This window comes from Zeus faber (assembly GCF_960531495.2).
Source record: "Zeus faber genome assembly, chromosome: 4".
In the NCBI taxonomy this organism is placed as follows: Eukaryota; Metazoa; Chordata; class Actinopteri; order Zeiformes; family Zeidae; genus Zeus; species Zeus faber.
Window position 1 is genome coordinate 37,180,477 of NC_137191.1, and position 67,500 is coordinate 37,247,976.

Sequence of the window (67,500 nt, forward strand, 5' to 3'; positions counted from 1 at the left end):
AGATATGTCGATATTTGGATATATAGATGTATGGATATATAGATATATGGATAATAGATATATAGCTCTATGGATATGGATATATAGATATATGGATATATAGATGTATAGATATATGGATATGGATATATAGATATATGGATATATAGATGTATAGATATATGGATAGGGATTTATAGATATATGGATATGGATATATAGATATATGGATATGGATATATAGATATATGGATAGGGATTTATAGATATATGGATATGGATATATAGATATATGGATATGGATATATAGATATATGGATATGGATATATAGATATATCGATATATCTATATTCATATCCACATCCATATATCTATATCTATCTCTATATCTATATCTATATCCACATATACATATCTATATATCTATATTCATATCCATATCCATATATATATTCATATCCATATTCATATCTATATATCTATATTCATATCCATATCCATATATATATTCATATCCATATTCATATCTATATATCTATATTCATATCCATATCCATATATATATTCATATCCATATTCATATCTATATATCTATATTCATATCCATATCCATATATATATTCATATCCATATTCATATCCATATCCATATCCATATATCTATATCCATATCCATATATCTATATTCATATCCATATATCTATATCCATATCCATATATCTATATTCATATCCATATATCTATATCCATATCCATATATCTATATTCATATCCATATATCTATATCCATATCCATATATCCATATCCATATCCATATATCTATATCCATATGTATATGTATATTGGAGGAGGTGCTGGTTGGTGATTTCCTGATCAGGGCCTTTCTGTTTGCATCTCCTCCACTTCCTGTCCGGTCCCTGACCACAACATGGATCCATCATCTGGAATTGGTCCCCAAGCACCACTGCTCCTGGCGGGGCCTGGAGGAGGCGGGGCCCTGCAGGAGGCGGGGCCCCGTGCAGAGATGATGATGATGATGATGATGATGATGATGATGATGTTGTGATGTGTTCATTCTTCTACTTCACTGCTTCCTGTTGACTTGTGGTACTTCCTGTTGACCTGGTGCTCAACGTGTTGTTCATATCATCATTATCATCTGTTATTTCTAATTATTCCATCTGTCTTCTCTGTGTTGATCCCAAAGCAGAAGATGGGTGTGGAGGAGGTGGAGGAGGTGGAGGAGGTGGAGGAGGTGATGAGGAGGACGCAGTGTCTGGAAGGGATTTGACCTCCCCTGGGTCCAGGCCTGGAACCCGCATCACTTCCTGCTGGACCGTTAACTGACTTCCTGCTATGAGTCACTGCTGAGGGATGGTGCTGCTTCTGGTAAACAGAGAAATATCCGTCTGTCTGTCTGTCTGTCTGTCTGTATCTATCTATCTATCTATCTATCTATCTATCTATCTATCTATCTATCTATCTATCTATCTATCTATCTATCTATCTATCTATCTATCTGTCTATCTATCTATCTATCTATCTATCTGTCTGTCTATCTATCTATCTGTCTGTCTATCTATCCATCTATCTATCTATCTGTCTGTCTGTCTGTTTGTCTGTCTATTTAGCTACCCTATCTATCTATCTATTCATCTATTGATCTATCTATCTATATATCTATGGGTCTGTCTATCTATCTGTCTGTCTGTCTGTCTACCCATCTATCTACCCATCTAGCCATCTATCCGTCTGTCTGTCTGTCTGTCTGTCTATCTATCTATCCATCCATCCATATATCTGTCCATCCATCCGTCTACCTAAATAGATGGATGGATACCATAGTATCTATAGTTACTATAGCTACTACTGTTACTGTAAACACACGGTAGTTACTGTTAACATAGTTACTGTTGTCACTGCTACCTTAGTTACTGTTACCATAGCAACTGTTACCGTAGTTACTGTTACCGTAGTTACTGTTACCGCTATAACTGTTGCTACTGTAGTTGCTGTTTCCATAGTTACCGTAGTTACTGTAGTTACTATTACCGTAGTTACTGTTTCCATAGTTAATGTCACCATGGTTACTGTAGTTACTGTTTCCATTGTTAATGGTACCATAGTTACTGTTACCGTAGTTAGTGTTTCCATAGTTAATGTTACCATGGTTACTGTAGCTACGGCTGCCGTAGTTACTGTTTCCATAGTTAATGTTGCCATAGTAACTGTAGTTACTGTTACCGTAGGTCCTGCTTCCATAGTTAATGTAACCATAGTTACTGTAGTTACTGCTACCGTAGTTCCTGTTTCCATAGTTAATGTTACCATAGTTACTGTAGTTGCTGGGACTGAAGTTACTGTTTCCATAGTTAATGTTACCAAAGTTACTGTAACCATAGGTACTGTTACTATAGTTATTGCTGTTACTGTTATTGCTACTATAGTTACTGTTACCGTAGTTACTGTTACCATAGTTATTGAAATTAATGTTAGGCAGTTACTGTAGTTACTGTTCCGTAGTTACTGTTACCGTTGTTACTGTTACCATAGTTAATGTTACCAAAGTTAATTTCACCATAGTTACTGTTACCATAGTTACTGTAACTATAGTTACTGTTACTGTAATTATTGTTACCGTAGTTACTTTTACCATAGGTACTGTTACCATAGGTACTGTTACTATAGTTGCTGTTACCGTAATTACTGTTACCGTACTTACTGTTACCATAGTTGCCATAGTTAATTTTACTGTAATTACTGTTACCGTAGTTACCGTTACGATAGTTACTGTTCTGATAGGCCTCTGATCGCGCGGGATCTGGTGATGACGAGGGAAGTGAAGCGGTGGACGGACCAATCGGAGGCTGCGCTTCAGGACGCTCTGACTGACGTAGACTGGGACATGTTCCAAGCGAGTTCAAGTGACGTCAGCGAGTTTACGGAGGTTGTAGTGAGTTTTGTGGCTACGCTCGCGGATTAAATCGTTCCCACGGTGAAAGTTCGGATATTTCCAAACCAGAAACCATGGGTTGATAAATCCATCCGCTGCGCTCTGAATGCGCGCACGGCCGCTTACAACGACGGACTTGTATCTGGCAACATGGCCAACTACAAAGCGGCGTCGTACAATCTGCGGAGGGCGGTGAGGGACGCCAAACAGACGTACAGAGACACCGTGGAGCTGCAGATGGAGCGGGGGGACACAAGACGCTTGTGGGAGGGGCTGCGAACAATAACAAACTACAAGAGCAGCTCCTCCCCAGCCACGAGTGTGGACGCCTCCCTGGCCAACCAACTGAACTCCTTTTATGCGCGGTTCGAGTCTGGCAGCAGCACCGCTAGCTCGCCGGCTAATTGGAGTTACACCGCTGGGGACGAGCGCGCACTCTCAGTGTCCGTGCAAGAGGTCAGGAGGGCTCTGATGCGGGTGAACACCAGGAAAGCTGCGGGCCCAGACGGCATATCTGGACGAGTACTGAAGACCTGTGCTAACCAGCTAGCTCCGGTGTTCACCACAATATTCAACATCTCCCTGGCTGAATCAGTGGTCCCATCCTGTTTCAAGAGGTCCACCGTCGTTCCTGTCCCGAAGATGGCCTCTCCAACCTGCCTGAATGACTACCGTCCGGTGGCCCTCACCTCGGTGGTCATGAAGTGTTTCGAGAGGCTGATTAAGGATTACATCTGCGCCTCCCTCCCCCGCACCTTGGACCCGTTGCAGTTCGCGTACCGGCAGAACAGATCCAGGGATGACGCGGTCTCCCAGGTACTGCACACCACGCTCACGCACCTGGATGACCAGAAGGGGGCCTATGTGAGAATGCTGTTCATTGATTATAGTTCAGCTTTCAACACCATAGTCCCCACCAGACTGGCTGTCAAGTTGTTGGAGCTAGGATTGAATGCTCCGCTGTGCACCTGGATCCTGGACTTCCTCACAGGCCGCCCCCAGGTGGTCAAGGTGGGGAAGTACATGTCAAGCTCCCTCACCCTGAACACAGGATCCCCCCCAGGGCTGCGTCCTCAGCCCCCTACTGTACTCCCTGTACACACATGACTGTGTGGCCAGGTCCAGCTCCAACACCATCATCAAGTTTGCTGACGACACCGTGGTCGTGGGCCTGATCACCGACTGCGATGAGAAGGCCTACCGCGAGGAGGTGGCTGACCTGTCACTCTGGTGCCAGGACAACAGCCTACACCTGAACGTCAGCAAAACCAAGGAGCTGATTGTGGACTTTAGGCGTGGATCACAATCGAGGACGCACGCGCCCTTGTGGATTAATGGGACTTCTGTCGATAGGGTGAGCAGCTTCAGATATCTGGGAGTCCACATCACAGAGGACTTAACATGGACTGTTCACACAGACACTCTGGTGAGAAAGGCGAGGCAGCGTCTCTACCACCTCAGGCAGCTGAGGAAATTCCGGGTCTCGGTGAGGATCCTCAAGTCCTTCTACTCTGGAGCAGTGGAGAGCATCCTGACAGGCAACATCACTGCCTGGTTTGGGAACTGTACTGCCCAGGACAGGCGGGCCCTGCAGAGGGTGGTGCGTTCAGCTGAACGTACCACTGGAACTACCCTCCCCCCCTTGCAGGAGTTATACACCAGGAGGTGTAGTAGCAGAGCTGCAGGATCATGAAGGATCCTCATCACCCCAACAACGGACTGTTTCAGCTGCTGCGGTCAGGCAAGCGCCTCCACAGTCACACAGCGAGAACAGAGAGACTGAGATGGAGTTTCTTCCCTCAAGCCATCAGAACTGTCAACGCTGACCTCACCAGGGGTCCTAACTGAGCCATGCACTAGGCTCCACTACCTACTGTACTGTATGTAGCATACTGTACCGCATACTGTATCACTGTTCAGGGTTGTTCGTGATGCCGTATTGCTGCGCCGTACTGTTGTATACTGTGCTGTATTATCCCAAACACTACCTCACACTATTCACATTCACATGCCACTTTAATTCACATGCCACTTTAAATGCACATATCTGTATATACATAGGCATATTCCTTCAACCTATTCCATTTTATTTCAATTTATTTTTTATTGTATTTTATTCTATATATTTTTTATCTTATTCTATAAGTATTCCACTTACTGTATTACGTTTTAGGAGTCAGTTAGTCGGTCTATTAGAAGGGAATTTTCTACTTTTTATTTTATTTTATTTTAGTACTTTTTCCTAGGACTTATTGTGTGCTATCACCGGGTGCGTTGCATTACATTTCACTGCATATATGTATGGAAGTATGTATATGTATGTGACAAATAAAAAATCTTGAATCTTGAATCTTGTTCCGTAGCTATTGTTACCATAGTTATTGTAATTACTGTTACGTAGTTACTGTTACCATAGTTACTGTAGTATCTGTTATCATAGTAACTAACTATGGTAACAGTTAAAACAGTAACTATCGCAACAATAACTATGTCAACAGTAACTACTGGTTGGTAACGGTAACAGTACTGCTCCCATTTACCGTTACAGTAGTTACTGTTACCATAGTTCCTTTTACGGTTGTTAATTTACCATAGTTACTGTTGTTACAGTTACCGTTGTTACTGTTGCCATAGTTACTGTTACCGTATTTACTGTTGCCATAGTAACCGTAGCTACTGTTACTATAGCTGCCGGTACCATAGTTACTATTTGTTACTCTTACTATAGTTAAAGTTACCTAGGTGACTGTTCAGATTGAACCCGCTCTGCAGGTCTCAGATTAAATCTTTTTCTCGCGGTTTCTTCTCATTTTCCGCCTCCGGAGACGATGAAGTGATTGGATGTGGATGCGGAGCAGTGACTCACCGAGGCAGAGAGTTCAACTACTGCAATAGTACTACTGCAATAGTACTTCTGCATTACAACTACTGCATTAGTACTACTGCATTAGTAATACTGCATTAGTACTACTGCTACTGTGGTACTGCATTAGTACTACTGCATTAGTATTACTGCATTAGTACTACTGCTACTGTGGAACTGCATAAGGACTACTGCAATAGTACCACTGCATTACTACTCTTTCAATAGTACTACTGCATTACCACTACTGCATTACTACTACTGCAATAGTACTACTGCATTACTACTACTGCAAGAGTACGACTTGATTAGTACTACTGCAGTAGTATTTCTGCAATAGTTATACTGCATTACTACTCCTGCAATAGTACTACTGCATTATTACTACCGCATTACTACTACTGAAATAGTACTACTGCAATAGTACTACTCCATTACTACTACTGCATTATTACTCCTGCAATAGTACTACTGCATTAGTACTACTGCATTGGTATTACTGCATAAGTACTACTGCTACTGTGATACTGCATTAGCACTACTGCAAAAGTACTACTGAATTATTACCACAGCATTACTACTACTACTGCATTAGTACCAATGCATTACTACTACTGCAATAGTACTACTGCATTAGTACTACTGCATTAGTACTACTGCTACCGTGGTGCTGCATTAGTACTACTGCATTAGTAAGACTGCTACCGTGGTCCTGCATTAGTACTACTGCATTAATACGACTGCTACCGTGGTCCTGCATTAGGACTACTGCATTAGTACTACTACTACCGTGGTACTGCATTAGTACTACTGCATTAGTACGACTGCTACCGTGGTACTGCATTAGTACACATTCAACACGTTTCTGGATATGATGGTAATTATCACATAATCTGAACTTTTTAGAAACTGAACATTATCTTCTGGTGATATTATGGTCTGTTTGGGATAACATTATGAATTAACCCCAGGTGCTAGAGCACAAGTACTCTCCTTGACTCTCCTTGACTCTTCTTGACTCTTCTTGACTCTCCTTGACTCTTCTTGACTCTTCTTGACTCTCCTTGACTCTTCTTGACTCTTCTTGACTCTTCTTGACTCTCCTTGACTCTCCTTGACTCTTCTTGACTATTCTTGACTCTCCTTGACTCTTCTTGACTCTTCTTGACTCTTCTTGACTCTCCTTGACTCTCCTTGACTCTCCTTGACTCTTCTTGACTCTTCTTGACTCTCCTTGACTCTTCTTGACTCTTCTTGACTCTCCTTGACTCTTCTTGACTCTCCTTGACTCTCCGTGACTCTTCTTGACTATTCTTGACTCTCCTTGACTCTTCTTGACTCTTCTTGACTCTCCTTGCCTCTTCTTGACTCTTCTTGACTCTCCTTAAGTCTCCTTGCTTCTTCTTGACTCTCCTTGACTCTTCTTGACTCTCCTTGACTCTTCTTGACTCTCCTTGCTTCTTCTTGACTCTCTTTGACTCTTCTTGACTCTCCTTGACTCTTCTTGACTCGCCTTGACTCTCCTTGCCTCTTCTTGACTCTCCTGAACTCTCCTTGACTCTTCTTGACTCTCCTTTACTCTCCTTGACTCTTCTTGACTCGCCTTGACTCGCCTTGACTCTCCTTGCCTCTTCTTGCCTCTTCTTGACTCTCCTTTACTCTCCTTGACTCTTCTTGACTCTCCTTTACTCTCCTTGACTCTTCTTTCCTTTGAGGACGCTCTTCTTTCTCCATTGACTTGAATGGAGTTTTCTGAGGCCACGGACTGAACTGCAGTTTAAAGCACTCCCGCATTGGCTCCAATCCCCGGATGTAGTGGTGCTGCGTGTTGGACCCGCGGAGGCCGCAGGGTGGTGCCCGAGGCCTAGAAGAACTTTAAACTGCACACAGTACACTGTACACGGTACACGACTAAACAAACACAATACACAACACACAATACACAACACATGATACACAAACACAACACACAACACATGATACACAAACACAATACACAACACACAACACATGATACACAAACACAAAACACAACACATGATACACAAACACAATACACAACACATGATACACAAACACAATACACAACACACAGCACATGATACACAAACACAATACACAACACACAACACATGATACACAAACACAATACACAACAAATGATACACAAACACAATACATAACACACAATACACAACACATGATACACAGACACATTTAAAACACGTTTGAAAACATGTGTAAAAACACGTTTAAAAACATGTTTAAAAACACGTTGAAAAACATGTTTAAAAACACGTTTAAAAACATGTGTAAAAACACGTTTAACGACATGTGTAAAAACACGTTTAAAAACATGTGTTAAAACACGTTTAAAAGCACGTGTGAAAACACGTTTAAAAGCATGTGTTAAAACACGTTTAAAAACACGTGTTAAAACACGTTTAAAAACACGTGTTAAAACACGTTTGAAAACATGTGTAAAATCACGTTTAACGACATGTGTAAAAACACGTTTAAAAACATGTGTTAAAACACGTTTAAAAGCACGTGTGAAAACACGTTTAAAAGCATGTGTTAAAACACGTTTAAAAACACGTGTTAAAACACGTTTAAAAACACGTGTTAAAACACGTTTGAAAACATGTGTAAAAACACGTTTAACGACATGTGTAAAAACACGTTTAAAAACATGTGTTAAAACACGTTTAAAAGCATGTGTGAAAACACGTTTAAAAGCATGTGTTAAAACACGTTTAAAAACACGTGTTAAAACACGTTTAAAAACACGTGTTAAAACACGTTTGAAAACATGTGTTAAAACATGTTTAAAAACACGTGTGAAAACACGTTTAAAAGCATGTGTTAAAACACGTTTAAAAACATGTGTTAAAACATGCTTAAAAGCACGTGTTAAAACACGTGTAAAAACACGTTTAAAAACATGTGTAAAAACACGTTTAAAAACACGTGTTAAAACACGTTTAAAAACATGTGTTAAAACACGTTGAACACCTAAACAACTGAAAAGGTTTATTTTCTACTAACGTCTCATTTCAATGTCCCGTTTAAAAGCCAAATCACAAATGGCTGAACAGAAATGACACTTTGAACAGACGTCAATATGATTACAATCTCAAATAGAACAGAACCAGCAAAAAAATAACAAATAATCATGAATTATTGTAAAAGATAATTTAATAATTTTTCTTCATTTCATCATTTCATCTCAACTTGCTGTTAAAAAGCAAACAGCTCAATATCACACATTTTATAAATAACTATCTGAACAGATTCACACATTTTTTAAAGATAAAAACGGCTTTTAAATCAACACAAACATGATTATCATTTCAAACAACCACGGAAAGATAATAATTCATAATTATAATTAATCACAGGCCTAAAAATAAAAGCTGTGTTTCGGTGACGGAGATGCCAAGTGTCGTTTTAGATCCAACTTCCGGTTTGGTGCGGAAGCGCTCTTGTTGTGAAAGTCCCACCGGAAGCGCTGCTCCCCCGGCCCCTAGCGGCCACTCGGCGTCGGTGCGTCGGAAAGATGACCGCCGGTGTTTCTATTCCCGGAGCCGCGTCCATTTTCCCTGCGCCGAGAGCTGCGTCCCGCACCGAGGCTCCGTCCGCCCCTTGAACCCTTCGCTGCGGGGACGTCTGGACCCCCGTGCTCCCGCTCCCGCTCCCGGTCCTCCTGGGTCTCTGCTCCTCCCGGGTCCCTGGATCAGCTCGGCTCGGATGGCGCGGCGTCCAGCCGCTGAGCAGGTGGATTTGTGAGGCTTGATCCTGTTTGGAGACCCGCAGAGCTCCGGACCCCGGAACCCGGACCCCGGAACCCGGACCCCGGACCCCGACCCCAGGTGCAGCTTTATGCTTTATTAGAACACGATGCGGGGCGGGCGGGCGGGCGGGCGTGTGCGTGTGTGCGGTGGCGCAGGACTGTGCGGTCCGGGCTGAAGGGCTCCGAACGGGCCTGGTAGTCCCGCGTGGGGCCGCAGCCCGGCGTGCGGCGGCGGCAGCGGCTCAGGCTGCGCGGTCCGGCCCGGTTTGCGGTGCTCGGTTCGGGATGCGCGGCTCGGTTCGGGATGCGGGGCTCCCCGCTGCGGGCGCTGCGGTTACGTAAGCCGCTGCGCCCCATCGGAGGACAGTCCGGCTTTGTTCCTGCAGCGGGTGGCGGGGTCCGCCAGGACCGGAGCACATCGCAGCTTTGTACCGTGAATGTCGCCGCTTTTCCCCCGTGGCCTCTACCGGGACCCCCACCGGCGCAGTAAGCCCGTGCGCGTGCACACTGTGTTCGTGCACGCGCACGGTGGGGGCCGTGCTGCTGCACCGTCACCTCGGGTCTCTCACACTCCATGTTTAATTTGTGATGATGGGATGTTTGGCTTCAGTTCCACTGGAGGAAGGAGGTCACGGGTGACGTCATGGGCTGCGGTACCGGGACGGGTGCGCGTTGGGGAGTGAAGGTCGGCCCTGGAGGGTGGAGGTCAGAGGTCAGAGGTCAGCAGACAACCTTCCTGTTTTACCTTCAGAACCATGTCAGCGTGTTGGGTTTCAAACCGTGACAGGACGCTGCTTTAACCTCCTCTGACCCCCGACCCCCAGCCGCATGAGACCTCCACCCACCTGATTTACCCACAATGCTTCACTCCAGTGGCAGCGACACAGCCTGACTGCGGTGCCGACTGGGTCGCTGCCATTGGAGTGAAGCATTGTGGGTCAATTCCCACAGCGACGTGAGGTTCTACTGTTCACGGTCCAACCTGCTTCACAGAACTGTCTCTCTCTGTCTGTCTGTCTGTCTGCCTGTGTCTCTGTCTGTGTGTCTGTCTGCCTGTCTGTGTTCACTGTCTCTCTCTCTGTCCGTCTGTCTGCGTCTCTGTCTGTCTCTGTCTGTCTGTCTGTGCCTCTGCCTGTCTGTCTCGTTGTTTTATTGATACTTAATTTCCTGTCCTATCATAACAAGAGTACTACAGTATTACAGTACTACAGCAGTACAGTACTGCAGTAGCACAGTACTACATACATATTCTCAAATGATCTTCATGTATTCACTACTTGAGGTTTTTTCTCACCATTATGTATTACCAGTGTAGTACTATAGGACCGCTCTGCATTAACACGGGGGCCACATGTGGTCCGCAGGCCACCAGTTGGGCAGCCCTGCTCTGCACCGATGAAGCTCCTTGAGAACCTTGAGAACCTTGTGAGCAGAGGAGTCAGGTTGGGGTGGTTTCACCCTCCAATCAGGCGCTCCCGTGGTGAACGGTGTACTAGTATTCACGCTGTGTACTTATATTGCTTTTGCTTCTAGAGGCTGAAGAAGATGAAAAAGAAGGATTTCTTTACTTCTTTCTTTCTTTCTTTACTTCTGTTCTTCTTGTACAATGCTGCTAGTTTTGAAACCAGCTCCTGCATGGACGCCATGTTTGAGAAAGGAAGGATGGATAGACAGGTGGATGGATGGATGGGCAGGTGGATGTTTTGTATTTATCACATACATATATACATACCATCATACATATATGTAGTGAAATGTCTTTGGAACGCACCCAGATATTATTCACAATAAGTACAAAGACACAATTACAAAGTAATTAAGTAACTAAGTAAAGTAACTGAACTAACTGATTCCTACAATTTAATTCAATTTATAAACTGAATGAAATAAGAGTGAAAATGTAATTTACTGAACAGGAATACAACATAGAAATAAGAGGAATAGACAATTTGTACAGATATGTGTTGTCAAGTGAGGTAGTGTGTGTGCAAATATACAGTACAGTATACAACAGTACTACAGCAATACAGTAACAGTACAGTATGCAGTAACCCAGTACAGTGATACAGTATGCAGTACAGTATGCATCATACAGTACAGTAAGGCAGTATGCAGTACAGTATGCATCATGCAGTATGGTATTCAGTACAGTATGCATCATGCAGTACAGTATGCATCATGCAGTACAGTATTCAGTACAGTATGCATCATGCAGTACAGTATGCATCATGCAGTACTGTATTCAGGACAGTATGCATCGTACAGTATGCACTGGCACAGTCTGCTGTTGGGTCGTTCTGATTCAGGATCTGCTTTCTAGACGAACATCTTCCTCTACGATCTCTGACATGACCTTTGACCTGAGCCCAAACTATTGCATTCCACTGAAGTTGCCCGGTTGCGACCAGACCCAGCTGCGTGGTCGTCAACCTGCGTAGCGCACCTCGCAGTCTGATTGGAAATCTATCCATCCATTTATTTATTGATCTCGTTCATTTTTCAGATGTTTGGACTTTGGCAACCGTTGGGTCAGGCCCGGCAACCGACAGCTGCTGCAGGGTCGGCAACTGGGCAACCTACTCTAGAAGCTTGTGTCACAAGTTTGCCAATCATCTGTTTTGATCTGCAGCCGCTGCCTCTGTCTGTCTGTCTGCTGGAGATAAAGACTGTTAGACAGTACCTTGCTCAGGGGCCCGTCAGACCGAGTCGGGTGGAGCCCCGTGATATGGAGCGGACCCAGCTCCGCCCCCTCCAGGCGTTGGGGTTAGGGTATGGTGTTGCAGCCTGCACGGGGCTCTGTTCCCTGTGGGGCGTATGGGCGTTGCCAGGGTGGGGTGTGTGTGTGGGAGTGCTCTGTAATGGGTGTGGTCTGTGTGGGGCGTGGCCTGTGTTTGGTGCCGTTGGATAGACAGGTGTATAGGTTAGTCAGGTGGGAAGGGTGGGGGTCAGTTTCAGAGGAGCGGCATGTTCTCTCATCGGTTGTCTTGGTTACTCTCTAAGCTCCTCCCCCTCTGCCCCCCTGCCCCTCCCCCCTGCAGCGTTCCGGGGACGATGCTCTGAGTGACCGGCATGCTTGGGGTGCTGATGGTTGCCATGGCGGCCCTGGGCGCCGGCCAGGCGTGCACGGCTCCGGACAACTGCTCCGCCAACAGCGATGCCAAGGCTAACTGCTACTCCGCCCGCATCCGCAGCACGGTGCTGCAGGGGCTGCCCTTCGGGGGCGTGCCCACCGTGCTCGCCCTGGACTTCATGTGCTTCCTGGTGAGTCCCGACAACAGCTGCGCAACCCAGGGCGTCCGCAGGAAGTAGTCGTAGCTCTAACAGGAAGTAGTCGGAGCTGTAACAGGAAGTGTGTTTTCTTCTTTCCAGGTTCTTCTCTTTGTTTTCTCCATCCTGAGGAAAGTAGCCTGGGACTACGGCCGCCTGGCGCTGGTGACCGACGCAGACAGGTAAAATACTGAGCAAATACTGCAGTACTACAGGGAAATACTGCAGGAAGTACTGCGATACTACAGGTAAATACTGAGTAAATACTGCAATACAACAGGGAAACGATGCAGGAAATACTGCAATACTACACGGAAATACTAAGGAATTACTGAGGAAATACTGCAATACTACAGGGAAATACTGCAGAAAATACTGCAATACTACAGGGAAATACTGTAATACTACAGGGAAAAACTGCAGGGAGTACTACAATACTACAGGGTATTTCCCTGTGGAAGTACTGCAATACTATGGGGAAATACTGCAGGAAATACTGCAATACTACAAGGAAAGACTGAGGAAATACTGCAGTACTACAGGGAACTACTGCAGGTAATACCGTAGAATACAATGAAACTGCAGTAGAATCCAGGTTTCGATTTCTCTGCTCGGCAAAACAAATAGAAATGTTCCGGGGGGGCGGGGCTACTTGAGTGGAAGGAGGCGGGGCTATAACTGCGTTGGTTACTCATCATGGATGTTACCCAGAATCCTCTGCTGTCAGGGGAAGATTGCCATGGCGACACAGCAGAGCGCCGCTGCTCCGCCTGTTCTCTGGAGAGCGCTGTTTATTACAGCGTGAGAAATAACTGATGATATGTGAATACATGTCTGCCTGTCTGTGTCTGTCTGTCTGTCTGTCTCTTCAAGATTTTTTTTATTTGTCACATACATATACATACTTTCATACATATATGCAGTGAAATGTCTGTGTCTGCCTGCCTGTCTGTGTCTGCCTGTCTGTGTCTGTCTGTCTGTCTCTGCCTGTCTGTCCCTGTCTGTCTGTGTCTGTCTGTCTGTCTGTATTGTTTTGTGTTTTTAAAAATGAATTGGACTGTACTGTGGTTTCAGGTTGTTCGATTGAAATTTGTTTTATTAGGATGTGATTAGTTTTAATAGAATGTAATTTGTTTTATTGGGATTTAATTACTTTTATAAGAATGTAATTACTTTTATTGGAATATAATTACTTTTATTAGAATGTAATGAGTTTTATTAGAATGCAATTACTTTTATTAGCGTGTAATTACTTTTATTAGAATGTAATTCCTTTTATTAGAGTAATGAGCTTATTAGAATGTAATTACTTTTGTTAGAATGTAGTGAGTTGTATTAGAATGTAATTACCTTTATTCGAGTGTAATTACTTTTATTAGAATGTACTTACTTTTATTAGCGTGTAATTACTTTTATTAGAATGTAATGAGTTTTATTAGAATGTAATTACTTTTATTAGAGTGTAATTACTTTTATTAGAATGTAATTTGTTTTATTAGAGTTGTATTTGCAGCTCCCACCGTCCTGTGGATCCTGGGAATCGAACCGTCTGACTCAAACTTCCTTCTGTTTGTTTTTCTGTTTTGATTGAATGTGGAGGTTGAAGAAACGTTTCAGCCACGCCCATGATCCACAATAGTACGTTGGTTCGATTCCCTGCCACGCCCTGCTTGTGTGTGTGTGTGTGTGTGTGTGTGTGTGTGTGTGTGTGTGTGTGTGTGTGTGTGTGTGTGTGTGTGTGTGTGTGTGTGTGTGCTCTCTCACGGTGAAGGTCAAACTGTCTCACAGCCTGAAGCTGTCTGTCTGTCTGCCTGTGTGTCTGTCACTAACTGGTTGAACTGACTTGCTGTGATTTAACCTCCTCCTGTCGCCCTGTCCTCCTGTCGTCCTGTCGTTCAGCCGGAGGAGAGACAGGGATAACTATGAGCCGGTGGAAAGGTAACGGGCGTGGTGTGTAGGTGTCGGTGCCCCCTGGTGGTGACGTGACGTAGCTGCAGCCAAACATCCCTGTTAGAGCTGAAGAAACTGGAAACTCCCAAACTGGATCAAATTTAATTTGTTAAAATGTATTTAATTGTAATTTGAATTCATATTTAAATAATTTCTCAATTTAAACGTGTCTTCATTTCTTTCTTTTGAAGTTGATAAATATGATTTTAACAAACTAAAGTCGATCCAACGACTCCCATCATGTTTTATTCCAGTGCAGACAGTGTTTCACAAAGTCCCCTGTTTCAATCAACATCAATATCAATAATAATAAAAATAATAATAATTAAAAAAAAAAAAATAATAATAAGTATTATTATTATTATTATTATTATTTTTTTAATTATTATTACTTTCTACTTATTATTATCTACACCTGTCTGTCTCGAGAGTGAGACAGTTTGGTTTAGGAGAGCAGAGGAGGCGGAGGAGGAGCTCCATCCCTGCGATGTTCTGTCTATCTACCTGTCTAACTGCCTCTTCCTGTTTCTCTCCCTCCTCCTTTCTGTCTCTCTCTCAGCGTTGCCTCGGCGATGCACTCTGAGACTCCAGATCGCTACGAGCGTCTCACCTCCGTGTCCAGCTCGGTGGACTTCGACCAGCGCGACAATGTAGGACATGCACGTGCACGCACACACACACGTGCACACACACTCACAACCGTCGACCCATCTTGAAGTTTTTTCATGGGGAATAATAATAAATAATAAATAATAAAAGTAAATATTTTGATTGATATTGATCATATTTGTCATGATGTCATCATGTTTCTATGACGCCTCAGCCCGGTTTGTACGTCATCACATCACCTGTGACCAGGTGGAACTTTTCATCCTAAAATGGCCACCGCATAAAAAATGAGTTGGTAATAATGAGCAGTAAATAAATGTTTCTTTTCAAGGTTGAGCTTTACAGAGCTGTTAAACATTATAAACATTATAAAACATAAAACATCACGTGATCGTCATCACGTCATCATTTAGCAGCATTTTATGGAACCTTGTTACCTAGCAACAGGTCGTTGGTGCAGCGGGGGCTAAAGAAATAAACCTCATCATCATCATCATCATCATCATCATCATCATGTTTCTGGTGCTGCTGCCATGGCAACATGAAAATAAACAGTACCCTTTTGTCAAAGTTGTGATTAAAAAAAGTTTTTTCCCAAAAAGAACATTTTGTCATGAGATAGAATGTTCTGGCTCCTGTTGTCACCAACACAACCCTCTGCCCGGTGAAATGCATGCTGGGATGTCCTGGACAGGCGCTGAGTGTGCAAAAATAACATAAAAATGAATATTGTGGTATAAAAAAATATTGAAATATTTTCAGAAAATATGTAAAATATCATTACATATGAAATAAAATAATATTATTATTAATAATATTAATAATAATAATCATCATAGCATTTTTCGGGATAAAAGTATGTGGAGCACGACAGCCACAGTACACACAGACATGGTTGAGCTCAGGTTTCAGACGTCGTTCCACTTTGATCAATAAAGATCTACACGTGAAGCAGAAACAAGTGAAAAACTGTTGTAAATTCCCTGGAAGTAGAAGAACGTTGCTACGACTTGACTCGTTCGAGGAGCTTTGTGACATCATCTGAACAACTGAGAAATTTGGAATTGGTTTTATTGAACCTGTCATACATACCAAACACGACTAAACTGGACCTATTATTATTATTATTATTATTGTATTTATTATTATTATTATTATTATTGTTATTATTTTATATTTATTTTTATTATTTTATTTATTTTATGAAAAACACAAAATCCTTTCTATCTTTACTGCACATATGTGTACATACAAATAGTGTATCCCACATACATACGTCTGTTCCCTTCACTTGTATTTTGTAGCCCCACCTTGTAGGACCTTTTTGAGTCTTATTGTATTTGTATTTGTATTTGATGGTATTGATATTATTCTATTCACTAAGTACTTTACCTTTTAGGAAGCAGTTCCTTTCAGTTAGTTGCTAGGTAGCAATTAGGTTAGATATTATGTTGAGTTTACTAACTATTGTACATCATCTCTAAGACATTTCACTGCAAATATGCATGAAAGTATGTATATGATGTGTAAGTATGTATATGTATGAAAGTATGTATATGTATGAAAGTATGAATATGTATGTGACAAATAAACGTCCTGAATCTTCACAATTTTGAATGTTAAATCATAAATGTTAAATCTTGAATGTTAAATCATGAATGTTAAATCTTGAATGTTAAATCTTGAATTTTAAATCATGAATTTTAAATCATGAATGTTAAATCATGACAGTGTTAAATCTTGAATGTTAAATCTTGAATGTTAAATCATGACAGTGTTAAATTTTGAATGTTAAATCATGAATGTTAAATCATGACAGTGTTAAATCATAAATGTTAAATCTTGAATCTTAAATCATGAATTTTAAATCATGAATGTTAAATCATGACAGTGTTAAATCTTGAATGTTAAATCTTGAATGTTAAATCATGACAGTGTTAAATTTTGAATGTTAAATCATGAATGTTAAATCATGACAGTGTTAAATCATAAATGTTAAATCTTGAATCTTAAATCATGAATGTTAAATCTTGAATGTCAAATCTTGAATGTCATATCTTGAATTTTAAATCTTGAATGCTAAATCATGAATGTTAAATCATGAATGTTAAATCTTGAATGTTAAATCTTGAATGTTAAATCTTGAATGTTAAATCTTGGATGTTGAATCATGACAGTGTCAAATCTTGAATGTTAAATCATGATAGTGTTAAATTTGGAATGTTAAATCATGAATCTTGAATCTTGAATGTTAAATCATGAATGTTAAATCATGACAGTCTTAAATCCTTGTTGCTTTCCCCTCTTACTGTTTCCTTTTCCTGTTTCCTGTCTCAGGGTTTCTGTTCCTGGCTGACGGCCATCTTCAGAATAAAGTATGTCCTGTCGTTCTGTCTCTCTGCCTGTCTGTCTCTCTGCCTGTCTGTAGTGTTTGACTCCTCCTCCTGCTCCTCCTCCTGCAGGGATGAGGAGATCAGGGAGAAGTGTGGGGAGGACGCCGTTCACTACTTGTCCTTCCAGCGTCACATCATCGGTCTCCTGGTGGTCGTGGGCGTCCTGTCTGTGGGAATCGTTCTACCAGTCAACTTCTCTGGAGACCTGCTGGGTGAGACACACCTGTCTGACCCTCACCTGACTGACCCCTCCCCTGTCTGACCCCTCATCACCTGTCTGACCTTCACCCGTCTGATCCTCATCTGCCTGACCCTCATCACCTGTCTGACCCCTCATCACCTGTCTGACCCCTCATCACCTGTCTGACCCCTCATCACCTGTCTGACCCCTCATCACCTGTCTGACCCCTCAGCTGTCTGATCCTCACCTGTCTGACCTTAGTCACATGTCTGACCATCACCTGACTGACCCCTCCCCTGCCTGACACATCATCTCCTGTCTTACCATCACCTGTCTGACCCTCATCACCTGTCTGACCCTCACCACCTGTCTGACCTTCATCACTGACCTTTGTCCTTCTTCCATCGCTCTGTCGTTCTAGTTAGAATTAACAGTATAGATGGATTCCTGAGCCTGGGGGCTCCAGGACCACCCTCCAAAGAAGGTAAAGGCTGCTCCGCCCTGCTCCGTGTTGCACCGTAGCACTAGGCTGTGTTTGGTGTTCTAGACCCCGGAGCAGAACGGTCGCGGGTTCGATTCCCCCGATACGGATCGTGGCAGCAGATGTAGTTGCGTGGTTGCTCCACCGGGATCTGTGTCTGATCTCCACCTGCTTCTCTCCTCCAGAAAACAACGCCTACAGCTTTGGGAGAACCACGATAGCCAACCTCAAGTCTGGGTGAGAAGGATAGTATTTAATATCAACTTAGATTACACAGATGTGGAATCCTGCATCCTGATTGGCCCAGAGCAGCAACCAGTGCTCAGATAGTCTGAATAATGAGGCTGATCTGTTCATGATGCCAACACTCGCTGGTGGGGCCATCTGGTGGTGCAACATAGAAATTACAATGGAATACCAGTTTAACATTGATAACATTCATGTAATAAGTGATATTTATTACAGTAAATAGTTTATTCACATGAAACAGAATATAGTTCACTACCTTGTTGTGACTATTGTTGTATCATAAAAAACAAATATTACTTATAATATATTTATATCCTCATGTCTCAACTTGTTTTCTATTAAATATAAGTCGTTCTTATGTTGTGTGTCCAGGACCAACCTGCTATGGCTCCACACCTCCTTCGCCTTCATGTACCTGCTGCTGACGGTGTACAGCATGAGGAGACACACCTCCAAGATGCACTACAAGGAGGACGACCTGGTACACACACACACACACACCACACACACACACACACACACACCACACATATACACACACACACCACACATATACACACACACACACACACACACACACACACACACACACATATACACACACACACACACACACCACACATACACACACACACACACCACACACACACACACACACACACCACACATATACACACACACACCACACATATACACACACACACACACACACACACACACACACACACACACACACACACACACACATATACACACACACACACACACACCACACATACACACACACACACACACACACATTCATACCACACATACCACACACACACACACACACACACACACCACACAGACACACAGTATGCCAACAGTGCAGGACAACATGGGTTATTATTATTTGTTGTTATTCTTTAATATGTAACAATAAAAATAATAATAATTATTATTTTGTTGTTATTGTTTAATATGTCATAATAATAATAATTATTATTATTATTATTTTGTTGTTATTGTTTAATAGGTCATAATTATTATTATTAATTTGTTATTGTTTAATATGTAATAATAATTATTATTATTTTGTTATTATTGTTTAATACGTAATAATTATTATTATTATTTTGTTGTTTGTTGATGATTTCAATTGTTTTCCCTTCGTTGTGTCGCAGGTGAAACGCACTCTGTTCATCAACGGCATTTCTAAATACGCAGAGGAGAGTCACATCAAGCAGCACTTTGAGTGAGTAACAGCACCACCCGCTACAGCTGCTGCAGCACCACCCGCCTGTTGGTCAGAGCAGGAACTGTAGCTCAAATTCATCAGCTCTGAGAAACTCTTAGAAAGCCAGAGCTGCGGCTGCAGGCGCTGTGTGTAGCAACGCAGTTCTTGTTCAAAGTACACAGGTATGAAGTACCAGCTGAAACGACATCTTTTATGTGATTGTAATTTAATTACAGAAATCAATCAGTAGAAAACAGTAATGTAGGTGTATTATGTATTTAAATGACATCTCTGTGATGTTACTTCATCATCCAGACGCTGCACCGTCAGGTAACATGGAGGTGGAGGAGTCATCAGCACAAACATGTGACGGAGTGTTGGAATATAAAACGTTGGTCGTAGAGGTGGTGCAGCGATCGATCGGTCGCTTTTCAGCTCCGTCGCCTGCGGTGCTCGATCAGCGTCAGATATATTTGAGATTCTGCGTCGGACGAACGTACAGACAAATACTGTGATGGTGAAGTACAGGAAGACTGCAGTACTCTGCAGTACTCAACGCAGTACCAGCGTGATGTCACGTGGTTGACGCCGGAAAAAAGAGGGAGAGAGAGAAAATGTCTCTGTTTGGACGTACTCGAAGGTAAACAAGGAGGATGGGTTGAGTATCAAGGTAGCAGCTCCATTGTGATGGAGGCTCCTCCGTCATCAGACGGGGTTGTTGACGAGTCACAGCGTGGAACCAGTGCTTCCATTAGAGTCACTTGGCTTAACGCATGATATACATTTATAGTTATATGATTTGAATATGATATAAATGTATACTTGCACTTCATAGTGAAGGACTTTGAGTTGGAGTTTGAGGCAGTTGCAGGTTGTTCTGCTGACACCAGGTGACGGTGCCACCTCCATCTTACTGCGCTTCATCTTTTGTCCTTGTTCCATCGTGAAGAATGAAGTGTAAGAAACAGCTGCTCCGTCACGTCCTCATTGAGGTGGAGCGGGTGCAGCTGCTCCGTCACGTCCTCATTGACGTGGATATAAACTAAACCAGCGGCGTCTAAACTCCTTTCACTGAGGCCACAAACATAGATACAGGAAGAGCTGAAGCTGCTGGAGCTGAGGTGGGGGTGAGGGTGAGGGTGAGTTGAGGGTGAGGGTTAGGGTGGGGGTGGGGTGCGTCCCCTCAGCTCCAGTGTGTTCAAGTCAGCAAAACCAAGCAGTAGTAGGTCAATTACGCTTGATAATTGAATGTGCTTCAAGAAAAACACCACCCAGCCTCCATCACAGCTTTACAGGAAAGAGTTTTCATTTCTTTTGCCAGCACATTGTGGAAACGGCAGCCTCTGATTGGTTGTGAGTCAGGATGCTGATCCCCCTTCACAGCCCGGTATGAAGAGGACGAAGGAGGGAAGGAGGACGCTGTGCTTCAAGTTATCAACTCACGTTTGTTATGAAACGTTGTCAACTTGAATTGACTGAATTGATGATGTCATTGTTGTTATGAACACATGAATACTGTGTCATATCTTTGAACTCTCCTGTGAAGGGAGCAGTGACGCTGCAGCTCAGGGATGGCTGGCGGCCATTTTGGTTCTCAATCTGCCTTTGTTCAGAGTTTAACAGGAAATGTTGAGCCCGACAGAGCGCTCCTTTTTACGTCTCCTCAGAGGAAACGTAAAAGTCGGGAAGGGAGAGAAGCTGATGTCCATTCTTCAGGGAATCATCGCTGAGGACTCCTCCACTTGTTGTGCCTCCACCAGGGAGGGGGTGGAGAACAGCTTCCTTTCTTTCGCAACCGCAGAAAAATCTCAAAGCTCCGACTGAATTGTGTCATGAGAGACGTGATGGAACGCGTCTCCTCTTTGGAGCAGAAAGCTCGCTCTTTGGAGAAGCTCATTTGATTGGGGGCAGCGTGGGGCGGTGCAACATTGAAGTTGGGAAGTTGTGTCTCAGACGGCGCTTCATACAGAGGCTTCATGTGCTCGTGAAGGTGTGGTAGCAGCTTGTTCAGTGCGTTCAGTTGATCAGTGAGAGACTTAAAAAGCCGGGTCTGCCACCAGAGGGTCACTCGGATCGTGAAGAGCTCGGTCCTGCTCCTTTTAAAAACCGGTCCGTTTCTGATCTCGGGGAATCAAACCGCCGCGACGTCGCCGGCGCACGTCAGAACGGTGGAGTAGGTCCCCGTGTTCGCATCGACCTCAGACAGGAAAGCTTGAAATCCTCTGTGGTGGAGCCCTCGTGCTCACATCAACGGTGTTGATGTCATCACCGCGCTGCGCTGTCTTGGCACAGGATGATACCGGGCATTTTAACAGCCTCACCTCCACTCTCTTGCACCTTGGCGCACACCATAGAGGCCGTTCCTTTGCGCTCAGCTGTCATTGCTGGAGCTCCATCCGTTGTAATGCCACACAACTTGTCCCATTGAGGTCCCATTGAGGTCCCGTCTTGTCAGTTGCATCAGACACACCTTGTAAAAGGCCCTTACTCCTTACCTGCTGGGCCCTTTATGCTCCTAAGGGACCCGGAGGAACAGCTCCTCCCTCGTGCAAAAATGATCGTCGTCTCCTCCCAAAAGATGAACAGCTGTGCGGTGTCCGTGGCATCTGTGCTCTCATCACATGCGATGGAGTAAAAGTGAAAAGCACAAGTTGTATCTGACACGTCTCTGATTGGCTGCACAGCTGTTTCTGGACACGCCCACTCTTGTTTGGTGGAGAAGCTGCTTGGCTCAAGACAGCAGCTCCACCTTGTGTTAAAACTAACAAGTACAAAACAGTCAAGCGCAAGTTTCATGTGTGGGCCATATTCCATTCTATTTTTAGAATGAGCTGCGGGCCAATCAAAATGGGCCACGGGCCACAGTTTGGACACCCCTGCTCTAAATGATCAGCAATGAAGAAGATATTTAATAATCAATGTTTTATTATCAACTTACAATTTCATGAAAATTGGAATCGGCCAAGAAAATGTATACTGTATATAGTATTACTAGGTGTGTGTGTATACTGTATATAGTATTACTAGGTGTGTGTGTATACTGTATATAGTATTACTACGTACGTGTATACTGTAAATAGTATTACTACGTCTGTGTATATTGTATATAGTATTGCTACGTGTGTGTATACTGTATATAGTATTACTACATGTTTGTGTGTATACTGTATATAGTATTACTACGTGCGTGTATAACTGAGTAATTTAGCTGCAGTAACTAACATCAGAGACTTCCTGTTACACTGTTGTGGTACTCAGTATTTTATCAATGTTGGCAGGTCTGCTAATGAAGGAACAATAACATTATAATAATATTATTATATTACTATAATTATATAATAATAATAATCATTATCACATTTTATTATTATTGTATTATTATTATTATATTCTTTATAATAATAATAATAATAATAATACTTTATTGTTATTGTTATATTATATTATCATATAATTGTATTATAATTGTAAATGATATGATCATTTATAAACAAAAGCAACATATTTCTGTCAGCAGTGCACAACTACCTGTCTCCCTAAATGGATACATGTCTTCCTGTCTGACTGACTACCTGTCTTCCTGTCTGACGGACTACCTGTCTTCCTGCCTGCTCCACAGACAGGCGTATGAGAACTGCACGGTGCTTGAAGCCAGAATCTGCTACAACGTGGCCAGACTGATGTCACTAAACGCAGAGCGGTAGGAGGGTGTCTGTCTGTCTGTCTGTCTGTCTGTCTGTCTGTCTGTCTCTGTGTGACTGTCTCTGTGTGACTGTCTCTCTCTCTGTGTAGTAAGAAGACTGAGCGCAGTAAGAAGTTCTTCACTGACCTCATGGCCAAGGAGCACATGCCGACCATGATCAACCCCAAACCATGTGGCCACCTGTGCTGCTGCGCCATCCGGGGGTGTGAGGAGGTATTGCACCAGTACTACAACCTGTACTACATTCCGTACTACAGCACTACATCCTGTACTACAGCAGTACACCACCCACCATGGTTGGAAATACCGTTGGTTAGGTTGGTTGTGATGGTGTCTTCTCCACCCTGCAGGAGGAGGCGGTGAGCTACTACACCAAGCGGGAGGCGAAGCTGAAGGAGGAGTACAGGAAGGAGAAGGAGAAGGTCAACACCAAACCTCTGGGCATGGCCTTCGTCACATTCCAGAACGAGGCCATGACGGCCATGTGAGTCAGCCCTGTCCCGGCCTCCGTCAGGTCCTCTGTCCTTCCTCCATCAGGTCTTCTGTCCTAGCCTGTCCTCTGTCCTTCCTCCGTCAGGTCCTCTGTCCTTCCTCCATCAGGTCTTCTGTCCTGGCCTGTCCTCTGTCCTTCCACCATCAGGCCCTCTGTCCTTCCTCCATCAGGTCTTCTGTCCTGGCCTGTCCTCTGTCCTTCCACCATCAGGCCCTCTGTCCTTCCTCCATCAGGTCTTATATACTGGCCTGTCCTCTGGCCTTCCTCCATCAGGTCTTTTGTCCTGGCCTCTCCTCCATCCTTCCTCCATCAGGTGTTCTGTCCTGGCATGTCCTCCATCAGGTCTTTTGTCCTGGCCTCTCCTCCATCCTTCCTCCATCAGGTCTTCTGTCCTGCCCTGCCCTCTGTCCTTCCTCCATCAGGTCCTCTGTCCTTCCTCCATCAGGCCCTCTGTCTTGGCCTCCATCAGGTCCTCTGTCCCGGCCTGTCCTCCATCCTTCCTCCATCAGGTCTTCTGGTCTGTTCTCTGTCCTTCCTCCATCAGGCCCTCTGTCCTTCCTCCATCAGGCCCTCTGTCCTTCCTCCATCAGGTCTTGTGTTCTGGCCTGTCCTCCATCCTTCCTCCATCAGGCCCTCTGTCCTTCCTCCATCAGGTCCTCTGTCCTGGCCTGTCCTCCATCCTTCCTCCATCAGGTCTTCTGTCCTGGGCTGTCCTCTGTCCTTCCTCCATCAGGCCCTCTGTCCTTCCTTCACCCTTCCTCCATCAGGCGCTCTGTCCTGGCCTGTCCTCCATCCTTCCTCCATCAGGTCTTGTGTCCTGGCCTGTCCTCCGTCCTTCCTCCATCAGGTCTTCTGTCCTGGCCTGTCCTCCGTCCTTCCTCCATCAGGTCTTCTGGTCTGTTCTCTGTCCTTCCTCCATCAAGCCCTCTGTCCTTCCTCCATCAGGTCCTCTGTCCTTCCTCCATCAGGTCTTCTGTCCTGGCCTGTCCTCCATCCTTCCTCCATCCGGCCCTCTGTCCTTCCTCCACCCTTCCTCCATCAGGTCCTCTGTCCTGGTCTGTCCTCCATCCTTCCTCCATCAGGTCTTCTGTCCTGGGCTGTCCTCTGTCCTTCCTCCATCAGGTCCTCTGTCCTTCCTCCATCAGGTCTTTTGTCCTGGCCTGTCCTCCATCCTTCCTCCATCAGGCCCTCTGTCCTTCCTCCACCCTTCCTCCATCAGGTCCTCAGTCCTGGTCTGTCCTCCATCCATCCTCCATCAGGTCTTCTGTCCTGGGCTGTCCTCTGTCCTTCCTCCATCAGGCCCTCTGTCCTTCCTTCACCCTTCCTCCAACAGGCGCTCTGTCCTGGCCTGTCCTCCGTCCTTCCTCCATCAGGTCTTGTGTCCTGGCCTGTCCTCCGTCCTTCCTCCATCAGGTCTTCTGTCCTGGCCTGTCCTCCGTCCTTCCTCCATCAGGTCTTCTGGTCTGTTCTCTGTCCTTCCTCCATCAAGCCCTCTGTCCTTCCTCCATCAGGTCCTCTGTCCTGGTCTGTCCTCCATCCTTCCTCCATCAGGTCTTCTGTCCTGGGCTGTCTTCTGTCCTTCCTCCATCAGGCCCTCTGTCCTTCCTTCACCCTTCCTCCATCAGGTGCTCTGTCTTCCTCCCCAGCATCCTGAAGGACTTCAACGCCTGTCAGGTGCAGGGATGTCGTTGTCGTCAGGAGCCTCGTTCCTCTCAGTTCAGTGAGAGTCTCCACGTCTACGACTGGAGCGTGTCCTACGCCCCCGACCCCCAGAACGTACGCTGGTGAGTACTGCAGTAGTACTACTGCTGCCAGTAGTACTGATGCTGTACTGTGGACCGGGACGCCCCCCCCCCCCCCCCCCCCCCCCCCCCCGGAGAGGGGGACGGAGGAGGTGGAGGACACTGACCCGTCTGTCTGCGCAGGGAGCACCTGTCTCTGGGTGGAGTCTCCTGGTGGATCCGCTGCTTCATCATCAACTGCATCCTCTTCCTCCTGCTCTTCTTCCTCACCACGCCGGCCATCATCATCTCCACCATGGACAAGTTCAACGTCACCAAGCCGGTGGAGTACCTCAACGTGAGCTTCATTTCGACATTTACTGTTTTTAAAGTTATTATACAAAATGTTAAAGTTTTTAATATTTAATATTGATTGAAATACTTTAAAATGTCACATAAAAACCTGAAAGATCAATGTTACCCTGAACATCCTCCTGTGTGTGTGTGTGTGTTGTGTTGTGTGTGTGTGTTTGTGTTTGTGTGTGTGTGTGTGTGTGTGTGTGTTCTGTGTGTGTTGTGTTGTGTGTGTGTGTGTTTGTGTTTGTGTGTGTGTGTGTGTGTGTGTTGTGTTCTGTGTGTTGTGTTGTGGTGTGTGTGTGTGTGTGTGTGTGTGTGTGTGTGTGTGTGTGTGTGTGTGTGTGTGTGTGTGTGTGTGTGTGTGTGTGTTGTGTTCTGTGTGTGTGTGTGTGTGTGTGTGTTGTGTTCTGTGTGTGTGTGTGTGTGTGTGTGTTGTGTTCTGTGTGTGTGTGTGTGTGTGTGTGTGCGTGTGTGTGTGTGTGTGTGTGTGTGTGTGTGTGTGTGTGTTCTGTGTGTGTGTGTTATGTGTGTGTTCTGTGTGTGTTGTGTTCTGTGTGTGTGTGTGTTGTGTTGTGTGTGTGTGTGTGTGTGTGTGTATGTGTGTGTGTGTGTGTGTGTGTGTGTGTGTGTGTGTGTGTGTGTGTGTGTGTGTGTGTGTGTGTTGTGTTCTGTGTGTGTTATGTGTGTGTGTGTACTTCCAGAACCCCATCGTGACTCAGTTCTTCCCCACTCTGCTGCTCTGGGCCTTCTCTGCTCTGCTTCCCACCATCGTGTACTACTCAGCGTTCTTCGAGGCTCACTGGACGCGGTAAAACACGCTGACACCACAGCAGCACATGAGGAGCGAGTCCAGGGACCAAGATGTTCTCACTCTTTTGTGACGGTCCCTTCAAGACCCGTGTCAACATTATTTTGTATGTTTTTACAAATTTAGGGTCATGGAGAAGATGGTTTGAAAACAATAAATACGTGAATAACTTTTTTTCAGGACAAAGGCCAAAATTAGAGGAAATGTCGGTGTTTTAAGTTGTATATTTTTCCATCTGTACGCCGACGTCACAGAGGGCGTGGTCATCGTAGGGGCACGGTCATCGCAGGGGGCGTGGCTGTCTCTGCCACAGCGCAGTAGCAGGGGGGGAGTCATCACTTATTTTCAGGGATACTCAGGATGTGAAGGACTCTTCTGGATTTAGTATCCACAGTGAAGAACTGGATCCTAGATCAAGTCCCACAGAGACGATGTGAAGTTAGATGAGGAGAGAGAGACGGGCGTGGCATAATAATAACAATGATGATGATGATAATCATAACAATAATAATACGAATATTAACAATGATACAATAATAATAATGATTATAACAATAATAATAACAACAATAATAATAATAATAATAACAATAATAATAACAACAACAATAATAATAATAATAATAACTTTATCAAATTGTTGGAGAAAATATTTTGACGTTGCATTTTCCTTTTGTTCTGTTAAATCAATTTGATGTTGATTCAGCTTTGAGGAAACAGAATGTTACTATTTCCTGTTTGGTCGTTCCATCACCTCCTGTTTAGTCCTTCTATCCTTTGCTCCCAAATCATTATTGTGCTCATGTCACATCGTCTTCAGATTTGTTTACATCAACACAGGAAGTCACTGACTTAAATGAGCTTCCCCCTAGTGACATCACTTCCTGTTTCCTGTCTCCAGCTCGGGGGAAAACAGGACGACGATGCACAAGTGTTACACCTTCCTCATCTTCATGGTTCTACTGCTGCCCTCATTGGGGCTCAGCAGGTACCTACTCCTCCTACTCATCCACCTCTAGTCCTCCTCTTCTACTCCTCCTCCACTCCTCCTTTACTCCTCCTCCTCCTGCTGATCTTGTCTCTCTCTCTTCCAGTTTGGATGTTTTCTTCAGATGGCTGTTTGACAAGAAGTTTCTCGATGAAGTCACCGTCAGGTTTGAGTAAGTTCTTCCACATTTCAACACCTGCTGTTCTGGATGTTCTGACCCAGTCGCTACAAACCTCTGCAACCACTCCACTGCAACACAAAGTGTTATATATTATTATTATTATCTACAGTGTTATATATTATTATTATTATATACAGTGTTATATATTATTATTATATACAGTGTTATATGTTATTATTATTATCTACAGTGTTGTATATTATTATATATATATATAGTGTTATATATTATTATTATTATATACAGTGTTGTTTATTATTATATATATATATATATATATATATATATATATATATATATATATATATATATATATATATATATATATATATATATATATATATATATGAGGCAGCAGGTGAAGAGCACATTGTGATGCTGGACGACTGGGTCAGAGCATCTCCACAAGCACAGGTCTTGTGGCTGTTCCCGCTGTGCAGTGGTTACTACCAAAAGTGTCCAAGGAAGGACGAGCGCTGAACCGGCCACAACAAGGCTCATTGATGCATGTGAGAAGTGAAGTCTAGACCGTCTGGTTCGATGCCACAGAAGAACTACTGCACTGTCCTGTGACGAGCAGAGCACTGCTTTGTATTATACAACCAGAACTATTTACCATGTTTTGGTCTTTAAACAACTAATTATCATTACTACTCCAAGAGTGAGACAAATAAACATAGAAACAAACAACATGTACATGGAAAAACATAAATATAGAAACAAACATGTACACGGAAAAACAAACATAGAATTAAACATGTACACGGAAAAACATAAACATAGAAACAAACATGTACACGGAAAAACATAAAAAACATCAGACGACATCAGACGTCATGTATCAACAAAACAGAGTTAAATAAGTCCAGGAAAACTGGAACAGCAATGTGTGTGTGTGTGTGTGTGTGTGCGTCCGTCCGTCCGTCCGTCCGTCCAGGTGTGTGTTCCTCCCAGATAACGGAGCGTTCTTCGTGAACTACGTCATCGCCTCTGCGTTCATCGGGAACGCCATGGACCTGCTGCGGATCCCTGGACTCCTCATGTACATGATTCGCCTGCTGCTGGCCAGGTCGGCTGCCGACCGCCGCAACGTCAAGAGGGTGAGGAGGGGGCGGGCGCCAGGTAGACGGAGGGCGAGCGCAGCCCGTTCAAAACATCCTGTCGGGAACGGGCTGCGCAGCGGGGGGAGGCGGATCCGTACCGAAAAAAAAGTACCCGTCTATATCGGATCGAAGTATCGGTATTTTTAAACGGGGCCCTCATTTGTCCGGTAAGTCCCGTTGAGACTCCACGTCTGTTTTTGGAGGGAGCCCCGTCCAGACAGCAGCACTACAGCGTTCCAAACATGAACAACAGAAGGCAGAGCAGGAAGTGACATCTGCCTGGAAGACAGACAGCAGGAACCATGGAGCTCAGGAAGCCAGTACAGTACCTTGAACAGTACACCAGTACAGTACCTTGAAAAGCCTTCACTACATGTTAAATGTCCTCCAGGGGATCAGCTCCTCCAGCTGGAACCGGTCTGCAGGGGTGGGGGCGGCAGTCAGCAGCACAAACTGAAGTTACTAGTTACTTAGAGAGAGAGAGGAGCAGATCAAGGATGGACTTATAAAACAAAATACTTATAAATAAATACTTATAAATAAATGGATGAACCGTTAAGTGAGTCTGCGCGAGGCCGTGGAGGCTTCACATACATGCATGCATGCATGCGTACGTATGTATGTATGTATGTATGTACGTACGTACTGTATGTACATACATGCGTACGTACGCATGTAGGTGCAAAGGGTAGGGAGAGCTTTGTAGCCTGTGTATGTACAACAGGTCACCATCGTCCAGGGAAGGAACGTCACCTCAACCAAGTTTTTGCTGCAACATAGGAGTGTGGTGTGTGGGTGGTGTGGTTTGAGCGGCCACACCTGACCTGGATCTAGGTGATTGGGATCAGGGTGGCCGCATGCCTGTCGCTTATTGGTTGGGCTAAGGAGCAGCAGGTAAAACCTCTGTCCCCACCCTCACTCAGGAGAGGAGCCCTGTCATGACGTGTTCCACCTGCTCCTGGCTTGTTCCACCTGACCCACTCTCTACAATAAACTGGTGTTTACAACCCCCCATCTTCTGTGTCTCTGTGACGGAGGTCCCTGAAAACTCCACTTTGGCCACGATAGGGAACACAGGATTTGTTTCTGAAATAGGAACCTAACTTGAGCTTCAGTTTCATTACTAAGTTTTCAATGTGAATTTAAAAATGTAATGATCATCTATTGAAGCTAGATACTTGTACTGTGACACAATATTATTAATGTTACTATTAATTACAATATGTATGATATTAATATGATGTTAATTAATATGTATAATAATAATTATAATATTTATAATGCCCCCAGCATCAGGCCTATGAGTTCCAGTTCGGAGCGGCCTACGCTTGGATGATGAACGTCTTCACCGTTGTCATGGCGTACAGCATCACCTGCCCCATCATCGTGCCCTTCGGTTAGTACCTGTACTGCAGTACTACTACGGTACTACTGCAACGATACTGCAGTAGTACGGCAGTAGTACTGTAGTGCTCACCCTGCCTCCCCAGGTCTGATGTACATGCTGCTGAAGCACCTGGTGGACCGCTACAACATGTACTACGCCTACCTGCCGTCCAAGCTGGACAAGAAGATCCACTCTGGAGCCGTGACGCAGGTGGTGGCCGCGCCCATCCTCTGCCTCTTCTGGCTGCTCTTCTTCTCCACCGTGCGCACCGGTACGAGCACACTGCACCCTAGTACTGCCGGTACTGTAGTACTGCCAGTACTGTAGAACTGTAGTACTGCCGGTACTGTAGTACTGCTGATACTGTAGAACTGTCGTACTGCCGGTACTGTAGCACTGTTGGTACTGTAGTACTGCCGGTACTGTAGTACTCTCAATACTCTAATGCCGCACTACTGACCGGAGCCATCTGGCCGAGATGGATCCTGTAGTTGGTGTTGATATGAAGGAGTTGAAGGTTCTCCGGGTGGAGCCCATGCATATTAACAGGATGTAGAACCCACTGAACGTGTTGTGATACTCGGACCTCCGCCCGCAGGCTTCGTCACCCCCACCTCCATGTTCACTCTGGTGGTTCTGATCGTGACCATCGTGGTCTGTCTGTCCCACGTCTGCTTCGGACACTTCAAGTACCTGAGCGCCCACAACTACAAGGTTCTATAAAAACACCGTCGCACCTTTCAACTTCAACGTCTGTTATCGACCCCACCTGTCATTCATGGAGTTGTGCCCCCCACCACAGATCGACACCAAGGACGCCGACGTAGACGTGGTGGAGAACGGTCGCCCGGTCCGACCGTCGTCCTCTCCCACAAACAAAACCCAGGTACAGACCTTCCCGTCCTGTGTCCCTCTTCCTTGTGTTGTGTTGTCCGTGCGACTGATTAAGTTTTGCTGCCGCAGCAGCAGACCTACATCGCCCAGGTGCTGCAGGACCCCGGCTCGGACGAGGCGGGCGGAGGCAGCGGCGAGGACGACCGCGGCTCCCAGGACGAGGAGATGCTCAACGGAGGCAACAGCATCAACGAGGCCGACTTCCAGTCCGGAGAGGACAGTCTGATCGCCAACGAGGTCCACCAGTAGGGGGCGGGGCCGGGCGCTGGAGCCTGCGCCCCTTTACCGCTTCAAAACTCTAATACACACACGCACACCTTCAGTACGTCGTCGTGGCGATGGACGGTCAGCACGGTCGCCGTGGCACTCAAAGTCAAAAGCCACAAGGGGGGGTGGGGGCGGCAGGGCACCGAGGTGCATTCTGGGACACACACACACACACACACACACACACATACACACACACCCCGTTAGCGTCTCCTTGGAAACGGACTGCCCCCCTCCACACACAACTCCAAACCACTGAACATGTCAAGAGCTCTGGAGTGATGCATTCTGGGAGTTGAAGCTTCTTGGGGACTGGACCGAGCGACCACATGATCACCCCCTCCAATCAGCACGTTGCTACGCTGTTAGCTCGTTAGCGCCACCGTGTGTGTGTGTGTGTGTGTGTGTGTGTGTGTGTGTGTGTGTGTGTGTGTGTGTGTGTGTGTGTGTGTGTGTGTGTGTGTGTGTGTGTGTGTGTGTGTGTGTGTGTGTGTGTTACATTCACTGTCGTGTTCTGTTTGATTTCACCTTTACAACCTTAACGTGATGCTGAGGGGAAACAGGAAGGGGAGCCGCTCGACAGGAAGTAACTGAGCGTTGTCGGAAAATTTGTTTCGGATTCAGAACAAAACAGAACGTTTGAAACTTTAATTGAAACAGGAAGTGAAAGTGTAACGCTTCCTGTTGCGTCGGCAGCCAATGGCGCGAGGATTCCAGAGTGCTGCCCCCTACTGGTCGAAGGCCATAAAACCGGAAATAATTTGAGTAGAAGGCGTCGACGGCTCCGCCCAGTGGACTGTGAGTTCTGTTGGAGACCGGTGCTGGGGTTTGGGTGAAGCATTGTGGGTCAACTGGGAGAAGGGTTTTAGTGTTTGGTGTCCTTGGTTTAGCACTTTTTAAAGACATTAACTGTGGTGTTTGGCGGCTCATGCAGGGCGGCCATCTTGTTTTCCCCAAGCTTCTCCAAATGAACGCCGGGGGGGGGCTCGAACCGCTCGTAGCAGCGAACGCTGCTTGGAAGAGGAAGTAGTCTCAGGTGTTTCTTCCCATGTTTACATTGTTTTCTTTCTTTTCGTGGTAGTCGGTTGTTTGTGCGTCGACGCCCCGGGCCATGAAGGCGGCGGCGGCGGCGACGCTGCTTCTGAGAAGCGGAAGGTTCCACCGCTGCCGCCAGAGAACCGAGCTTCCTGTCGACCTTTTAACGCATATAAATATGAAAATATATATTTAACCTTCGTCTTGGCTTCCTGGGGCGCGGCCAAGCTCCCTGGCGATTGTAGGACGAAAGAGGAGAAGAGGAGTGGACGTCGGAGTGAAGGATGCTGGGATGGCGAGTGGGGTTCCACCGCTCTCTGGACCCTCGGAGATATTTTTGTAAATTGCATAAAAAACGAAACAAAAGGAACTTTGTGACGACGCCTGAAGAAGCTTGAAAGTATTTGATACCGAACACGTGTTGGCAGCGACACGCAGCGTGGAAATGACTTTTTTCTTAGTTTTTTTTATTGTTGCTAAAAAACAAAATGTAATTTATGAAAAAGGAGGAAGTGAGTTTGTGTGAAACATTAACTGGGAGCAGCGTGAAGCTGGTGTAGAAACAGTGTAAATATCCTCGCTCCCTTCTTCCGTTCCACGCCCTCTGCACTATTTATTTAACTTTGTTTTCCAGGACTTGAGGTCCTGATGAATAAAGTTCATCCTTCAAGTGTCTTTGTTGTTCTTCATCTTTGTTGTTGTTGTTGTTCTTCTTTGTTGTTGTTGTTGATCCTTTTACTTGTTTCAACAAAAGTTAAGGATGTTTTACCTCTGGAATTGAACCAACACCTTCCACTGCCGCGGATCCTTGAGGCTCATCTCACCACATGTGGAACATACGTGTTCTCCTACTGGAACATACGTGTTCCCCTACTGCAGGGGTGGCCAACCAGTCAGAGACTAAGAGCCACTTTTTTTACTGTGTTACTGCAAAGAGCCACATCATACACATGGGCACACATGAACATCACCCCATCCCTTCCTCACACACACACACACACAGACCTCTGCTCAGCCAGATTTATTGTAAATGTCACACACCAACATGATAATGACAGAAATTGACTCCTAGTCCCCGCGACCCGACTAAGGATAATCGGTTGAAGATGGATGGATGGATGGATGGAGTACTAAGACCACAGGCCAGTTATTTTCAACAATTAACATTGTGTGCACTGTCTCACACACACAAACTCTCAGTTCAACCAAGTCCACAAACAAAAATATAACATTGTGTGCACTGTCTCACACACACAAACTCTCAGTTCAACCAAGTCCACAAACAAAAATATAACATTGTGTGCACTGTCTCACACACACAAACTCTCAGTTCAACCAAGTCCACAAACAAAAATATAACATTGTGTGCACTGTCTCGCACACACAAACTCTCAGTTCAAAAAGTACTGTTGTTTATTTATTCATAGAGGGAGGAATTGGACTTCGGGTTTAATGACAAGGATGTATTTTTTTCATGTTGGGTCAATTTATTCAATAGTGTCCCTTAAACCCTAGCCTTTAAGAATCAGCTTTGGCTCTTGCCTACCATACACGATCCGATGCTTTGGCCATCCACATATACCTGGGACTAGGTGTTCAGGAGCCCTGGCCACATTTTTGAAAATGTGTGGTTACGAGGATCGAACCCGCTATCGGATCTCGAGTTCAAAGCCGCTACCATTAAGCCAGGACTCCTAAATGAAAGTACTGCGTTTCCGCGGTATGCCTCTCAGTTCAACCAAGTCCACAAACAAAAATATAATAATTAACAATAGCGTTTTTCTCTTACTATGCATGTTGCTTAGTGGGACTTCTGGCATTCCTTGTCTTGAACAATCCTCTTCAAATGTGGCTTGAATTCCGTTGTTGCCACTCGAAGCAATTCTTTCACATGGGTGTCAGTCAGAACAGATCGATGCCTTGGTTTCACATGTTTTTGGGTAGAAAACACAGACTCGCAGACGTATGTTGACCCAAACATTGACAGTATCTTAAGCGCAGCCCGTTTGACATTGGGGCATTTTTCCATTGGCACACTTTTCCAGAACTCAATGGTCCCTTCCCTTAAAGCAGCTTTCAGTCGGTCCTCCTCCTGCAGCTCGCGAGTCGTGACACACACACACACACACACACACACACACACACACACACACACACACACACACACACACACACACACACACACACACACACACACACCCCTCCAGCCTTCACAGTTCTCCATCGGGGATGTCCGATACGCAACGCAATTCGCCGGCCGATCCATCTTATATGTTGACGACTAACCATGTCAATAGTGTTGAAAATAAACTTCCAAAGCTTTTTGAATCTTATTTGGTGTTTTATTAGTCCTAATGCCGCGTTAGACGCGTTCCAGGCGACTGGAACGCGTCTATACGTTGACTTTGTATGGAGGCGCTTTTGGTGTAAACGCGGCATTAGGACTAATAAAACAGGCGTTAATGGGACATGACTCCTGCTGCTGTCCGCTTTGAGTAAATGAGGAGGTGATCCGCGGTGGAAAACGAGTGATATATCATAGCGATTTTATAATCATAATAGGGAATGAATGGCCGCGCTTTTTTTTTTCTGAGTTTTTGACGCTTGTCATGTGAAAGCCCCTTAAGAGCCGCATGAAACCAGCCCAAGAGCCGCATGAGGCTCGCGAGCCGCGGGTTGGCCAGGCCTGGTCAACGTATGTACACGTATGTTCCTACTGGAACATACGTGTTCTCCTACTGGAACATACGTGTTCCCCTACTGGAACATACGTGTTCCCCTACTGGAACATACGTGTTCTCCTACTGGAACATACGTGTTCTCCTACTGGAACATACGTGTTCTCCTACTGGACGAGGTGTAGCAGTCATCAGTAAAATCAACCAGTGACGGTGAGTGTTTTAACCCTTTAATTTCCTGATCCTTTCCCTTCATATTTATCATAAATGTTCCCGTTCATTCCCTTCAGGACCGGGGTCTGGATCCAACAGGACCCGTCACTGGGGCCTCAGGTCTTGGGTTGGACCACACCCTTACATGGCATTACCATCAAGAACATGTGGAGAAGGCCTGGTATGAAAGCTTCCTGTTGGGCCGAGTGACGGACGGTCCAAACAGGAAGCTGCGTTTCTGGGGCGATGGAAACTCAGGGAGAGCGCCCTCTGCAGGTGTCTGGGTCCAACATGGCGTCCGGGCGACGAAGGAAGCACTTTGGTTCCCTTCCTCTTTGGCTCCAAATGCTGGGATTCACCAGGAAGCAGACAGGAAGTGCACGGAGTAGGCAGGAAGTGGAATGTTTCGGGTCGTGATTGGGAGGTGTGCCGCGTTCAGACGGAGGTTCCTTCGCCGGGAGCGACAGATGATTCCTGAAGAAGAGGAAACAGGAAGTTGGATGCGTTCTAACAGGAAGTTGAGCAGCCTATGAAGGAGCACCCATTCATCCAACCATCCTGATGGTTGGATGAATGGGTGGATGGTTAGATGGATGATGGATGAATGGGTGGATGGTTAGATGGTTAGATGGATGAATGGATGGATGAATGGGTTGATGGATGGATTGATGGATGAATGAGTAATGGAAAGATGGATGAGTGAATACCTGATCCAGCTCCTCTTGCTTCACAGACTCCAGCTGTTTCTCCAGCTGAGCTTCTAACAACAAGACCTGCTCTATAAGCTGCAGACAGACAGACAGGCAGACAGGAGAGAGTGAGACACAGATGGTTCATTGTCCGTCCGACAGGGTCTGACCCTGTCTGACCCTGTTTGACCCTCACCGCTTGCCGTTGTTCTTCAGCCTGAGACAGTTTGGATTTCCAGATCTGTTCCTCTTCTGCAGCATTCTGACGAAGCCTCTTCAGGGTTCCTTCCTGCAAAGACAGCATGTGACCCCGTTACACCAGGTGACCCCGTTACAACCAGGTGACCCCGTTACCACCATGTGACCCTGTTACACACACACACACACACACACACACACACACGCAGACAGACAGACGGACGGACAGACAGTGGTTGTGTTCGATGTAAGACAGTATTTAGTACTTGTTTCAGTTCAAGGTTTGAAAGGAGCTACGCTAGCTGATCCCATCCGCGGCCCTGCTTTGAGCTAACACAGTTAGCGTGCACTGACCAGAGCTCCTCGAACCTCCGACACACGCTGCTCACTGAGCTTCTCAGCGGCCGAGAGAGCTTCCATGGCCGCCCAGTTCTTCTCCCGCAGGTCCTGCAGAGACACACTGGTCAGACTCGGGGGCTCCCAGTGTTCCCAGTACACACTGGTTGTATTGAGAGTCTCCCAGTGTTCCCAGTACAGACTGGTTGTACTGGGGGGCTCACAGTGTTCCTGACTGGTTGTACTGGGGGGCTCCCAGTGTTCCTGACTGGTTGTACTGGGGGGCTCCCAGTGTTCCCAGTACACACTGGTTGTACTGGGGGGCTCCCAGTGTTCCCAGTACAGACTGGTTGTACTGGGAGGCTCCCAGTGTTCCCAGTACAGACTGGTTGGTCGCTCACGTTGCTCTTGCTCTTTGCTGCCTCCATCTCTTCTCGGACTCGCTGCAGTTCTTCCTCCAGACGGATCAGCTGAGAGTCTTCCTCCAGGCTTAGAACACACAGGAACAGTGAGACGGATACCTGTCAGATACCTGTCTCACTGCTTAGAGAGACAGACAGCAGTACCTGTCTTACAATTAACTCACCTTTCAAACGGCTGCTCAGACTCAGTCTCACTTCCAGAATCCTGAAAATACAGAGGGAGAAACATAGAACCATTGTTGTCACGGTAACCACTTCTCCTGGTTTCACAGACCCTGAATCACTCCGCTACATGCTACACGCTAAGTCTAAGTCTCAGGCTCGACTTCTTCTCTTCTTCTTCTGAGACAGAACAGAGAAACTACGATGCAGACTCGTCAGGTTTAACAACAGTTTAATTATGACGTCGTTCTCTTGGTTTTAACTCGCACTTGCTCTTCTCCTCCTTTAGCTCCTCCACCTGTCTGACTCTCTGCTGCAGCTCTTCCACCTGTCTGTCTCTCTGCTGCAGCTCCTCCGTTCTCCCGGTCTGACACACAGACACACCGCTTCAGTCTCGTGGACGCCCGCCTCCCCCCCTCATCTCTCCCCATCAACTCACTACGTTTGGACTCACTGTGGAGGGCGTCTGGGCTGCCGCTCCACCCGTCAGTCCTCCAGCCGCCGCCCCTCTGGGACGAAACAAACCATCAATACAAAACAAAATGTTGTGTGACCCCGTTACACCCGTTACGACCTTGTGACCCCGTTACACCCGTTACCACCCTGTGACCCCGTTACACCCGTTACCACCTTGTGACCCCGTTACACCTGTCACCACCCTGTGACCCCGTTACACCCGTTACACGTGGTGACCCGGTTACACCCGTTGCCACCCTGTGACAACGTTACACCCGTTACCACCCTGTGACAACGTTACACCCGTTACCACCCTGTGACCCCATTACACCCGTTACCACCCTGTGACCCCATTACACCCTGTGATCCCGTTACACTGGGTACCACCCTGTGACCCTGTTAGACTCTGTGCCACCCTGTGACCCCGTTACACCCGGTGACCTGGTGAATACAAAACTAAATGTTGTACAAATCCAAATACAAACTGAGCGACTGAAGAGATCCACCTGTTGGACTGCGACGCTCTGAGCTGCTGCACTTCCTGTTCCCACTGCATCACTTCCTGTTTCAGCTGCTGTGCTTCCTGTTTCAGCTGCTGCACTTCCTGTTCCCGCCATGTCACTTCCTGTTGCAGCTGCTGCTCTTCCTGTTCCCGCCGCGTCACTTCCTGTTTCAGCTGCTGCCCTTCCCGTTCCTGCCGCATCACTTCCTGTTTCAGTTGCTGCGCTTCCTGTTTCAGCTGCTGCACTTCCTGTTCCTGAGCGCTCGCCCGCTGTTCGCTCTCCTTCAGACTGAAACAGAATCTGGGCGTCAAACTGCTTCCTGGTTCCATGCTACCGCTAGTTAGCGTCTTTCTGCTCTAGTGTTTACATGATCATTTAGAAGAGCCTGCTGAGCGCTCGTACCGCATGTGAAGCTCTTCTTCTCTGTGAGACGTTTTAACCTGAAGGAAAGACACAAAAGTTCATCATCGAGTGGCTTCAAGACACCGTCAGGGTTGGACGTCTATTCCCTGAGTTGAGCAAGCCACTACCGCTGGGTTAGGGTACCTGGTGTTCCGGGGCGGGCAGGACGTGCTGTTCCAGCTGGACCTTGAGGTCCTGCAGCTCAGCCTGTGCACACGCCAATGAGTCACGCAGTTCTGAAACACACAAATGACATCACACTCGGTGTTAGGACGCTCGCTATGTGCTAGCGGCTACCCGCTGGCGCCCCCCGGAGGCCACGCCCGCTGACCCGCGATGCCGGCGGCGTCCCGCAGGGTCCTGGCGTCCTGCCGGACCAGTCGCTCCTGCAGCCCCGCGGCTTCGTCCTGGGACCCCTGCAGCTCCAGACGCAGCTCGTCCAGACGCTGCTGCTGCGCCCGCTCGCGCTCCACCTGGCTGCACTGAAATACAGCCACATGGCAACGTCACCACGGCAACGCCACCACCGCAAGATTGACGTCCTAAGACACGGCAATAACATGGATCCTCGACCTTTCACCTTCTGCACTTATTCAACATATTTTTGGCTGTTTATTCTTATGTGTATTGTTGTTATGATCGGGGGGCGGGGTCCTACCAGCAGCTCTGCCAGCTGCTGCTCAGCGGCGGCCATCTTGGATTCCATGTCCTTCCTGCGCTGCTCCTCGTCCTGATGCTGAGTCAGCTCACGCTTCAAACGCACACAGTCCGTCCGGAGCTTAGCCAGCTCAGTGTTCTGCCTGGGGAGGTAGTGTCATAGTACTAGTACACACTTTACTACTCACTGTACTACACACTACTAGATTCAAGATTCAAGATTTTTATTTGTCACATACATATACATACTTCCATACATATATGCAGTGAAATGTAATAAGAGACACTACTACACACTGTACTACACTCTGTACTACACAGTACAACACACTGTACTACACACTACTAGACACTACTACACACTGTACTACACAGTACAACACACTGTACTACACACTACTAGACATACTACACACTGTACTACATGCAGCAAGGAATAGATAGTAGACATTTCAATACGAACCAATCGTTCGTAGAGAAAGACAGGCAGGCAGCAAGACAGGCAGGCAGCAAGACAGGCAGGCAGCAAGACAGACAGGCAGACAGACAGGCAGGCAGGCAGGCAGGCAGGCAGGCAGGCAGGCATCTACCTGCTCTCCGCCTGGCTGCTGGCCTTGTTGAGCGCGTCCCTCAGGATGCCGTTCTCCTGCTGCAGCCTGCTCACCTGAGCGTTGGCTCCGTTCTCCAGCTGCTGCTGCAGGTTCCACATCTGTCCAGTTCACAGCAGCAGAACCCAGGAAACTCATTCCACCTTCTCCTCCACCCCACTCCATCTTCCCTTCCCTCCCCTCCTCTCTCTCTAGAAGATGTCCTGACACCACCTTCCCCTTCATCCCCCCACCCAACTCTCTCCACCTCCCTCCTCCACTCCAGACCAGACCCCTGGTGACGGAGCAGCTTAATGGCCCCGCTGCATTGACCTGTCTCACTCTGCTGGCGCTGCTTATTCCTACGGCTGGGACTGTGATTTCCAGTGGCTTTGATTGCGTGACTGAATGTAGTGACCTCATCAGTGACGTAATGTGATGTCATGATTGATATTGATTTTCCACCAAACTGGTCAGACCAGACTCACGGCTGTGATCATTCCAGAAAGCTCCCGCTCTGCGACCTCTGACCTTGAGCTGAAGCTGTTTGGTCTGGCTGACATGGTCCTGGGCGGAGGTGTCCATGCGGGCCTGTAGAGCGGCCGCCGCCTGCGACTTGGCGCCGAGCTCCGCCTTGGTACGCGACTCCAGCGCCGCCATCTTGGATCGCTCAGCGCTGAGCTCCTGTAGCAGAGGAAGCATGAGAGGTTGGAGCTGATCCAGGTCTGGACACGTCATGGTGGACAGACCTGGTGGAGCATCCGGAGCATCCACTGTGAAGAATAAAGACAACTTGATAACCAGTAAGAAAGAAGTTCCATGTTATGAGAAGAACTACTAGTTATTATGATAATAACTCTGTAGTTATTATCATAATAACTCGGTAGTTATTATGATAATAACTCGGTAGTTATTCTGATAATAATTTGGTAGTTATTATAATAACTCGGTAGTTATTATGATAATAACTCGGTAGTTATTCTGATAATAACTCGGTAGTTATTCTGATAATAATTTGGTAGTTATTATAATAACTCGGTAGTTATTATGATAATAACTCAGTAGTTATTATGATAATAATTCAGTAGTTATTATGATAATAATTCAGTAGTTATTATTATCATAACTTGGTAGTTATGATAATAATAACTCGGTAGTTATGATAATAACTCAATAGTTATTATGAGAATAACTCGGTAGTTATGATAATAACTTGGTAGCTATTATGATAATAACTTGGTAGTTATTATGATAATAACTCAGTAGTTATTATCATAATAATAACTTGGTAGTTATTATGATAATAACTCAGTAGTTATAACAATAACTCAATAGTTATTATGATTATAACTCGGTAGTTATTATGATTATAACTCGGTAGTTATTATGATTATAATAATTTGGTAGTTATTATGATAATAATTTGGTAGTTATTATGATAATAACTCTGTAGTTATTATGATCATAACTCGGTATTTATTATGATAATAACTCGGTAGTTATTATGATCATAATAACTTGGTAGTTATTATGATAATAATAACTTGGTAGTTATTATGATAATAACTCGGTAGTTATTATGATAATAACTCTGTAGTTATTATGATAACAACTCGGTAGTTGTAACTTGGTAGTTATTATGATAATAAATCAGTAGTTATTATGATAATAACTCTGTAGTTATTATGATCATAATTCGGTAGTTATTATGATAATAACTCGGTAGTTATGGTAATAAATCAGTAGTTATAATGATAACTCTGTAGTTATTATGCTAATAATTCAATAGTTATTATGCTAATAATTCAGTAGTTATTGTGATAATAACTCAGTTGTTATTATGCTAATAACTTGGTACTTGTGCTAATAATTCGGTAGTTATTATAATAATAGTTCAGTAGTTATTATGATAATAATTCAGTAGTTATGATAATAACTCGGTAGTTATTATGATAATAATTCAGTAGTTATAATGATAATAATAATTTGGTAGTTATTATAATAATAATTCAGTAGTTACTATGATAATAATTCAGTAGTTATTATGCTAATAACTTGGTAGTTATTATGCTAATAACTTGGTAGTTATGCTAATAATTCGGTAGTTATTATAATAATACTTCAGTAGTTACTATGATAATAATTCAGTAGTTATTATGATAATAACTCGGTAGTTATGCTAATAATTCGGTAGTTATTATGATAATAATTCAGTAGTTATTATGATATTAATAATATAGTAGTTATTATAATAATTCAGTAGTTATTATGATAATAATTTGGTAGTTATTATGATAATAATTTTGTAGTTATTATGATAATAATTCAGTAGTTATTATGATAACAATTCAGTAGTTATTATGATTATAATAATTTGGTAGTTATTATAATTTGGTAGTTATGATAATAATTCAGTAGTTATTATGATAATAATTCAGTTGTTATTATGATAATAATTCAGTAGTTATTATGATAATAAAAAATTGGTAGTTATGATAATAATTCAGTAGTCATTATGATAATAACTCGGTAGTTATATGATAATAACTCGGTAGTTATTATGATAATAATTCACTAGCTATTATGATAATAATTCAGTAGTTATTATGATTATAACTCAGTAGATCATGGTCCAGTCAAATCATCTTAACCTTGTTAAGTTCCTTCAAACGCTTCTTGGAGGCTGCAGCTTCTTCCTGCTCGCTGCCCAGCTGTTTCTCCTTCTCTCCCAGCTGTTTCTCCTTCTCTCCCAGCTGTTTCTCCTTCTCTCCCAGCTGTTTCTCCTTCTCTCCCAGCTGTTTCTCCTTCTCTCCCAGCTGTTTCTCCTTCTCTCCCAGCTGTTTCTCCTTCTCTCCCAGCTGTTTCTCCTTGGCCTTCTGGGATGCCTGCAAACAGGAAGGAGAATCATTCTTGTCATCCTCGGCAGCAGCAGCTCTCCAGTGTTTCACGTCATGTGCTTTGGGGGCGTGGCCTACCCGGCTGCCTCCGCCCTTGTTGCTGAGAAGCTGGAGGAGCTGGTCGCTTTCGTCCACGCTGAGCTTGGCGCCGCTCAAGGTGCAGAGCAGAGTCCTGAACGGCAGCAAGAGGGCGACGTCTGCAGGATCTGCAGGAACCACAACACCGTGAAGCAGCTACAGGTACCACTGCCACCGATGGTAACCTGTGCACCAGCTCCAAAATGGAGGATCGCAGGAGGTGAAGATACCGACCTGGTTCCGATTTGGGTTTCTTCTTCCTGGACGGGGCTTCGGTCTTGGGCTCCTCCACTGCGGCAGGAGGGGGGGCGCTGGAGACCGGGCTCACCTGAGAAACCTCCCTCACGGGGGGCGTGGCGGGCACAGGGGGCGTGGCGGGCACAGATGCTTCTTTAGCAGCAGCTTCTACCTGTGTCACCGGCTCCCCCTTTGCGGTCTTCTTCTTCTTCTTTTCTTTTGGGGAGGGCCCAGGGGAGGACTTCACAGCAGCAGGAGGAGGTGGCGGGGCAGCGACAGCAGGCTCCGGTACTTGGTCTGGTTTGACTAGGGGTTCTGGGGCGGCGGGGTCCTGCTGCGGGGCCGGCTCAGAGTTGGACCGCAGCTCCCCGGCGGCGTCCGGCCGCTCCTCCCTCCTCTTGGCTCTGCTCTTCCTCTCGGGGGCCTTGTCCTTCCTCTTTCTCTCGGCCAGCTGGGCGTGGCTCCTGTTCAACTGGCGGCGCTGCCGGTCCAGAGCTTCTTCGTAGGAGGTTTCCTTCATGGAGAAGCCGGAGACCAGCGCGATGCCGATGGCCGAGAACACCACGAAGCCTCCAAACACCATGACGCCCAGAGTCTGGGGGTCCGACACGTCCATGTCTGATGAGTTTGTCCCGTTGTCTGGAGGCAGAACACACATGAAACACAAACACAGTGTTCTGCCACTTGAGACATGAGAAAACATCCGGTTCTGTACTCATGGCTCGAAGGCTTCATGTCAAGTATCCACCTGAGGAAAGGTTTTACGACCCCACAGTAAAACGCCCCGCTGCCCATGGGCAAACAGAAAAACAGCGTCAGGAAATATCAAGTCAATCATCGACGAGTTTAAACTGCAGAGTTTGCTCTGAAGGACTAATTTATCACGCAACACATTTAAACATAAAAAGGAAATCCCACAAGTGAAAAGATCTGAACAAAAAAATCCAGACTAAACAAATACATGGATCAGTAATATAGATGTATTCCATATTTCTCTCTGCTTGTGAAATACTTTCAGATGGTTTTGTTCGTGCAAATATTAAAGGCAGACAGCCCCACGCTGCAGCAGCTGCAGAAACACAAGGTTTGAACAAAGTCGAGTCTTCAAATGGCTCCACAGTTTAGAGGACACTGCTGACCTGCTCACCTGCAGACCTTTTCCTGTCTGGTAGTAATCATCACCTCTGCCGCTGGCATCACATCATCATATCACTAACCCTACATGTCAACGCTAACGCTAGCTGGTGGCGCCATACTAATTATAAAACTAGTCTGACTAGTTATTTAGCTAGACATGCCAGTTATGAATGAGTCATACTAGTTAAATAACGAGTCATACTAACGAGTCATACTAGTTAAATAACAAGTCATACTAGTTAAATAACGAGTCATACTAGTTAAATAACTAGTATGACTCATTCATAACTGGTATGTCTAGTTGAATAACTAGTCAGACTAGTTTTAAAAGCTAACTTAGTAGTTACTAGATAAACTAGTATGTTATGGTTTTGCTTTGTGTTCAGTCTGACCTGCTTCCTGTCAAGAGGTTATTGATCATTATTATTATTTTTATGATTATTATCTATTATTTTCACGTCTTTATGCTTTTATTTGCTGGTTACCTGGTGAATGACCCCTTGTGACCTCAAGCCGTACGACGTGTCTCAGAGCAGTTAACCCTTTGTGCTCAGACCCTGGAGAATCTGAGGACTGGTCCAGAAAAACACAACTTTATTAACGACGAATAGCGTCACCATTTGAAGCCAAGGCCTTGAAGACACCTGGATGAGGACACCTGGATGAGGACACCTGGATGAGGACACCTGGATGAGGACACCTGGATGAAGACACCTGGATGAAGACACCTGGATGAAGACACCTGGATGAAGACACCTGGATGAAGACACCTGGATGAAGACAGGTGCTGAGCTCCACTTTCAACCAACTGCTCCAGTTTATCATCACAACACGCAGAAGAAGAACTCAGAGCAAAGTTATTCACAAGTTGCGTCCAGAAACACAGAATCACTACTCAGAGCGTATTCCTTGTTAGAAACTATGAACTGCTCCTGTTTTTCTGGGTTTTTTATCCCGTTTCCTGGAGCTTTTAGGCAGAAAAGTGTCTCTTACCGGAGCTGAGCCGCGGTGAGTCGTGGCACTTTCTGTGGAGCGGCAGCTGGCGACACAGCTGCTTCCTGATTAGACCAGAGAGATGGCACTCAGAGATGAGGACCAATCGGTAGAGGGCAGGGGAGGGGCTTAACATCAGACCGACAGAGAGTCTTAAATAGATGGATGGATAGACAGACAGGCAGGCAAGCAGGCAGATAAATAGATGGATAGACAGACAGACAGACAGATAGAAGGATAGACAGACAGAAAGGCAGACAGATAAATAAATGGATAGACAGACAGACGGACAGACAGGTAAATAGATGACAGATAGACAGACAGACAAATAGATAGATAGATAGACAGACGGACAGACAGACAGACAGATAGATGGATAAATAGATGATAGGTAGACAGACAGACAGATAGATGATAGATAGATAGATAGACAGACAGACAGACAGATAAATAGATGGATAGACGGATAGACAGACAGAAAGGCAGACTGACGAACAGACAGACAGAAAGGCAGACAGATAAATAAATGGATAGACAGACAGATGGACAGACAGGTAAATAGATGACAGATAGACAAACAGACAGATAGATAGATAGACAGACAGACAGACAGACAGATAGATGGATAAATAGATGATAGGTAGACAGACAGACAGATAGATGATAGATAGATAGATAGACAGACAGACAGACAGATAAATAGATGGATAGACAGACAGACAGACAGAAAGGCAGACAGACAGAAAGGCAGACAGATAAATAAATGGATAGACAGACAGATGGACAGACAGGTAAATAGATGACAGACAGACAGATAGATGGATAAATAGATGATAGGTAGACAGACAGACAGATAGATGATAGATAGATAGATAGACAGACAGACAGACAGATAAATAGATGGATAGACAGACAGACAGATAAACGGATAGACAGACAGAAAGGCAGACAGACGAACAGACAGACAGAAAGGCAGACAGATAAATAAATGGATAGACAGACAGATGGACAGACAGGTAAATAGATGACAGATAGACAAACAGACAGATAGATAGATAGATGGATAGATGGATAGATGGATAAATAGATGATAGGTAGACAGACAGATAGATGATAGATAGATAGATAGATAGATGGACAGACAGATAAATAGATGATAGATAGACAGATAGATAGACAGATGGATAAATAGATGATAGGTAGACAGACAGATAGATAGATGGATGGATAGACAGACAGATACGGGTTCTGAGCTCGATGTGTCTTGGGTGCTGTCCACTTGTGATCAGATCACCAAGACGCATGTCAATGCCAGGTGTTCAAGGTGTTCCAGATGGGGCCTTTGTTCCAAAGATGTTTTTGAGCAGATGAGGAAACATACAATTCCGAGGATCTCAAGAGTAAATGTTATAACTGATTCACTGTTATATTTTTTACAGTTTAATGGACGTGACGCTTCACACCTACTCTGTAATCGCACCTGTCGGTGTGATCTTCCCCCCGTGGCCATGGGATGAACTGCATCTGTGACATTTACCATGTTCCAATAATGAGTTTACAACTTCCAATAGATTTATTGAAAGTAAATATGGTGACATCCAACGTTAATAATACCTAATGTTGGAAACATCTTTTTTTTTTAAACGTGACTTATTCACTTAGTTTTAAGCCCAGTTCCAATAAAAAAGTTGACTGACGTCACTTCCTGTTGTAGTGTCAGACCCAAACTTGTCACATGAGTCAGAACATGTGAAGCACCAAGACCCTCGACTGGAGCTGTGACTCCAAAGGAATGAATGGACTTCCTGTTTGTTCTTGGCGTTTGTCATATTCAGTGTAAAGCGACTTCAGATGAAAAGTTGATTGGTGGAAGTCAACCCCCCAAGCTATTTCAATAAAAACATCTTAAGAGGCCAAGTTACATGTGAACATAGGAGCCTTCTTTCATATCACCTTCACTGTTCTTGCCTCCATTGAACTTGTGAGTTTTTGGAGAGTTTCTGTTGAATATCTTTGCAGGATGTCAGAACAGCCTCCCAGAGCTGCTGTTTTGATGCCAACTGCCTCCACCCTCAGATATTTTGCTTGAGGATGCTCCAAAGGTTCTCAATAGGGTGGAGGTCAGGGGAGGATGGGGGCCACGCCATAGTTTCTCTCCTTTTATGCCCATAGCAGCCAATGACACAGAGGTATTCTTTGCAGCATGAGATGGTGCATTGTCAGGCATGAAGATGGTTTTGCTATGGAAGGCCCGGTTCTTCTTTTTGTACTATGGAAGAAAGTGCTCAATCACAAACTCTTGTATTCTTGGGCTTGTATTCAGGCTTGTATTCGGGCTTATATTCGGGCTTGTATTCAGGGTTATATTCGGGCTTGTATTCGGGCTTGTATTTGGGCTTGTATTCAGAGTTTTATTCGGGCTTGTATTCGGGCTTGTATTCAGGGTTATATTCAGAGTTATATTTGGGCTTGTATTCGGGTTTGTATTCAGGCTTGTATTCAGGCTTGTATTCTGGCTTGTATTCAGGGTTGTATTCTGGCTTGTATTCAGAGTTGTATTCGGGCTTGTATTCAGGGTTGTATTCTGGCTTGTATTTGGGCTTGTAATGGGAATGGTAGCTCAGGAGGTAGATCTGGTGGTCTAGTGATCTAAAGGTTGCTGGTTCGATCCCGGGCTCCTCCTGCTAGCATGCTGTAGTGTCCTTGAGCAAGACACTTAACCCCTAATTGCTCCTGATGGCTGCGTCCGTAGGTGATTGAACAATTGTAAGTTGCTTTGGATAAAAGCGTCTGATCAATGAAATGTAATGTAATGTAATATTCAGGCTTGTATTCGGGCTTGTATTCAGAGTTTTATTCAGGCTTGTATTCGGGCTTGGATTCAGGCTTGAATTCAGGGTTGTATCGGCTTGTATTCGGGCTTGTTTTCTGGCTTGTATTCGGCCTTGTATTCAGGGTTGTATCGGCTTGTATTCAGGCTTGTATTCAGGGTTGTGTCGGCTTGTATTCAGGGTTGTGTCGGCTTGTATTCGGGCTTGTATTCAGGGTTGTGTCGGCTTGTATTCAGGGTTGTATCGGCTTGTATTCAGGCTTGTATTCAGGGTTGTGTCGGCTTGTATTCAGGCTTGTATTCAGGCTTGTATTCAGGGTTGTGTCAGCTTGTATTCAGGGTTGTATCGGCTTGTATTCAGGCTTGTATTCAGGGTTGTGTCGGCTTGTATTCGGGCTTGTATTCAGGGTTGTGTCGGCTTGTATTCAGGGTTGTATCGGCTTGTATTCAGGCTTGTATTCAGGGTTGTGTCGGCTTGTATTCAGGCTTGTATTCAGGGTTGTGTCGGCTTGTATTCGGGCTTGTATTCAGGGTTGTGTCGGCTTGTATTCAGGGTTGTATCGGCTTGTATTCAGGCTTGTATTCAGGAAACGTAACTTTGTCTGTATTGAACGTGACGAGGTGACGTCATGTGTCCACCAGCCCAGCAGGGGTCGCTGTGCTCTCCGTCTCCTCCGTCTCCTCGCGGTTCCGGCCGTGGCTCCTCCTCTTCCGCTCTGTGCTCCGCTCCTCTGCCTGTCCCTGAGCTAGCAGCGTGATGTCCGCCGCCTCCAGAGCGGTGCTCGGTCTGTCGGTGGTGCTCACCCTGGGTACTGTTGCCGGAGTGCACATCCAGCAGAGCCTGGAGCGGGAGGTACGAATGAGAAGAGCAACAGAGAAATAAAAGATCCGAAAAGAATAAAAACACAAACACTCCTGAGTCTGACGGTCGCTGCTAGTTAGCCTAGCTGTTAGCATGCTAGGTGGCTAACAGGGTCATTTCCGCAGTGTTTTCTCGCTTGTGTTTGAAAGATACGCATGTACTGAGTGTCTTCCATAAAGTGTAGTGTTATTGATTTGATATGATATTAAATATTATTGTAAACATAAATAAAGGCGTTAAATAGTCTTACATTAATATGTATCCTCGTTCTTCCATCTGCAGAGCTGAGCATCAGCAACAGTGACACACTCCGTCTCTGAATCTAAATGTTTCCACGAACAACCAAACTATCAATGGGATCTCAGTTAATATGACCTTTGAGTGTAGAATGACACGATTCACACGAATATTGTTTAACCACTTTAAAATAGCAATCGGTGCATCTGTAGTAACAGTTTACTGTAGTAGTTATTAGTAACTATATGTAGTTACACATCACTTTGATGTATTTTTATGATTTCACTTGAATTGAAGTGACATCAGCAGAATTCAGTATCTGAGCCTATCTTCCCTTTCAGAGCAGAAAACCAGCTCTTGAATTTCAATGTCTCTCAATGGGAATTCAGCTGTCAACCACTCAGATACATTATGGGATGGAGGGTGAGTGGAATAGAAGTGTAAAAGGAGATCTGGATGAATAAGTGAAGCAGCAGCTACTTAAGCATTTCCTCACTGGCAGAATTCAGCTGGAACAGAGCGTGTTGTCCTCCTCTCGTAGTAAAGTCCTGTTTGTTCCCCTCTTCCAGAAGCTTCATCAGGGAGTTCTGAGGGACCTGGAACGCCTGGAACGCAAGAAGGAGAACCTGCGGGTCCTGGAAGAGCAGCGGAGTCTGACCCTGGAGCTGGAGGCTGAGCGCGATCGCAGGGAGGCCCAGAACGACCGGCACCGGAACTAAGGTGAGTCCACCCGGCCGGGGGGTGAGTCCTCCCGGGTAACGAAACAGTGTGTCCTTGTTGAGTTGTCCACCCTGGGAGGGCTCTGATTGGTTGGTTTTCTTGCTTCCTGTCCAGGTGTGTGCGCCAGCTGCGCCAGCTGCCCCATGGATGGCGGCGACCAGCTGGCGGCGTGCGAGGACGAGGCGGCGTGCACGTCGGCCTCAGAGGGTCTGGAAGAGGGCGAGGTGGAGGGCGAGACCCTGCTGATCGTGGAGTCGGAGGAGCAGGGCTCCGTGGACCTGTCCCACGACCAGAGCGGAGACTCCCTAACCAGCGATGTGGGGGAGGAGGGCGAGGGCGGAGAGGGAAGCTGGGCGTGCGAGGACATGGCCTTCTACTGCGACCGCTGCCACAAGTGGATTCCTGCAGGTGGAAAGTCCACCAGGGGGGAACTTCCTGGAGAGGCTCTGGGATGCCTGAACACACAAAATTTTCCAAAACAAAGTACCTCCTGAAAGAAAACAGAAATCTAAACAAACTGGAAAGAAATATAATACTGGTTCTGTAAATGTTCCCCTCCAGGCCAGCTCCGTGGAGAGCAGCCCAGCTACCTGAAGGGCGACAACTTCTTCAAGTTCTGCTGCTCCAGCTGCACCGACGACGCCAAGGAAACCTTTGAGAGAATGAGGCTGACGTGGCAGCAGGTACCTGTCGACCTGTCCTCCTCAAACCGTTTGACGTGGTGAAGTGTTTTCTCCACTGGATAGACTTCTAGTCCGTCATAACCTGATCAACACAAACTCATTACAAAGTCAGAATCCAGCTGGAGTCTGAGAGCCAGAGGTTCTTGTTTTATACGTTCTTCTATACAGAGAACTTCTTTGTTCCAGAACCTTTGGAGTTCTAGCTCTCTGCATTACGTTTCAATTCTAACAGGAAGTAGTGGTCGTCTGGAGTGAGCTGTGAGGTTTCAGAGCGTTGTGTGGTTGTAGGTGGTGATGCTGGCCATGTACAACCTCTCCCTGGAGGGAACCGGGCGCCAGGGCTACTTCAGGTGGAAAGAGGACATCTGCGCCTTCATAGGACGCCACTGGACCTTCCTGCTGGGAAGCAGGTAACTAACCCCTGTTTACTGGCAACCAGGTAACTAACCCCTGTTTACTGGCAACCAGGTAACTAACCCCTGTTTACTGGCAACCAGGTAACTAACCCCTGTTTACTGGCAACCAGGTAACTAACCCTTGTATACTGGCAACCGGGTAACTAACCCCTGTTCACTGGCAACCAGGTAACTAACCCCTGTTCCACTGAGTCCCTGTTCTGGTATGTCCTCCACCCGTCTGCAGGAAGAAGACCTCCACCTGGTGGAGCACAGTGGCCGGCTGCCTCTCCGTCGGCAGCCCCACCTTCTTCCGCTCGGGGGCCCAGGAGTTTGGAGAGCCTGGCTGGTGGAAGCTGGTCCAGAACCGACCGCCCACCCTGCGCCCTGAGCTGGACAAGTCCACAACCAAGACCAAAGGTGTTGCATCCTCACTGCTCCACCCGACACCTGCTCCGTATGCCTTGAATGTTGTGCTCAGCCAAACTGAGGGGTTGTCTCGGTCTTAGTTTTGTTTTCGGGGTTTAAGTTCCTCGTTGTGTGGGTTCTGTCGCAGCCTCCAAACTGTCGGTGGACCCCATCATCACGGTGGAGGGTTTGAGGAAGCGCGGCGCCCGGAACCCCGTGGAGAACGCGATGCAGCTGAAGGAGAAGCGCTCGCGGACGCAGGAGGCCAAGGACATCCGGCGCGCCCAGAAGGAGGCAGCAGGCGGCTACGCGGACCGCAGCGCCTCCTCTACGCCCGTTAAGCTGGGAGGGCGAGTGGCAAGCGGCGGGCGACGCCCCGACCTGGTTCTGGAGAAGGGGGAGGTGGTAGACTTCTCCTCCCTCAGCTCCTCGGACAGAACGCCCCTCACCAGCCCCTCCCCCTCCCCCTCGCCGGACTTCTCTGCTCCGGGGACCCCGGCCTCCCACTCGGCCACGCCCAGCCTGCTGTCGGAGGCCGACCTCATCCCGGACATCATGCCTCCGCAGGCGCTGTTCCACGGTAAACTCCGCCCCCCTCCTCTGACGTATATCCCGCTGAGCGGCACATTGATCCTTCTTCTTCTTCCTCCAAACAGACGATGAGGAGCTGGAGTCGGAGGGGATGATCGACCCAGGCATGGAGTACATCCCACCTCCCAGCGGCGCCGTCCGCAAGAAACTGCGCTCTGTGGCGCCGCACATCAAGCGGGAGGCTGACAGTGAGGAAGACGACGGCCGCGAGCGTGGCGAAGGCTTTGAAGTCCCGCCGGGGCGGGGTGAAGCCCCTCCCATCTTGACAGGGGGGCGCTGTGCGGTCGAGGGAGGGCCAGAGAGAAGGCGCGGCCATCCTGAGAAGGGGGAGGAGACCTGCGCTCCGCCCCCGCGCTACGCACCCCTCGGCCTGTACGAAGAGCGTGTGCTGCTGCGGCGGCTGGATGCCTGCCCCCTGGCACTGGCGCTGGCTCCGCCCGCCCGGCGGCTCCGCAGAAAGCTGATGGTCCGCCAAGCCAAGCGGCAGCGGGGGCTCCCCCTGCTGGACGTGGACCAGGCGGTCAGCGCCGCACTCGGCCTGGTGGGGGAGGCGTACGGTGCGGTGGCGGGGTGCACCCTGGTGGCCAGATACTGCACCGGCAGCCAGGACCGCCGGATCCTGGACCGCTTCCAGGTGGGTGGAGTCAAAATTCATCTTCACATTGCAATTTAATAGAAGTCAATTTTCAAATCACGAAGCTTGCAAGGAAGTGTTTTTATTTTTTATTTTAACACACTCTTCCTAAAGGTGATGTGTGACCTACTGCAGAAAAACCTGTGATGTCGTCATTTGCAAAATAGCCAGGAGCAGCCAAATAAGTAGAAAAAACCTTTCTTGAAGGAAAATTCGATTTTTCCAGATTTGTGTTCTTTTTATCTCAACATACTTTCAAAACCGAGTTTGATTTATAAATAGTATAAAAATGTTAAACCGTGGAGTTAAATATTCCTGTTAGATGACATGAGGAAACACCGTTCACTTACGATGGATGGTTTCCTTTAAAGCGAGCATCCAGGTGAAGATCTTTCCTCCATATTCCATGTGATTTGAAGTCCCAATGTGAATGCGTTTGGATAGAATTCAGCCTTTAAATCGTACTACTTTTACACACACAGAGCCATTGTTGTGTAGGCGGCGTAACACGCGAAGAAGAAAAGCTGACGTCACTTCCGTAAACAAGTGAAACACAGTTTGCCACGCCCTCGTCATTAACAAGTCATAGCTTTAAAAATATTGGTTTGATTTACACAAGTGACACCTTGTTTTGAAGCTCTTTAAAATGATGTGGAAGAAAAAATTGAGACGGCAGCAAAAGTACCTAAAATCTGCGGTGGGTCACATGGCCTAGTACGCCATCTCCAAGGGGGGAGGGGGGAGTGACCTGTCTCCCTCTCTGGCGATACTGGCGACAGGTGTCTGGATGGGGTGCCTGCCATCGGCGCGTCGGAGCAATGTTTTTATTTTATTTTACATTATCCTTTTGGGTGGAAACCGTGCGTAACGGGACACTTTGTCCACGACTCTCTGAGCCCGCCCTCCATGCTGCCCTGTGACACCGCTGCTGCTGTGCATCATTTATGACATGGTTCAGCCCTCTTGCACAGGATCTGCAAGAACTATTATTTTAGGGGATTTTGTTTTTCATATTTTCATTATTTTCCCCCACAAAATATATAAACTCACCATCACCAACGGAGGGTGATTTGTGCGTTCTAATTTTGCAATCTACAAAATATGATTTTTATTTATTCAGTACTTTATATTGGGAGAGCAACGGTTCATGTCACGGTTTTGAGTCACGGTTCGGCTCAGCAAAAAAATAGAATAAAGCTAATATTATATTAATAAATAAAGGTAACTTATCTGTCCATTTCTTGTGTAAAACGCTTGAAGGAAGCTTTGCCCACAGGCTTCAATGAAAACAACGTTCCACACGTCCAATGTTGAGATAACATGTCCAAATATATCAACCTGGTGGAGCAGCAGCGTCAACCATCACAGCAGCTTGTCTTCATGTTGTTTTCATCAACAGCCACAGAACAACTGTTTACTGAGGGGGTGGTAGCTCAGGAGGTAGAGCTGGTGGTCTAGTCATGTAAAGGTTGCTGGTTAGATCCCAGGCTCCTCCTGTTAGCATGCTGTAGTGTTCTTGAGCAAGACACTTAACCCCTAATTGCTCCGGATGGCTGCGTCCGTCGCTGTTTGAATAATTGTAAGTGGCTTTGGATAAAAGCGTCTGATCAATGTAATGTAAAGTAAATAAAATTACCACCATGCTTGAATCCACCTCCTTCCTTCCTTCCTCCTCCCACTGACGTGTGACTGTTTCCTGCAGTGCTCTCTCTCCACCAGCAGGGGGCTCCACCAGCCATCCGTGTCGTTCTGGCACCGTCTGATGGGGTGTGATGGGGGTCCTGATCAGGCGGTGCGGAGCCCCTACACCTCCCGCACCCTGAGGCCCTACATCAGGTACAAACCATCAACTACAATACAATCAATTAACTAGTGTATTGATAGTGTGGTGTATTGATAAGATGTAGTATATTGATAGTGTATTGATAAGGTGTAGTATATTCATAGTATATTGATAATGTGTAGTACATTGATAGTGTATTGATAATGTGTATTACATTGATAGTGTATTGATAAGGTGTAGTATATTAATAATGTATTGATATGGTGTAGTACATTGATTGTGTACTGGTAATGTGTAGTACATTGATAGTCTATTGATAAGGTCTAGTAAATTGGTTATGTATTGATAAGGTGTAGTATATTGATAATGTATTGATAAGGTGTAGTGTATTGATAAGGTGTAGTGTATTGATAAGGTGTAGTGTATTGATAATGTATTGATAAGGTGTAGTGTATTGATAATGTATTGATAAGGTGTAGTGTATTGATAAGGTGTAGTGTATTGATAAGGTGTAGTGTATTGATAATGTATTGATAAGGTGTAGTATATTGATAATGTATTGATAAGGTGTAGTGTATTGATAAGGTGTAGTGTATTGATAAGGTGTAGTGTATTGATAATGTATTGGTAAGGTGTAGAGTGTTGATGACGTATTGATCCCTTAGGAGGGACTTTGAGAGCCGTCCTGTGAAGATGCGTCTCCTGGCTGAGATCCGGGCGTTTCCTCACAGGAAGGATCCTGATTGGACACCTGAGGCCGACGCCCCCATCGACTACTGCTACGCCCGCCCCAGCCACATCCCATCCGTCAACGCCATGTGCCAGGACTGCTTCTGGCCCGGTACCTACACCCAACACCTTTACCCTTGACCCCACCCAATACACACACACACACACACCCAACACCAGCCAAAACAACATGGTTTACTCAGCGTGGATGAAGGCGTGGTGCTGACGGAGCCCCTCCCCAGGCGTGGACCTGTCGGAGTGCCTGCAGTACCCTGACTTCAGCGTGGTGGCGCTCTACAAGAAGGTGGTTGTGGGGTTTGGCTTCATGGTTCCTGACGTGAAGTACAACGAGGCGTACATCTCCTTCCTGCTGGTGCACCCTGAGTGGAGGAGGGCGGGGCTGGCTACCTTCATGATCTACCACCTCATCCAGGTACTACACAAATATCATACACACTGATGTACAAAAAAAACCACATGTTTACTGGAGGCTTTCATTTGTTCTGACGGATGAACACTTCCACGCGTGTGTGTGTGTGTAGACCTGCATGGGGAAGGACGTCACCCTCCATGTCTCTGCCAGTAACTCTGCCATGCTGCTGTACCAGAAGTTCGGCTTCAAGACGGAGGAGTACATCCTGGACTTCTACGATAAGTACTACCCGGCAGACAGCAGCGAGTGCCGCCACGCCTTCTTCCTGCGCCTGCGCCGCTGAGCCGTGCCACGCCTTCTTCCTGCGCCCGCCTTGCCCGAGGACACTGGGATGGAGGCAGACTGGCAGCCAGTTTGTGTTGTGTAAATAAAAGTGCGCCTCCCTGACGTGGCGCCTTCGCGTTCAGGAATGGGGAGGCCCGTCGGCAATTTTGTTTGATAAAGTCCTGAAAATAGTTGTTACTTGTTCAATAAAAACTAAAATTTCACAACAAAGTTTGCTCGTCGCTGGAGTGCCTGCTGCTTTTTGAGGGCTGCACGGCTTCTCCGCAGCCACCTTTCACTTGTCGCTGGTGGTGGTGGACCTCGCCACCAACATTAGAAGCAGCAGATGGAAGAACACATGCAGGGCAGGAATACATTGAATGCCTGTTTGTTTTAAAGTGCCAGCTAAATAAAGTCTCAAATATGGGATCATGTTTTACCAAATAATCTCGTGCATTTCCACTCTAAAGGTAAAAATGAATGTTTTTACATTACATTGATCAGACGCTTTTATCCAAAGCGACTTACAATTATTCAAACACAGACGGACGCAGCCATCAGGAGCAATGAGGGGTTAAGTGTCTTGCTCAAGGACACTACAGCACGCTAGCAGGAGGAGCCTGGGATCGAACCAGCAACCTTTGGATTACTAGACGACCAACTCTACCTCCTGAGCTACCATCCCCTCGTTTTCCATGTGTCCGGTGGGCGTGACTGTTAAAGTGACCAAGTGACTGTTAAAGTGACTCCTTTTGGAGATTCTCAAACAATCAGAATGAATCCAGTGCTTGGGATTCCATCTCACTCGGATGGAGCTGCCCGGTGTGAGGCCTCAGCTGTGATGAGGCGTTCTGCTGCTGTTCGGCCACTAGAGGGCCTGACACGCAAGTGAACAAAGCTGTTGATGCTGCCAAGTCTTTATCATGTCTTATTATTTTCATACATTTAAAGAAGTTTATTCATAAAGCATCGAACTAGAACACATTCACAAAGTGCATCAAAAGAAATAAAAATAAAAAACTGCAGAGACTTCAACGACGTAAAGTTTAATTTCAAAGATGTCGAACGATTCCGCAGAGCCTCGCCTTCCAAATGTGGTTTCCTGCCAGCGGCGCGGTGTGGCGGCCGCTTCATTCAGGAGCTACGCCGCCGGTCGCAGCAGTTTGTCCAGGACCCGGTCCCCCATCCTGGCCGCCAGCAGCTGCACCATGGGGGCACAGCCGCAGCTGAGAGCCAGGTCGTAGGGCGTCACACCCCGAGCGTTCCTCCTGCTCACGCTGGCCCTCCAGCTGGAAAACACAGGAGGGTGAGACTGTGTGTGTGTGTGTGTGTGTGTGTGTGTGTGTGTGCGCGTGCGTGCGTGCGGGTGACCTACCCCAGCAGTGTGTGTGCAGCCTGTAGACCATCGCTGCCTCGTTCTGCAGCCTCATGTAGAGCAGAGTTCTTCTTCCTGGAAACAGAAGCTGCAACTTTTACACTCCACACACCTGCCTGTTCTACTTCTACATGTTCTAGTTCTACATGTCCTAGTTCTACACTACACCATCCTACTTCTACATGTTCTAGTTCTACTCTACACTGTCCTCGTTCTACACCACACTGTCCTCGTTCTACACCGTCCTAGTTCTGTACTGAACTGTCCTCGTTCTTCATGTTCTAGTTCTACACTAAACTGTCCTCATTCTACACCACACTGTCCTAGTGCTACATGTCCTAGTTCTACATGTCCTAGCTCTACACTACACTGTCCTAGTTCTACATGCCCTAGCTCTACACTACACTGTCCCAGTTCTACACGTTCTAGTTCTACACTACACTGTCCTAGTTCTACATGTTCTAGTTCTACATGTCCTAGTTCTACACTACACTATCCTACCGCTACATGTCCTAGTTCTACACTACACTGTCCTACTTCTACATGTCCTAGTTCTACACTACACTGTCCTACTTCTACATGTCCTAGTTCTACATGTTCTAGTTCTACATGTCCTAGTTCTACACTACACTGCCCTAGTTCTACATGTTCTAGTTCTACATGTCCTAGTTCTACACTATCCTACTTCTACATGTCCTAGTTCTACACTACACTGTCCTACTTCTACATGTCCTAGTTCTACACTACACTGTCCTACTTCTACATGTCCTAGTTCTACACTATCCTACTTCTACATGTCCTAGTTCTACACTACACTGTCCTACTTCTACATGTCCTAGTTCTACACTACACTCTCCTACTTCTACATGTCCTAGTTCTACACTACACTGCCCCACTTCTACATGTTGTAGTTCTACATGTCCTTGTGCTACACTGTCCTAGTTCTACATGTTCTAGTTCTACACTACACTGCCCTAGTTCTACATGTTCTAGTTCTACTAGGCCTAGTTCTACACTATACTGTCCTAGTTCTACATGTCCTAGCTCTACACTACACTGTCCTAGTTCTACACTACACTGTCCTAGTTCTACATGTCATAGCTCTACACTACACTGTCCTAGTTCTACATGTTCTAGTTCTACATGTCCTAGTTCTACACTACACTGTCCTAGTTCTACATGTCCTAGTTCTACACTACACTGTCCTACTTCTACATGTTCTAGTTCTACATGTCCTAGTTCTACACTACACTGCCCTAGTTCTACATGTCCTAGTTCTACACTACACTGTCCTACCTCTACATGTCCTAGTTCTACACTACACTGTCCTACTTCTACATGTCCTAGTTCTACACTACACTGTCCTACTTCTACATGTCCTAGTTCTACATGTAGTTCTACATGTCCTAGTTCTACACTACACTGCCCTAGTTCTACATGTTCTAGTTCTACGCTGGTATAGTTCTACAGTTTCTGGTTCTACATGTGCTATTTCTATGTTGGAAAGGTTCTACATGTTCTAGTTCTACCTGTCCTTGTGCTACACTGTCCTAGTTCTACATGTTCTAGTGCTACATGTCCTAGTTCTACACTGTCCTAGTTCTACATGTTCTAGTTCTACACTACACTGCCCTAGTTCTACTAGGCCTAGTTCTACACTACACTGTCCTAGTTCTACATGTCGTAGCTCTACACTACACTGTCCTAGTTCTACATGTCCTAGCTCTACACTATACTGTCCTAGTTCTACATGTTCTAGTTCTACACCACACTGTCCTAGTTCTACATGTCCAAGTGCTACACTACACTGTCCTAGTTCTACATGTTCTACTTCTACATGTCCTAGTTCTACACTACACTGTCCTACTTCTACATGTCCTAGTTCTACACTACACTGTCCTACTTCTACATGTCCTAGTTCTACATGTAGTTCTACATGTCCTATTTCTACACTACACTGCCCTAGTTCTACATGTTCTAGTTCTACGCTGGTATAGTTCTACAGTTTCTGGTTCTACATGTGCTATTTCTACGTTGGAAGGGTTCTACATGTTCTAGTTCTACCTGTCCTTGTGCTACACTGTCCTAGTTCTACACTGTCCTAGTTCTACATGTCCTAGTTCTACACTGTCCTAGTTCTACATGTTCTAGTTCTAAACTACACTGCCCTAGTTCTACATGTTCTAGTTCTACTAGGCCTAGTTCTACACTACACTGTCCTAGTTCTACATGTCCTAGCTCTACACTATACTGTCCTAGTTCTACATGTTCTAGTTCTACACTACACTATCCTACTTCTACATGTCCTTGTTCTACACTACACTGCCCTACTTCTACATGTCCTAGTTCTACACTACACTGTCCTAGTTCTACATGTTCTAGTTCTACACTACACTGCCCTACTTCTACATGTCCTAGTTCTACACTACACTATCCTACTTCTACATGTCCTAGTTCTACACTACACTGCCCTACTTCTACATGTCCTAGTTCTACACTACACTATCCTACTTCTACATGTCCTAGTTCTACACTACACTGCCCTACTTCTACATGTCCTAGTTCTACACTACACTGTCCTACTTCTACATGTCCTAGTTCTACTCACGGTCCAGATTGCTGGTTGACGTCGGCTCCTCTCTGCAGCAACAGAGGAATTACCTCATGGTGACCATTCAGCACAGCAACCAGCAGCGCGTGGCAACCGTCTTCATCCCGGCAGGATGGATGTGCACCCTGGAAGCAAAGGTAGAACCTCAGAACCAGGAAGCAGAGAAAGAAACAAAACCAGGAAGGAGAACCAGAGTGAGAAGTAGGACAAGGAAGTAGAAGCAGAGCAGCAGCTCAGTGTTAGGGACCGTAGAATATTCCCGGGGCAGGCTCCGAGTTTTGTTTTGGAAGGTACCGTGAAATGACTTAAACTCTACAGGAAACCTTGTTAAAAGGAGAATAAACTGGAGATAAACTAATAACTGTTCCACCCACAAACACCACCCTCACATCCCCACTCTCCCATCATACGCCCCTTTTAATGCTAGTGGCTAAGTGCTAGCGCTGGTACCTCCTCCAGCAGGTTCTGGACCAGGGCGATGTTCCCCCGTCCTAATGGACCGAGCTCCTGCAGCAGCTGGATGTCCTTCATCTGGAAACAGGAGACGCCATGTCAGAACAGGAAGCAAAAACACCAAATCTCTTCTTCTTGGAGGGTTTTAGATGCTGCGCCACCTACCACAGGGCCCTCGTGGTCCTGGAGGCTCCGCCTGCGTCTCCTGCGAGCAACCGGCCCCTGGAGCTCTGGAAACACAGTGAAGAGGAGCAACCTCCATCAAAACCTCCATCAGAGCATTCATCAGAACCTCCATCAGAACATTCATCAGAACCTCCATCAGAACCTTGAATCTTGAACCTTCCAGGACAGGGGTCGGTTAGGTGGGTGTTTCAGGGTGTCTCAGGAGGGTGTCTCAGTGTCTCAGGGTGTCTCAGGTGTCCTAGGGTGTCTCAGGGTGGTGTCTCAGGGTGTCTCAGGGGGTCAGGGTGTCTCAGGGGGTCAGGGTGTCTCAGGGGGTCTCAGGGTGTCTCAGGGGGTCTCAGGGTGTCTCAGGGGGCAGGGTGTCTCAGGGGGTCTCAGGGTGTCTCAGGGGGTCAGGGTGTCTCAGAGGGTCAGGGTGTCTCAGGGTGTCTCAGGGGGTCAGGGGGTCTCAGGGGGTCAGGGTGTCTCAGATGTCTCAGGGGGTCAGGGTGTCTCAGGGTGTCTCAGGGGGTCAGGGTGTCTCAGATGTCTCAGGGGGTCAGGGTGTCTCAGGGTGTCTCAGGGGGTCAGGGTGTCTCAGATGTCTCAGGGGGTCAGGGTGTCTCAGGTGTCTCAGGGGGTCAGGGTGTCTCAGATGTGTCAGGGGGTCAGGGTGTCTCAGATGTGTCAGGGGGTCAGGGTGTCTCAGGGTGTCTCAGGGGGTCAGGGTGTCTCAGATGTCTCAGGGGGTCAGGGTGTCTCAGGGTGTCTCAGGGGGTCAGGGTGTCTCAGATGTGTCAGGGGGTCAGGGTGTCTCAGGTGTCTCAGGGGGTCAGGGTGTCTCAGATGTGTCAGGGGGTCAGGGTGTCTCAGGTGTCTCAGGGGGTCAGGGTGTCTCAGATGTGTCAGGGGGTCAGGGTGTCTCAGGTGTCTCAGGGGGTCAGGGTGTCTCAGATGTGTCAGGGGGTCAGGGTGTCTCAGATGTGTCAGGGGGTCAGGGTGTCTCAGGTGTCTCAGGGGGTCAGGGTGTCTCAGATGTGTTAGGGGGTCAGGGTGTCTCAGGTGTCTCAGGGGGTCAGGGTGTCTCAGATGTGTCAGGGTGTCTCAGGTGTTTTTAAGACATATTTGAACAGTATTTAAGGTTTTGGACAAATCATCTATTATTCAATAAAGATCTGCAGGTTAGTTATGTATCAGGTTCTGTATCAGGTGATTGTATGGACTTGTGTGGAACGTTGGTTGCTATGGAGGGGGCAGTAGCTCTGGAGGTAGAGCGGGTCATCCAGTAAGTAGAAGGTTGCTGGTTTGATCCCAGGCTCCTCCTGGTAGCGTGCTGATGTGTCCTTGAGCAAGACACCGAACCCCCCTAACTGCTCCCCAGGTGCCTCTACATGGCAGCCACCGCTGCTAGATACCTCAGATACTAGGACGGTAAAAGCAGAGAAATTGCGAATTTCCCCGTTGTGGGACTGATCAGGCTTCATAGATAAAATGGATTGATTGATTGATTGATTGATATATGACCACACCCATGCTGCTGCTCTGTTCCTCTGTGACGCTGCTCAGGTTTTGTTTGGGTGAGGTTCCTTCTCTGCGTCCTTCTCCATTTCCCTGTGAAGAACAACATCATCGCTGATGTATTATTCCTACTGATATGAGTACTACTTCCTTCGCTGTACTGCATTATTTTCTCTTTTAATACTGATTGATCGCTTTGTGTGTTAAGACGCAGGCTTGAACCTCGTTCTTCTCTCCGGCCGACGTGAAGTTGATCCTCAGACTGACTTCCGAGCCGTCGTCCTGGACTACCGCAGAAACCATCTGAGGACGAGACGCCATCTTGAAACAGGAAGTAGTACTTCCATACTCACACTGTACTGCAGTACTGGACTGTGACGTACCCGGCCCATCCTCGGCTCTCCCACCAGCGCCCTGAAGTCCGGCTGGTTCTGAGCAAAGCTCCGCAGGTGAGTGCAGACGTGATCCAACTGCTTCCTCCAGAATCCTAGAGGAACATCACAACCATCAGAACCATCGGGACAATCGGGAACATCAGAACCATCAGAACCATCAAGACCATCAAGACCATCAGGACCATCAGAACCATCAGGACCATCAGAACCATCAAGACCATCAGGACCATCAGGACCATCACAACCATCAGGACCATCACAACCATCAAAACCATAAAAACCATCAGAACCATCAGGACCATCAAAACCATCAAGACCATCAGGACCTTCAAAAGCATCAGGTCCATGGGGACCATCAGAACTATCATAACCATTAAGACCATCAGGACCATCAGAACCATCAAAACCATCAGGACCATCAAAACCCTCAGAACCATCAGGACCATCTTGAACATCTGAACCGTCAGGAACGTGAGGAACATCAGGAACATCAGGAACATGAGGGACCATCGGAACCATCAGAACCATTGGGACCATCAGAACCATTGGGACCATCAGGAACATCAGGACCATCAGAACCCTTAGAACCATCAGGACCATGAAGAACACTGTATTCATGTCTCAACTGCACCAACAGGAAAGTTCTGTCTTTGTTTTGTTGTGCAAGTGTTTCTGATTCCAGGAGCGTTTTAATGGTCTGAACCAATCACCATGTGCTGGTTCTGGACGAGAGCAAGGCAATTCCGGGGTTCAGGACCATTTGGTGCTTCCCAGCTCCTAAGGTGGAGCTCCGGTCTCACCTCGACCCGGGCTGACGGCGGTGAGCGGCGGCCGGCGCTCTCTGCCCTGCTGCTGCCGGCTCTGCTCCAGCGCCCTCTGCTGGAGCCTGCGGTGCATGTGGGCGGCGGAAGGGAAGAACAGTCCGTCCGTCTGGGTGTGGCGCTCCTCGGTGGGCGGGGCTGATGCGGCGCCGGGCGCCGGAGGTGACCCCTGACGCGTGGTGGGTCAAGGGATTATTAAACGTCGACATTATTGAACTTTATAATGCTGGTGGAGCGGTGAGCGGACCTGGTCCCGGGGCGTGGCAGCCCCTGCAGGGGGCGTGGAAAGGAAGACGCCACACACACTGCAGTAGGAGGCATGGGCGGGGCAGCTGGCTCCACAGCGACAACACACAGCGAAGCTAACGCTAACGCTACCAGACTGAAAGAGAGAGAGAGCAACACTGAGAGGGAGGGATGGAGGGATGGATGGAGGAGGGAGGATGGATGAGGGATGGATGGGGGAGGGATGGATGGAGGAGGGAGGGAGGGATGGATTGAGGAGGGAGGATGGATGGAGGGATGGAGGAGGGAGGGAGGGAGGGATGGATGGAGGAGGGAAGGAGGGAGGGATGGATGGAGGGATGGTAAGTGACGGAGGACAGACCTTGACTCCACACCAGCTGCAGTAACCTCCGTCGCTGCTGTTCAGTCGTTTACATCTGGAGCAGGCGGCCATGTTGTCCTGCCCAGGGGGGGGCGGACCAACTGCCTGGAGATCAAACCCAGTACTACACACACAGTACTACACAGTACTACACACAGTACTACACACACAGTACTACATATACAGTACTACACAGTACTCCTCACACACATAGTACACAGTGTTCTTACAGAATGCAGTAGTCTGCTTTCACAGCTCACACAGTGGACGACATGTGTTGGATTCCCACTCCCACAGCAGAGACACAGCAGCCTGTTCTGGAGGATCACACATGTTCTTCATGAGCTCTACCATGAAGACCCCCACGGTGCCCTGCCGGCCCCCCCGGTGACCACCCGGGGCCCCCCCGGTGACCACCCGGGGCCCCCCCGGTGACCACCCGTGGCCCCTCGGGCCCCTGGTACCTGCAGGGTGGGGCTGGCCTGCAGCTGGGGGACCATGGCCGTGTCACAGATGAGGCAGCTGGGAGCGTTGGCAGGAACCAGAGATTTACAGAACACACACAGCGCCATCTGCAGGAAGTAGAGAGCACCGCAAGTACCTATTCATGCCGTACAAGGTACTACAGTGTGTACTGCAGTACCCGTCTCTCTGTAGTACTAATGTGTCTCATGCTGCAGTACCCGTCTCTCTGTAGTACTCGTGTCTCATGCTGTAGTACCCGTCTCTCTGTCGTACTCATGTGTCTCATGCTGCAGTACCCGTCTCTCTGTAGTACTCATGTGTCTCATGCTGCAGTACCCGTCTCTCTGTCGTACTCATGTGTCTCGTGCTGCAGTACCCGTCTCTCTGTCGTACTCATGTGTCTCGTGCTGCAGTACCCGTCTCTCTGTCGTACTCATGTGTCTCGTGCTGCAGTACCCGTCTCTCTGTCGTACTCATGTGTCTCGTGCTGCAGTACCCGTCTTTCTGTCGTACTCATGTGTCTCGTGCTGCAGTACCCGTCTCTCTGTAGTACTCATGTGTCTCGTGCTGCAGTACCCGTCTCTCTGTCGTACTCATGTGTCTCGTGCTGCAGTACCCGTCTCTCTGTCGTACTCATGTGTCTCGTGCTGCAGTACACGTCTCTCTGTCGTACTCATGTGTCTCGTGCTGCAGTACCCGTCTCTCTGTCGTACTCATGTGTCTCGTGCTGCAGTACACGTCTCTCTGTCGTACTCATGTGTCTCGTGCTGCAGTACCCGTCTCTCTGTAGTACTCATGTGTCTCGTGCTGCAGTACCCGTCTTTCTGTCGTACTCATGTGTCTCGTGCTGCAGTACACGTCTCTCTGTCGTACTCATGTGTCTCGTGCTGCAGTACCCGTCTCTCTGTCGTACTCATGTGTCTCATGCTGCAGTACCCGTCTCTCTGTCGTACTCATGTGTCTCGTGCTGCAGTACCCGTCTCTCTGTCGTACTCATGTGTCTCGTGCTGCAGTACCCGTCTCTCTGTCGTACTCATGTGTCTCGTGCTGCAGTACCCGTCTTTCTGTCGTACTCATGTGTCTCGTGCTGCAGTACCCGTCTCTCTGTAGTACTCATGTGTCTCGTGCTGCAGTACCCGTCTCTCTGTCGTACTCATGTGTCTCGTGCTGCAGTACCCGTCTCTCTGTCGTACTCATGTGTCTCGTGCTGCAGTACACGTCTCTCTGTCGTACTCATGTGTCTCGTGCTGCAGTACCCGTCTCTCTGTCGTACTCATGTGTCTCGTGCTGCAGTACACGTCTCTCTGTCGTACTCATGTGTCTCGTGCTGCAGTACCCGTCTCTCTGTAGTACTCATGTGTCTCGTGCTGCAGTACCCGTCTTTCTGTCGTACTCATGTGTCTCGTGCTGCAGTACACGTCTCTCTGTCGTACTCATGTGTCTCGTGCTGCAGTACCCGTCTCTCTGTAGTACTCATGTGTCTCGTGCTGCAGTACCCGTCTCTCTGTCGTACTCATGTGTCTCGTGCTGCAGTACCCGTCTCTCTGTCGTACTCATGTGTCTCGTGCTGCAGTACCCGTCTTTCTGTCGTACTCATGTGTCTCGTGCTGCAGTACCCGTCTCTCTGTAGTACTCATGTGTCTCGTGCTGCAGTACCCGTCTCTCTGTCGTACTCATGTGTCTCGTGCTGCAGTACCGGTCTCTCTGTCGTACTCATGTGTCTCGTGCTGCAGTACCTGTCTCTCTTCCTCGGCAGGGGCCAGTCTCTGAGGTGGTGCTGAGGCGACAGGAAGTGCTGCTCCACACCCAACACAGAAACCACTGAACGGGTCCGAGGGACGACAGGAGAAGCACTGGGTGCACCTGGAAGGAGGGATGGAAGGAGGGATAGATGAATGGATGAATGGAAAGATGAATGGGTGTATGTATAGATGGATGCAGGAATAAATGGATCGGTGGATGGATAGATGAATGGATGGATAAATGGATCGATGGATGGTTGATAGATGAATGGAGGGACAGATGGAATGAAGGAAGAATGGGTAGATATATGGATGGGTGAATAATTGGATGGATGGATAAATGGATGAATAAATAGATGGATGATGGATGGATGAATGGATAGATGGATGGATAGATAGATGATATAAATATGGATGGATAGATGATGAATAAATGGATGGATGAATGGATAGATGGATGGATAGATGGGAAAATGAATGGATGGATGAATGGATGGATGAAAAAATGATGAATAGAAATATGGATGGATGAATAAATGGATGGATGGATAGATGGGCCTATAGATGGATGGATGCATAGATAGATGGATGGATGGATGGATATTTGGATGGATGGATGAATAAATAGATGGGTGGGTGAATAAATGTATGGATGACAGATGGATGGATGGATGGATGAATAAATGGATGGATGAATGGATAAATGATGGATAGATAGATGATATAAAGATGGATGGATAGATGGATGGACGAATAAATGGATAAATGAATGGATAGATGGATGGATAGATAGATGACATAAAGATGGATGGATAGATGGATGATGGATAGATGGATATAAAGATGGATGAATTGATGGATGGATGGATGAATAAATGGGTAGATAGGTGGATGGATGAATGGATGGATAGATGGACAAATGAATGGATGAATGAATAAATGGATGAATGGATGGATGAAAAAATGATGAATGGATGGATGGATGAATACATGGATGGATTGATGATAGATGGGCATATGGATGGTGGATGGATGAATAAATGGATGGATGGGTAAATGGATGGATTAATGGATGCATGGATGGGTGAATGAATGAATGGATGGGTGAATGGATAGATACCTCATGAAGTCGGTCTCTCGCTGTACTCTGGACTTCTGGGTAATGTTCATCTGTTTCAAATGATTCTCCTGAAAAGTTTTAAATAATAAAATGCTGTTTGATTAGAAGTGTAAGTTAGTTTGTGTACAAGTTAGTTACC

General features: G+C 46.5%; 4 protein-coding genes across 7 annotated transcripts in view; 2 read left to right on the forward strand and 2 right to left on the reverse strand.

Annotated features, from left to right (window-relative positions):
• The first annotated feature begins 9,124 nt into the window (after nucleotides 1–9,124).
• LOC307229105 (CSC1-like protein 2) lies at nucleotides 9,125–33,548 on the forward strand. Of its 2 annotated transcripts, none has more exons than XM_079998991.1 (24): nucleotides 9,125–9,668; nucleotides 12,628–12,850; nucleotides 12,959–13,038; nucleotides 14,456–14,494; nucleotides 15,366–15,456; nucleotides 17,753–17,790; nucleotides 17,878–18,020; nucleotides 18,656–18,707; nucleotides 19,092–19,200; nucleotides 19,886–19,956; nucleotides 23,558–23,638; nucleotides 23,731–23,854; nucleotides 23,992–24,125; nucleotides 25,781–25,918; nucleotides 26,060–26,213; nucleotides 26,914–27,020; nucleotides 27,922–28,008; nucleotides 28,115–28,180; nucleotides 29,127–29,289; nucleotides 30,583–30,688; nucleotides 30,783–30,950; nucleotides 31,278–31,393; nucleotides 31,482–31,565; nucleotides 31,643–33,548. In XM_079998991.1, the coding sequence occupies exons 2-24, from the start codon at nucleotides 12,659–12,661 to the stop codon at nucleotides 31,820–31,822; spliced, it is 2,523 nt and encodes an 840-aa protein (XP_079855117.1). In that variant the 5' UTR covers nucleotides 9,125–9,668; nucleotides 12,628–12,658; the 3' UTR covers nucleotides 31,823–33,548. The 2 variants fall into 2 exon arrangements, with proteins under 2 accessions (XP_079855117.1, XP_079855118.1); XM_079998992.1 differs by having other exon boundaries at nucleotides 31,646–33,548.
• A 2,168-nt stretch (nucleotides 33,549–35,716) lies between these two features.
• Nucleotides 35,717–45,561, reverse strand: rrbp1b (ribosome binding protein 1b). Of its 3 annotated transcripts, XM_079998993.1 has the most exons (21): nucleotides 45,521–45,561; nucleotides 45,172–45,283; nucleotides 45,013–45,100; nucleotides 43,388–44,029; nucleotides 43,154–43,281; nucleotides 42,830–43,063; nucleotides 40,928–40,951; nucleotides 40,710–40,862; nucleotides 40,182–40,300; nucleotides 39,593–39,734; nucleotides 39,266–39,416; nucleotides 39,079–39,170; nucleotides 38,935–38,972; nucleotides 38,536–38,820; nucleotides 38,013–38,082; nucleotides 37,576–37,616; nucleotides 37,391–37,478; nucleotides 37,008–37,100; nucleotides 36,652–36,744; nucleotides 36,474–36,551; nucleotides 35,717–36,240 (listed from the first exon to the last, which is right to left on the reverse strand). In XM_079998993.1, the coding sequence occupies exons 4-21, from the start codon at nucleotides 44,004–44,006 to the stop codon at nucleotides 36,202–36,204; spliced, it is 2,487 nt and encodes an 828-aa protein (XP_079855119.1). In that variant the 5' UTR covers nucleotides 44,007–44,029; nucleotides 45,013–45,100; nucleotides 45,172–45,283; nucleotides 45,521–45,561; the 3' UTR covers nucleotides 35,717–36,201. The 3 variants fall into 3 exon arrangements, with proteins under 3 accessions (XP_079855119.1, XP_079855120.1, XP_079855121.1); XM_079998994.1 differs by lacking the exon at nucleotides 45,521–45,561 and having other exon boundaries at nucleotides 38,028–38,082; nucleotides 45,013–45,304; XM_079998995.1 differs by lacking the exons at nucleotides 40,928–40,951; nucleotides 45,521–45,561 and having other exon boundaries at nucleotides 45,013–45,304.
• A 4,472-nt stretch (nucleotides 45,562–50,033) lies between these two features.
• Nucleotides 50,034–56,995, forward strand: kat14 (lysine acetyltransferase 14). The gene is made up of 11 exons (XM_079998996.1): nucleotides 50,034–50,169; nucleotides 50,284–50,577; nucleotides 50,731–50,852; nucleotides 51,141–51,262; nucleotides 51,495–51,667; nucleotides 51,804–52,235; nucleotides 52,312–52,880; nucleotides 54,583–54,716; nucleotides 55,329–55,504; nucleotides 55,635–55,825; nucleotides 55,935–56,995. The coding sequence occupies exons 2-11, from the start codon at nucleotides 50,313–50,315 to the stop codon at nucleotides 56,106–56,108; spliced, it is 2,358 nt and encodes a 785-aa protein (XP_079855122.1). The 5' UTR covers nucleotides 50,034–50,169; nucleotides 50,284–50,312; the 3' UTR covers nucleotides 56,109–56,995.
• A 235-nt stretch (nucleotides 56,996–57,230) lies between these two features.
• dzank1 (double zinc ribbon and ankyrin repeat domains 1) overlaps nucleotides 57,231–67,500 on the reverse strand; it is a gene marked incomplete at both ends in the record, with an annotated part of 15,257 nt that continues 4,987 nt past the window's right edge. The window contains 12 exons of the mRNA XM_079999598.1: nucleotides 57,231–57,378; nucleotides 57,465–57,539; nucleotides 60,073–60,200; nucleotides 60,526–60,606; nucleotides 60,694–60,758; nucleotides 62,223–62,304; nucleotides 62,434–62,514; nucleotides 62,595–62,698; nucleotides 63,407–63,596; nucleotides 64,499–64,606; nucleotides 66,236–66,362; nucleotides 67,362–67,429. Coding sequence (XP_079855724.1) covers nucleotides 57,231–57,378; nucleotides 57,465–57,539; nucleotides 60,073–60,200; nucleotides 60,526–60,606; nucleotides 60,694–60,758; nucleotides 62,223–62,304; nucleotides 62,434–62,514; nucleotides 62,595–62,698; nucleotides 63,407–63,596; nucleotides 64,499–64,606; nucleotides 66,236–66,362; nucleotides 67,362–67,429 — 1,257 coding nt within the window. The remainder of the gene's footprint in view (nucleotides 57,379–57,464; nucleotides 57,540–60,072; nucleotides 60,201–60,525; nucleotides 60,607–60,693; nucleotides 60,759–62,222; nucleotides 62,305–62,433; nucleotides 62,515–62,594; nucleotides 62,699–63,406; nucleotides 63,597–64,498; nucleotides 64,607–66,235; nucleotides 66,363–67,361; nucleotides 67,430–67,500) is intronic.

Excerpts from the sequence above, each read along its gene's own strand:
- LOC307229105 (XM_079998991.1), top strand. The coding sequence starts at position 12,659 with ATGCTTGGGGTGCTGATGGTTGCCATGGCGGCCCTGGGCGCCGGCCAG. Across the intron at positions 28,009-28,114 it reads CCCTCATTGGGGCTCAGCAG|TTTGGATGTTTTCTTCAGAT; the intron begins GTACCTACTCCT and ends TCTCTCTTCCAG. Across the intron at positions 30,951-31,277 it reads CTTCTCCACCGTGCGCACCG|GCTTCGTCACCCCCACCTCC; the intron begins GTACGAGCACAC and ends CTCCGCCCGCAG.
- rrbp1b (XM_079998993.1), bottom strand. The coding sequence starts at position 44,006 with ATGGACGTGTCGGACCCCCAGACTCTGGGCGTCATGGTGTTTGGAGGC. Across the intron at positions 40,301-40,709 it reads CCAAACAGCTTCAGCTCAAG|ATGTGGAACCTGCAGCAGCA; the intron begins GTCAGAGGTCGC and ends TGAACTGGACAG. Across the intron at positions 37,101-37,390 it reads CAGCAAAGAGCAAGAGCAAC|GACCTGCGGGAGAAGAACTG; the intron begins GTGAGCGACCAA and ends GTGTCTCTGCAG.
- kat14 (XM_079998996.1), top strand. The coding sequence starts at position 50,313 with ATGGATGGCGGCGACCAGCTGGCGGCGTGCGAGGACGAGGCGGCGTGC. Across the intron at positions 52,881-54,582 it reads GGATCCTGGACCGCTTCCAG|TGCTCTCTCTCCACCAGCAG; the intron begins GTGGGTGGAGTC and ends TGTTTCCTGCAG. Across the intron at positions 54,717-55,328 it reads ACCCTGAGGCCCTACATCAG|GAGGGACTTTGAGAGCCGTC; the intron begins GTACAAACCATC and ends TTGATCCCTTAG.